Source organism: Pseudopodoces humilis, chromosome 4 (genome assembly GCF_049639895.1).
Source record: "Pseudopodoces humilis isolate 2021_Gansu_Grassland_sample_001 chromosome 4, ASM4963989v1, whole genome shotgun sequence".
Taxonomy (NCBI): Eukaryota; Metazoa; Chordata; class Aves; order Passeriformes; family Paridae; genus Pseudopodoces; species Pseudopodoces humilis.
The window spans coordinates 33,996,264-34,065,826 of record NC_142203.1 but is presented as its reverse complement, the minus strand read 5'-3'; the positions used below and the strand labels follow the sequence as shown (position 1 = coordinate 34,065,826).

The following is a 69,563-nucleotide window of genomic DNA, read 5'->3' as shown; positions in this document are numbered from 1 at the left end:
TAACTACAGATATGTGTGGGCTGCTGTATCAGTGTCAGTCACACATTTCTGGACAAAGAGAGTGCAGAAAACTTTACCTGAATATTGCAAGCTGAAAATTGCAAAAATAAGATACACTCAAACCTCTATATATTGTCTAAAGAAAGACCCCTATTAGTCATTTAAAGAGACGAATAAACAAACAAACAAAAAGAATCAGATTGTTTTTCAATTAACAATGTTTTGAAGTACTGTTCATCTTGATCTCAAGCTCATGGGAGTCAATAGCAGAAGGAACCTCTCACAGCAGTTAATGGAGTAGATTCAGAAATACTTTTGCCTTTGTGAAGCAAAATATATAGATAAGAAATTTCATTAGTATTCCAAAATAAAGATAGAAATGTTGTTATGTCAAGTCTCAGAATTCAATTCTGCTCACATTCCCTGTTATTGTCTTTTTATACTTGTGTATTATTCTTCCACAAATTGCTCACATTGGTCATTTCTTCAAACCATAACATCTTTGTCACTGGAAAATAAAGATGAAAAATGAAGACTGGAAATAATTTTCAGTAAAAAGTATTAAATAGAAATATAAAATGGCCCAATCTTTATGTAATCCCTGGTCTTTTGTATAAATGCATGTATGTATCTGTGATATAACACCATGTTTCTGAAAATACGTGTTCAAAGGACAAATTCATATAGACTTACATAGTATCCATAGTACATTAGAGTAAAATCTTTTCTTAGAAATTGGAAAGAAAAATTCAGATAACACTGCAGTACAATGATTACTTGCTCCAATGTTTTTCTTGGAACTGGCTGATTATTCAAATCTCTGTACATTCATTATCAGCTTCTTGTTCCTTAGAAATTCATTGCAAGATTTGATATAAAGCAAGAGAGAGACAAGAAAGAGGGAGAGGAGAGGGAGAGGGAGAGGCAGCTGAGGAGAGGATTGCCATCTAGGTGTCTTTTAAACTGAGTAACAGGAATTCAATCTGGTGTCATACTGCATATCACTCACACTGTAAGTGTTGCCAAAAGCAAATTTATAATAATTATTTCTCTAGAACTTCATATATAATCTGGCTGGCAGTGGAAGAAAACTGTTGAGGTTGGTGCAAAGTTTTATTCTATGTGGAAGGTAATAAATTATCACCAAAACTGAAATGTGTTTTGACTTAATGGAATGTGTAGGTTGCTTCACAATATGCTGATTTGATTCTTAGTAAAATATGTGTGAAATGTCAGAATTTCATGGACAATAAAATTTTCTGTATTCACTGGTACAGATGCACTCCACAAATTAAAGGAATTCCAATGTGCATTTCCTTTGAAATTTTCTTTTACTGTATTCCTCATAGTTGTTTCTCTCACATGTCATTCAGTGTGGTGTTCCTATATTTGTACTTGTTTTATGAGAATTAGATTTCATCTAGGCAATATTTTGGAGGGTTCTGAGAATGAGAATGGATTGTTCCTCTTCTTTTCCCCCTCAAATAACTCTCAACTGTAAAAAGGCAAGGCTATGAAAGTCTCCAAATACTTTACTATTCTAGAGTCAGATTTTAACATAATTCTATGCTGTTGTGATTACATATTTACTTAGATGCGGATTACATAGAAATCACTGGACGGGAAAAGGCCAACTCAAACACTTTTCCAGCAACCTTTCCAAGTTAAATCAAAGGAAATGTTCAGGCAACAAAGAGTTCTTTACTTTAGCAACCAATGCTTAACTACCTTAGGGACTACTGACAGATTCTCTGTTTCCTGATAGGTTTCTCATAGATGTTGGAAAGATGTTTCTGGAAGGTCAGGAGGATAATCATTAATTTGTATGTGGCTTTCTCACATGAAATGTCTGTGACTCCTATCCTCTTCCTACTTTAATTAAAGGTTTGGTTGTACTTGTTTTAGGAACATGACTAATTATAAATTTAGTTACCAATTAACTTATTGATTGTCACTAGCATCTAAGCATCTTATCTGCAACTAAAAGTGACAGAAAAAAATCTGTCTTTTCTGACACTGACATTGCAAAACTCATGGAGATAACATTTCCTTTCTTTTCATTTTACTAGATGTGAAACATTTCACTTCTGTGAAAAACAGAAGAGGGCATCCTGTCTCAGTGGATAGAACACGTAAATCTCCGCTGATTCAAGTGGTGCCAGAATTTTACCCATGAGGTTCAATCAGAGGGACAAGGATTGCTCCATGTATACACTGCCTGTGACATTTCTGAAGAAAATGCTATTTCCCAAAGTTTAAGTTCGGTTTACTGAAGATTTTCTAACACACTGGAACATGAAGCTACTTTGAAAGTAAATACCAGGTATAAAAATTATGAGTGCTGTGTCACTATTTTGTTTACCTCACATTTAAGAAAACCACTTTGCAAAAGTAAGCAAGAATAAACATTGAAAGAGAAGGTCTGGAGGTATCAGAGTGGATGTCCTGTTGTAGCTTAGGAGAAGAAGCAGACTTCCTTATTAGCACAGGATGAATTTTATCACGTCATTTGTTCTTTTGTACCTCTAAAACTGTTGCAGATGAGCCTTATTAACCCATTGTGGAAACAAAATTAAGTCCCATGGTTATTATCCAGATGCAGTTGGAGGATCCCTATGTGATGCAACTAATAGTCAAAACACTTCAGAAGGAGGTGGGCCTCTGCTTCAGTCCATGACTATCTTTGTATTTATTTACATATATATGTATAAAAATATGTGAAACATACACATACCTATATATGTACATATATGCACACACACATGCTCCCTCAAGTCCTAAGAACCTGAATTGTTCCTTTTAATAATTTGGCACTTTTTCCCACACTTCCAGTACAAAGAACATTATTGTGTTTTGTTCTCCTAGAGACTAGAGTGCTGAGACCAGGTTTTCCATTGCCCACTTAAGAGGATTAGAACAATTTAGCTAGTACCCAGAAAGTGTATAACTATCATTGTATCCCATGCTTCATGTCTCTTCCTTCAACTTTTCCAATTAACCTATATCCAGTGTCATTCATCAGATTCCTTTTTCCTAGAAAAAGAATCACAGTCACAGAAATACTAGCTTGTACTACAAACATGGAAAAATCCTACTTCTCACAATTAAATAAGAATTTTTAATGAGCTTTATAGTTTAAAAATTATAACAGCTAAAGACAGCATGCTATATATACTAGAAAGAACACATGGTGAATATCTGAAGGTGCACTGAGTTTATTTGTCCAGCTCAGATATAGATATGTCATTGTGGTAGCTTATCCCAAGACAAGTCAGTCCTATGTGATGCACAGAAGGAAAGAACTGACAGAAACTTTCTATGATTTTCATTAAATACAAAAACATGCTTTAAACCATTCTTTAGCATCCTGAACATAAGCATCTGTGCTGTAGCAAAGAATCTACATAGATTATGGCAGACAGTTATGAGACATATGTTTTAAATTGCTTTCAATTCTTACTGTAAATGACTGGAATTATTCTGTATGAATTAAATATAATACAGATGTTGGATGTGTTAAAATTACTGGTTTAGGGACAGCAGTTTCTGAACACATTCTGTCAATGAACCTAATTCACACTCAAGAGTTTCTACTGCTTGTCAAAAGTAATGGCATCAAACGTAACATAGCTATTCAGCAAGAGATAATTTAATGTGTAACTAGTCAATATTTTACACCTGGTCAGTCATTTTTCGAAAAGTTTAGGCTTAAAATCAGAATGTAGTTTAATGTTCAACATTCTTCTTTGTCAATAACACTGATATAAAATATGTTGTCCATCAGAATATCTTTTGTTTGTTGAATTAATCAGTTCAACATTTTCTTAGCTACACCTTTCCCTGTAAGAAATACAAGCTACTATACTTAATTCTGGGTTTTAGATCCATTGAAGATTTCCTCTTCTGCACTGCAGTGCACCTTTCCTTTCTATCAGGCCTTATCACAGGCCTTATCTGGGAGGCATTATCTGCCAAGCACCTGCAGAATTGAACAATAATCCTTCATTAAATATCTATAAAGGAAGAAAGGCTGTTAAACAAGCTGAACAAAAGGATTTACACTCTTTTACTTAAATAGGAAGTCAATTACAAAATGTATGCTCCTTCAATGAACTGAAAGCTCCTGACACTATTTCTGGGACCAGCATTCCAAAAGTTTAATTTTTTAGTTTTGCTTAGCATAGAAGCAAAAATCATGCTGCTATGAAAAAAATTCACCCTTTACACCAGCTCTAGGTTTGGGCAAGCTAGCATAAATGCACATTTTACTAAGTCTTGCATAGTAACCATATTTCATATAAACTCTAAGCTTAAAGAAATCCATTTCTTCATATTATGTTTAATATTTAAAGAGCTGAAGACAAAGTTTATTAAATTCCCTCCATTAAACTAAGCTCCAGAAAGGCAAGTAGCCCAAAATATTAACTTAATTTCCACTTGCCTTAGCCCTGTGTCACATTAACCTATTGTTAGTTTCGAGTTTGTTTGCTTTGTCATAGGAGCATTCATTCACAGTTTTCTGCCCTACTGAGTGATCCTATTAAAGATGATCCCATTTATTTAATCTCCTTCCTGAACAACTATTTTACCCATAGCCCTCTCTGCCATAGTTCTGGAAGTTTTGCCCTGCCTAGCAGGGCTTGCACTGTAGGGTCAGAGCTTTCCAGGTGTGCTACTGCTAGGAAAAATAAGATTAGCTGTTCTTTCCTCTTTTCCTCTGTTCTTTCCTGAGGGAAGTAACAATTTTCCCAGGCATAGAAGAAAAGTGTACATAATTTTCATAGACCTGGTTACCTTTGCCCTTATTTTGACAGTGTAATGAGAAACAACTAAACCGAGAAGCATTTTAAATGAGTCCAATAATTGAAAAGTGCAGGATCCATGCTGCACTTGCCAATTCAAAATTACACAGTCAGAGGAAAAACTGACCTGCTCCCAAGGTCATATCTTGTTAAAGTCTCAGATCCACTTAAATTTGTGGATATATGTTCAACAGTCTAAAGGTACATCCCAACATTGATAAATACTGGCAAAATAAACCATTAGAATTCCTACAGATTATTCTGTAGAATCCTACAGCCTTGTATTGTAGCAAAGTAAACTTCTAAATTAATTGATGTCTGCTGGCAAGTGCAACCAGATGCCTCCCCACCACATAACAGGAAGTCTCCTGGTACTCCTGGTGGCGGGAGCCCCTTGGTGAATTATTTCAGTACCCTGGTGTGGTGGGGTTTAGCGCTAGCTAAAATTACCAGGCCACTTACCCATTTTTTTCTGTGAGATATTGATTAGGAGAAGGGAAAAACAGGCTTAAAACTTAAAAGGAATAAAGAAACTTTATTAACAGAACTACAAGAATAAGAAAGCAGAATAAAACTTCCAGAAACCTTTCCTCCCCCTGCCCAACTTTTCCTTCCTAACTGGTAACATAAAATTTGGGCTCTTAAAACAGTACTAACTATACCATAGTCTTTTTATCAGTCTGTGTAGGGAGAGGAGTTTTCTTTTGTTATGCCATGGAGACTTCACAAGAGCTGTCTTGTGGCTTTTCTTTTCTATGAATAGCAGCCGCCCAGGCATAAATTCTGCCCTTGTGCCCTCCTCCCATTTTCACAGCCCTCCTACATCTGTGTTCACCGGCCATGAACTCATGGGGTATTATTTTAATGATGAGTTATTCAAAGACAAAGGTTCTTTCCATCTGTCTCTGTGGTCATCTCTGAGAACAGAGGTTTTCTTCTCTCTCTGGAGACAAAGGGTCTTCATCAGCTCTCATCTCTCTCTCTGTTCAAGCATCTCATGGGATCACAGCTACTCCAAAATCTGCTTGGCTTCACCAATGGATGCCTCTGCTCACATCTACAGTTTGAATACATCATTCCCCCAATACTCTTTCATGAATTAATGGAGATTCATTGTCCATTTCCATGGCCCTGCCAAAAGAATATTTCAGCCCCATTCAGCATCTCCTCATCCTTCTTTCATCTGAGGCTTGACTCTTTCTTTTACTGACCTTGGTGTTTCCATGTTGTCTTTCAACGTGTCATCACTCTTTTTCTCTCCCTGGAGGGAGGATAGAGGTCTGCAGGTCTCATCTGTGTAGTGAAAGAGTTAAATCTTGCCCAGGCTGTGGCAGGGAGTCACAGTGTTGGATTACAGCCTGCACTGGTGCCTCCTGGGTGGCGGGGCCGGGGTTTGGGTGTTGGAGAGATGTTGAGAGGTCAGCAGCGGTGGCCTGGCCCAGCCTAGGGCTGGGGGCCCCCCTGGGAAGGGCTTTGGTCCCCCCGCTGGGATGGGACCCGGAGGGTTTCCCAGGACGGGCCACAGCAGAGCCCGGCCCAGCCTGGGGGAGGCCCCGCAGTCTCCATCCCCTGCCCGGGAGCCGCTGAGATCCGAGCCCAGGCCGCACAGGCCACGGGGGAGCAGGGCCAGCCGCACCAGAGCTCTGATACCTTTCAAGGCCAGAAAGAAAAAAAGAAGTTCCCGGGCTTGGGTTTTAAAAGGTGGTATTCACAGAGGTGGACTTAATTTTCAGTGGTGCAGAATGTTGTCAGTTCTCAGAACTGGACAGCTATTGGCCTATCACAGGCACAGGAGAAGCTCTCAGCAGCTTCTCCCAGAGAAATCACTTCCGTGGGTGTTTCCCACTTATTTTCCTAAATATCAAACCACCGCACCTGGCCTGCTGGCTCTCTCCTTTTCTGGGAGCTGTGATCTATCAGCTGTGAAGCTAATAGTTTTGTTATTAATTGTGTTTCCCCCAAAGCTGTGAAAAATTAATGAGCCATACAACAGAATTCACACGTTCTCCATCTAAGACTCTGATCCTTGCAAATAAATCTTTGCTGGATAGTTGGATTTGTGCCTCCCTAAGCTCTCATGGTATCAGTGGGATTCTGCATGGGTCCAACACAGCAAGCTCATGAACAGGACTGAGCATGATGGGCTGAGCTTGATGCAGCCTGTCCCTATCATAAATCTCTCTGTGACACTGCAAGAAGTCCACATGCTCAGAAAGATATCTTGCAAGCATAACTCTTGGGCCAAAATATTTTTTTTTAACCAATACTTATGTTCCTTAGACTGAAACAAATATTTGTGAAAGACTTTTTTTATTATCTTCCAAAATAAAAGCTTTTAGGTAGTATTTTAGTTTCCTTTGACATTTTTTGGCACAAAGTAATGAGTGAAGATCATTCCTATATATTTACACATTCAATGAGCTTTAGAAGCTAGAGTCTCCAGAATTAATCTAACTCTAGAGTTATTTTAGCCTAGAAGACTATATAGTGTCTTAATTATATTTAAATACCAACAGATAAAGAACCAAATGCTAACAAAAATCAAAAAGTATCAAATAGAAACAATATGGAAATACAACTGTCAAAGAGACTACCATTTCAGAGATATCACTATCCATTTATCTGTATTCTCCTATAATTAATAGGCAGGTATTTTTGTATCTATTGTAAAGGCATTACAAGACTCAGTTTCAGGACAAAAATTCAGACATTCTGATAAGAGTTAGGAGCATCAGAGACTTTGTACCACTGAAGAACACAGTGCAATGATATTTTTCATATCTATCCAATGGATTGAGCTTTCAAATTTGTCAAAGCATTTCAATAAAGCATGTTAAATACCTAAATACTTTTAGTGTTGTAATTCAATATACCGTGCCAAAGAGCTTTTAGCGAAAACAAGGAAAGAAGCAACAAAGGTATTACAGGGATTTAACATGTATTTCCTAATGAGCAAAGGGTACTAGAAACTAGCCAAAGATATACAGGAATAATTAATTTGAAATCATTGAAGTTTGTCCCTTTTGCACTGAGATTTTCTTTAATCCTAAATTCACAGCTACTTTGACACTGTAACAAGTAGAGCATTAGTATGGTCACTTTGAATTGACACAATAGCTCAAATGAATTTTGCTTTGTTATGGGATGCCATTATTAGAATAGATTAGCTCTTACATTTCCATATTTAATTTCAGCAAAACAGATTAAAGAATCCATTTATGATTAAATAGAAAATTAAATAGAGTTGTATTTATCATTAAATACACAGTATTAAATGTATTAAATACATTTAATATCATTAAATGTCACAGGGAAGTAATAGGGTAGTTCAATACAAATTAAGCATTTCTGACATCTTAATTAACAAATAATTTGTTAATACAGAACCTGACGTTACAATATCTTCACCTCTCAAATACCCCTAATTCATTATTTTAAAGGAAATTAATTTGTTCAGCATTTCAGTTAATCTTCTAAGCTAATTATATGGTAATGATTTTGTTATTGAAAGTTGAATCTTTTAAACCTCTGCTGAAATTGACAGGTAAGGCAGAAGAAGAACCATGTTACATAGATTGGAGGCTAATTTTTTTTCTCAACAAAGGGCTTTTTCATAAAAATCTTCTGACAGCTTTAGAATTACATTTACTATCTCCTATAAAGAAAATATCAGACATAATTTCTTTGGCTCCCTTTTTCTAGTCTTCTTAATATTTATTTAGCTTTCCCTACATAAATAACTTCATCTTTTACCAGATCCAGAAATTGTGATAACATCTCCTGCATAGGTCAATTTTGAAGTTTTAAAATTAATCACATAAGAAGTTGATCATTCCCTGTAACTTAATTGTGTTTTGCCAAGATTTTCTGGTGGGACCACTCTAATTAATCATCTACTTCTGTTCTCTAGTTCTGCCAGACCTTCTTCCTGGCTAAAAGCAAAATTTATAGTGATAGAAAAAAATGAAAATAATTCTGAAGTAGTTTCTGGGTTTTGTCAACACACCAAATTTGACCAGCTGTGCTTTCTGCACTCATCTGGGGGGAAGACACAGAGCCACAGGAACTTCTGAATTGTTGATGTCACCTGAAAAGCAGCAGACTGAAGGATGCTGGGACTCCGCAGGGAGTTTAAGATCAAAAGTGCATCACTTCTGTATTAACATGAAGATCCCATTTCTGTTCTGGGTCAGGTAAAATAAACCAAATTACTCCTTCTATATATTGTGTTATTTTAATCAAGAGTGTTGTCCCAGCCTCATATCTCAAAAAGACTGTATGTTTAAGCCTTCAGCTTTGCAACACTTGTAATCAAATGGGCCTGTTACCTCAGCAGTGGACACTCCAATGAGGCTGAAGTGTCACACTTCAGTTGTCTTGCTCTCATTTAGACTGTTATATTCCAGTAAAATAAACTTCTCAGGCAGTGCAGAGCAAGCAGTGTGTGGCCTCTAGGGCTGCATTGGAAACGAAGTATTTTTATCTCAGCACTTTCAAGACTGATACCACAGAATTCCCTCCCAGGTAATTCAAAGACAAGGACTTGTAATTTATTACCTTTAGAAAGCCTTATTTCTGAAAGCAAGAAAGCAACTTTATAGGGACAATTATTCTCAGAGTTTTAGCATATTTGAATATATTTATCTATAAATAGATTTTTAAAAATGGATGTTGACATTACGTCTGTGTTTTACACTCTGAAGTTACTTAATGATGCTATTTCAATTTTATCTATTATGGTTTTTTCTTAACATTTATCCATTTAGTCCATCTTACATCCATGTAGTCTTTAATATAAGCTGAATAGAATGTGTCTGTCTGTAACACTATATATGTGAGAGCTAACATCATAGAAAAAACAAGATACTATGCTGTATTCCTGTATTTCAAATCATCTAATTAAAGGAGTAACATTCACCTGATGCTTCCTGACAGAACTGATACATAAACAATGCTCAGTGTTTCCTAATTTTTGCAACTGCCATGATATTGAACTCCTATAAGTTCAATAAAAGGCAACAAGTCCAAAGCTAATGGAAATCAGGGATGTATTACGTACCCAGCACGTGAAATAATACAAACATTTTCCAGGTAATATTTTTTTAAAGGCAACTTTCACTCCTTAATCTTGGAACTACACGTGGAATTTCCACTGACACAAAATTCCATGCCAAAGACAAAGGGAAGAAGTCATCATGGCTATCTACGCCAAGTAAAGTAATTAATTGCTTTTTTTATTATAGTACCAGATTTAAGAAAATGTAAGTATACAATATTATTTATAAAGGACAAGTTTCAATACAGTTATGTTTGGATTTGCATCTGAACCTTTTCATATCTAGCAGAAGTTTTCATTACTTCTACTACTGCTTGTTCAATGATATAAAATAGTTTTACAAGTATCACTATTATATTCTGCAAAGTAGTTAAAAGTTGTGGCATGTGTTTTGAAAGATGAGAAGGTGATTTACCTAGAATAATGCAACAAATAATTTCAAGAACTGGGGACAAATGTTGACAATCCCAATTGTTAATCATGTACTATACCCAGGCAAAGATACTTTCAACTCAAATAAAAAGGCCATTACTACTTGTAACAAGTCCAGCTCTTATGATTTTATGTTTAAATAAATCAGCTTGCTGAAGCAACCAAAAGTCTTCAAGTTTATAGCTGAAATGGTCTTGTTTGTTGTCTGCATACAGTAGGTGAAGAGCTAATGGGTCACTTTCCAGACTAGAAAAGCAAATACCATTAGTATTTTTGAAATCTATCCAAGCTGCAAGTGGTTATAGAGTAGTTGGTGTACTGTAATAGCTGGCCTGCTGCTGAACTGAACAGGATACCTGGTCTAGACATTTAGGCACAGATGACAGAATCCTAAATTATGCTCTGCTTGTATGTATGTTGCATATTTCATACACTTAAACTGCCTAAGTAGACTTCAGTGAGCAAAATGCTAGGACAATTAATATATTTTTTTCAAGGAAATCAGTTTTTATAACAGTTTCTTTTCAAATTTAATTCCAAAATTACTTTTTTTTATGTTATTTTTGAAGGAGTAAGATTTAAATGCCACAGCAATAAACTTCAGAAGGCAAGTTGTTTTTATTTTCTACTAGCATCTCTACTAAATCCAGTTTTTCCTTCTCACAGCACAAAACATGTGATCTTCAGCTGAAGATTTTCACTGGAGTCAGGGACCCCTAACTGCTAATCTAGACCCCTCCAGCAGAGACAAAGGAGAAAGAGCAACTTGGGATGCCTTTCCTCATAAGGAATTTCATTTGTGCATCATAGGAGATTATAACATTCCTGCAGTTAGTTCGATGATACCAAATATTTTATCAGATATTAATTATAAACGATAGCTGAGTAACAACTTCAGAGTAGCTGTTGTTCAGGGCATTTATTCAAGACTGGATACCCAAAATGATCTAATGAAAATAGAATTAGAGACAAAACACCCTGTTTAGAAACATCCTATGGCTTGATGATCAGAACACCATTCCTGAGGACATATGATAAACTTTATTTTCTACATAAAAAGGAGGAAAAGGTGTTGCCCTTCATGTACTCCACTAACCACAGATGGAGTGCTTGGCAGCAGATAGATAAAACACTGGAGCTGCTGGCAGCAACAGTAGCACGAATTTGGGGATTCTAAATACAATCCTAACATACTTTCTTACAGCTAGAATTATGACCTAAAGTTAACTCAGCTTCATTATTTTAGCTCAGCTTTTCATATCCATAAAAACTCCAGTTGCAAGCTAAACCTGGAAAGAAAAAAGAGGACTGAAAAGGAGACAGGTAGAATCGGTATCTCATACAGCTTTTGTTTGCCAGGTGAACAATGCGATCATTCTCATTCACTTTATTTTTGCCAAGTAAATATTTCCCTCAACAGGCTTAACAATTGCAAAGGGAATAGGTTTCCTGGGGACGTTGTGGAGTCTCCCTCCTCAGAGATACTAAAAAGCTGTCAGGATACCACAGCAATTGTCTGTGGTCTCACTGAATTAGGGAGTACCTTGATGAGCTGTTGAGGGGTCCTTCCTATACTGGGTGAATTAGAGGCTTGAATCAGATGACCTCTGGAGATACGTACACAGCCCTGAGTTTAATGTCCATGAGGCCAAAGGGAAAAGCAAGTAAATAAATATCAACCCTTCAAATAAAACAAGATAAGAACAAGCCAAATTGCAAACTCAATCAAAAACCATTGCAAACCATCAAAAACCATGCCAAGGCAATCTCCTTTCTTCCTCAAACAGCCCAATTGCCCCCTGAGCAAAAGAAAGCACATGTATTGAGTTTGTCCAGAAAAGCTCTTGATAAAGTTGCACATGACATTACACACAAGTACAGAAGCATGAGCCAGAAGAAAACAGTACTGGGTAATGCCAAAATGCCAGTTGTCATTACCAGCACACTGTCAACACAGCTGCCTTGAGCATAGTTTCACATATGGTTTTTAAAACTTTAAACTCCACCATTACTCAGATTATGATGGGGAAAAATTGGGGAAAAACCCATATATGTTTATTAGACATAAACCAAATTTAAAGAGAGAATAAGCATGCTGGAGAACAGTATCTGAAAATAAAGTTATAAATTTCAAATCAAGGTCTGAAAGATGCTACTTAGTTATATGAGTCTATCACCCTTATAAACTCATCATTTCTTACAAGTAGAAGAGTTTCATGTGTTTAGAGAGAGATATATTTATTTGCATAAATTTGTGTGTATATAGATACCCATATGTGTATGGTGCACATATGTTTATGTGTATAAATACATATTTATATGCTGTGTTTATTTGTGTATGTGTACTTAAACATCAGCCAAGGCAGATAAAAAATAATGTCATGGACGAGATGACAGAAATTATCCCATTCCATGGGATCTTCTGAACAGGAGTCAAATCAAGACTTCAGGAAGTTTTGACAATCTGCAAAGTCCCTTAATTGAGTTATTAGCAGTGTCTCACTGGAAGGGGGAAAAGCTATGATATATCTGGTAGGCATTTGACCTTTCTGCTGAACAGATCATTACTATCAAGTAAGATTAAGAGTGGTTTCCTGTTCTAGTCTGACTTGAAGCTTAACCACACTGGGGAAGATCATATGCTGCAGGAATTGATTTACTGTTGGAAACAAAAACATACTGGAAACAGTAATGTAGAATAAAATTAAATCCCCCAGCCCTCCACCCAAAACAAAAGAATAGAAAGAAACACTTGTGAACATGCCTGCAGAATTTTCATAGCCTTAAACTAATTAAATAAAACACATTTTTCAATTAGTATACTGAAACAGTTTGTCATCTACATCCACAGATAATTTAAAATAATTCTTCCTAATTTTCATTCTAATGAAAATCTTGGCCCAGAAATCCTCCCATACCACTGTTTTGCAACAAGTATGTAGACATTCCCTAGACATAAGCTCTGACAGGGGGGAAAACCCAAGCATCAAAAACAAATTAAAAAAATCAGGGAGTCAACCGAAGTATTGCTAAGCCAAAACATAGTATGTATTCCTCAATTCTTGTTTCTAGTTTGTAAAGTTTTCTTTATTGATATTTCCCATTGCTTTGGAATTATCAATTACCTTCTTCAATAGAGAAAAGTCTGTGCATTTCCAAATGTCAGCAATAAGCAGCAGCAGATGTATGGAAAAACAGGGCAAGTTTACTGATTAATGCTGATTTGTACTTCATGTTACAATCACTGCAAGTAATCTAACCAAGAAAGTAGAGAGGTTATCCAGAATGACAGAGTTAAATTACTGAAAAAGATTTTGCCAATTTACACATGTAAATCATATTTAGATGGTGATACCAGTAAAAGGAAGTGAAGTAACAGGTCATGATAGCACAGAGCTTGAGGGACAGTGTGGGTGGTTATTGGAGAGATTGATCCTTTTCCAGAGTTCTCAGTTTTATACTCTGAAAAGTAAATAAGCAAGTTGTGAGATTCATTTTGAAAGTGTTTCAACTGCTTCAATTTTACTCAGTAATTTGTACTTCCCTGAGTTATGAAATCTATGAAATATTTTTTTAAGGCTGATTCATCCACAAATCAATCCTAAAAACACCAAATGACATACACAGACTGATTGTACCACCTGCAGCATCTGATAGGCTTCCTTAGGCTGTCTGTAAACATGACATCCCTTCCTTAAACAAGTCCAGGTGTTACATCACAGAAGCAAGGCACTTGATTATTCTTGTTTTTCTTTGGGTAATCAGTGCCTGGTGAGAAGTCAGGTCAATTGGTCAAACGCTGCAATTTTTTCATGTTACTCAATGTCCTTGGATTCCTTTCCTATGGACCAATACAATAAACAGGTCATGTTATCTTCCTTGACTCTCAGCATCTAGATATCCCATTCTCCTAGGATGGTAATCATCTCTTACATACACGAAAATGGTTAAAAAAAAAAAAGTCTTTTTCAATATTCAAAATGTCGAGTCCTAACTTTTACCTTAGTAAGACAGCTATCATAGGGACTAAATGGTTTGGCAATACCTGGAATGTTTACTGCATAGAAATGCACTCAGCCTTTCAGGAAGAAGAAGCTATGGCAGGAATGTAAAAGAAAACCTCAAACAAGATTGTCTTATTGTGCTTGAGAGGGAATGTCAGTATGGCCTTGCTAACTTTGCTTAGTCACTGCAGAACATGCTGCTGAGAGGAGCGCTTGCAGTGGGGGCTGCTGATAGGTAAAAAAATGTAGAGAGGGATTAAGTATTTTCACAGAAGTATAGAAATATAGTGAATTAGCCAAACACTTAAGACAGCTGTTGCAAATGTCTGTCCTCTGGGAAGAAGTTTTTTCAACAATACCTAAAATACAAGACTGTTACACAAGATGAAAACAAGAGTGCTCAGAATTGCTTATCAGCTGCCGGTGCACCATATTTATGAGTACATATGAGGCACAACTGAAACAGATAAAAACCATCATGGTCAAGTATTGAAGACTTCTAGTAATTTGTATAATTCTTTCTGCAAAGTCAATGTGAAAATTATTTATTAATAGTGTAATACATTACTTGTTAAATAGGTAATATCAGATAATACCAGCAAGTTAAAGAGTTTCATGAAGCAAGTATTGATATGAAAGACATCCATAAATTATGAAAGAATTCTAGAAAAAATAAATGGAAATGAAACACCACATGTCAAAGCCTACTTCTTATTCCAGAAATTTGCAACCTGAAAACCAGAAAGCATCAAACGACTAAACATTTCAAGAAATAAATGTGAAAAAGCCCACTTGAGGACTATATTAAGAAACTTAAAAATGCAGTCTATAAAAAGAAAAAAAATTGTGTTTCTTTTTGCACTTGTGGAAAAGCCAATGAAATACATCAGCATGGTGTACTGATGCAACCCTATGACTCTAGGCAAACTGAATTGCATCCGCTTACTGTGGAAAAATCAGCAAAGGTTTCCTTGTCTACTTGCCACTGAATTCTTAACAAGTTAGCACAGGTAACATAGGGTAATTTATGAATTACTTAGTTCAGCAACTGCCTACATTTGCAAGTTTAAGGACAGCCTACTTGTATATGAAAGCAAATATTAAACTAAAATCTACCCTAACTATTAGGTTTTGGTTTTCTCTTTTTAAACAACTGAATTTTTCTATTTTTTATACTGTTAATGGATACAAGACAGTAAAAGAAGTTTTAGTAGCACTGCTCATAACTAAATACACTCAAGAAAAAGAAAACATTATTGGCAACATACATCTAGGCAATTTCTTGAATCAAAATAAATTGATTACAAAGCATTTATTGAAGAGAAATAGAAAAGAACACAACCTGAACAAATAAAATATTTTACATAAATTACCAGCAGTAAACGGTAGAGAGGAAGTTGGATTCCCAAAAATGTGGTTAACCCTGCCAAGAGGAACAGCTCTTAGCAGCTGTATCAGGTTTATACATTGCAACTACCTCTGAAGTACCAAGGACACAAGATCTCTTGTAGCATGTCACTGCACTAAGAGAAGCTACACTTCCCTGGAAGGGAATTGTAATATGCTGCTATACCAGCAAAGCTTTCTAACAGGTAGGACACTAAACGTACATTATATGTGCATTCTGTTCTGGAATATTTAAGGTATATCTCTAAAACCATATGGTGGATTTATTTTAATGCCTGAATAACTGCAGATAGTTTGTAATGAACTGTTCTACATGCAATTGCTGTGCAGGGCAGCTGTATCAATATTCTTGAAGCAGCGTCTATTTGTACAAGTGAATATGCCATACAGATAGAACTCAGTAACTGAAAAAAGAGATCACTAGGTACATCACTACAGATCAAATGACCTCAGCCAAATCCTGGTGGGACAGCCATGGCCTGGAGTGCATCAGGCACAGCATCACCAGCCATGCAAGGGAGGGGATTGTCCTGCTGTGCTCTGCACTGTTGCAGCGGCCTCACCTCCAGTGCTGGGGGCCATTTTGGTGCCACAATATTAAAAAAAAACATTAAGTTATCAATCAGCATCCAAGAGAGGGCCATGAAAAAGGTGAAGGACCTTGAGGGGAAGCCATATGAGAAGTAGCTGAGGTCACTTGGTCTGTTCAGGCTGGAGAAGAGAAGACTGAGGGGAGATCCCATTCCAGTTACAACTTCCTTGTGAGGAGGAGGGGCAGGCACTGATCTCTTCTCCCTGGCACCCAGTGACAGGACCTGAGGGAATGGCCTGAAGTTGTATCAGGGGAGGTTTAGGTTGGATATTAGAAAATGTTTTTTACTCAGAAAAACTACTGGGCACTGGAACAGGCTCCCCAGGGAAGTGATCACAGCACAGTCTGACAGAGTTCAAGGTGCATGCTGTGATTCTTGGGGATGGTCCTGTGCAAGGCTGAGAGATGACCTCTGTGATCCTTGAGGGTCCTTCCAATGAAGTATATTTTGTGATTCTCTTATTCTGTAATTGTTTTAAGGCCCTTTTGCCTGCTGACCTATTTCAGTAGTCTACCATGTCTGTATTTAGATAGTATGTTATGATTAAATAATAATATGATTAAATAATTCTCAAACTTGCGACTCAGATATATGTTTTCTTCTTTCCTTACTGCTTAACTCTGTATTTTATTTTCTCCCCTCTAAAATCAAAGGGAGTATGGAGTACAAAATAGGTTACTGAAACTATTTTACAGTATAGGTTGTTTTCCATTTCTGTCATAATTATATCCTATTAGTCATGCTTTCCCTTCTCATTTTGTGACATTTTGGGTTGCCTGTTATAGGGAAGAGCGATAAATATGCCTTAAATACAAAAGACCTGATATATCACCCATGCCTGGTATATTTTACTTCTTGTTAGTATTTACGTGAATGTGGGCAGTTGTTGAAAGGCCCTTAAGTACGGCTTGAACACATTAATTGTAACCTCTTAAAACAGGTCTGGGGAGATATGCTTTTTTCCCCTCTATTTATCAGCTGATGATATGCATCAATAATTTTAACACAACCATGCTGTTCTTAGTGATTGTCTAGTATGGATCAAAATTTACTACTTAATTAGGGTTCCTTACTCAAGAACAGGTAACTTGCTACAGTGTTGATATCACAAAATTTTCATTAACAGGCACCTTCCTCAAGCATTCTTCTGAAAATTTTCAGGCATTACTAGAGACTGCATGTATCATGACCCAAAATTATCCTAATACAGAAAATCTCTCCTGTTATAAAAATTGTGTGTGTTACAACCAGAGTTCTCATATTACTTGAAATTATTTATGCTAGATAGCAAAAGGAACTGCAAAGACATGATTGCATGGGGTGCATTTTTTCCACTCACTTTAAAGACTGTAATAAAAGAAGCCAAACAAAATAAAAGGATAAAGCTGAAATGTACTGGAATCAGAGTCAATATGAAATAAAAAATACAACCTCTGATGTGAACACAGTCAAAACCTTTCTGTGTTTTACAGACGCAGAGGAAATGGCGATGAAATGAGTGAAGTTGAAGCACTAGGCTAATACTTCATCTCCTGCCAAAAAGCCCAAACCAAACCAGAAAAACAACCAAAACAACAAAACCCCACAAAAACAAAAAATATAGAACCCCCCCACAACCTATGAGTCTCATCTATTACCCTGCACATAAAATAATCTTTGAAATGTCTTTAAGATGTCAACTAAATCTCCATACCTCATTAATAAAGATGGAAGAGCCTTGCCATGAACTTGCAGAGGCATTGACTGTGTGGTCTGCACTCTGAAATATTTTCTCTCTGTATTAGTAACTTGAATGATTTATATACCCGTTCTAGAAATCTTAAACACTGCTACCACCTGCTGGTTAGTTTACATTTGAATCTACTAGCTCATCAGCAAAGTAAGAAAGGAGAAAAGGAGGAAAAGCATATTCTGAAATGCTTTTCAAAAATAATCTTCTTTGCTATTCCATCAACATTATCTAATTAATCTCTTTCTTTTGTCTTAGATGAAAAAAATTAGCATCATAAGTTGAAAAATCTTGTTATTTACAGAAAGAGTCACTTATGGTAGAGTGGCCTGTAATATTACCTTCCTCCATTTTTGCTTTTGTTTCCTGTAATATATCTTGTAACTAGGTCACAGTTGTCTGCTGTGGAGTCTTCCGTGTTACAAGAGACAAATATGTCAGTACTCTGTATATCTTTTACCAGCTGAGACAATGTTGAATTCATTGTTATTGTGTCTGTAGTTCAGAAAAGAAAATAAAAAAGTCTCTTGAAAAAATTGAAATAACCAGCAGCAGCATTTCCATTGCGTTAAAAAGACAGACACACAGTAGTTGTCATTCCAACTGAACCTTGCAGGAGAAGTCCTTATCTCTTAAAGTTAATTAAAGTTAATGATAGCAATATAATTCTATGTTTAAAATCTTACTGCAACTGCCTTAGCAATAAACAATTAGTACAAAAAAGAAGACACTACCATCACTGAAAAGTATACTGTTTCACTAGAAAAATGGCAAAAATATCTCCTAAAATTATTTCTAACAAAGCTGTGTATCAAGAAGTTCCATTAAATATCCAAGTAAAGAGGAACAGAAGTCTCTGTTTATATGCTTGGGAAAAAACCCAGCCAATAGCATCCAGCAGTGAAATCCACAGGCAAAAGAGCCATGAAGAGTCTAAGACAAGATGCTGGGATCAGGATCTACACTTCTTCACATTTCCTTTATTTTCAAATCTATGATTATGTTCCAACCCAGATTACAGGTTCAGATCAGAATATCCCTAGAGTTCAGGTGCTCTTTCCTGACTCCAGTCATTTTTAAATGAGGTAATTGGTCAAAAACTGGGAAAACAATGACCAGGAATGGTGATGCATGTTTGTCTATTTTGTCGCTGAAGAGCTGTACTGCTGCATATTGTAATACTTGGTAGTATTAAATTCTTCTGTAACTTTTTTCAGAATGCTGTAAAAATTTCAAGGTTTTGGTATTTCCCTCAGGTCAGAGTGAGATGTTAGGCTAGTTCTAAAGCAAGTTAATTTTTTTTGTTTTATTTTCCAAGTATTATAATGTTAGTGATCGGCACAAAATACAAGAAAGTCTCTGAGCAAGATTTGAAATTATTTAGTGCTCGTGTATGATAAAATTGAAAATTCACTAATGAATACCAGACAAGTCTTGCTGTGGTATAGCCAAGAACAGAATCTAAGCCTTCAGTTTTAGATCAAAGGGGGGAATTTTGCCATTATATTCTTTCTTGATTTATCATCCCATCAAAAAACCCCAGACCTGAGCTTACAGAAAAAGGTGCATTTAAAGTTTGCATTTGCAAAACATTTAAGTGCCTCTTTTATTTTACTCTTTTAAGTATTAGTTTTAGTGAGAAGAGAAGCAATCAGACAACCAAAAAGAAAAGACAAAAAAATATTATTTTTGCTGTCAGCTGTGTTGAAAGCAAGATATGCTAGCAACCTCATAAATATGCCTCACTGCATTTGTAAGATTTCTAGACCCCTTCATGTATTAGATGCCTCTGACCAATCAACCCCTCTTTAATGCTTATGTTAAAAAAACTCATGTATTTTTGTTGTACTAGTCAGTATGATGCCATGATGTTCAGATAGCTTCTGAAATTGAATACATTTATCCTACATTTCCTTAAATCATCAATTCTTTAGTGATGAAGTAACAAAAGTGGCTTTAGCCACTGAATATTCCTGGCCAACCAGTTTGGAGAGTAATTGAATTAGAATGTACTACCAAACAGAAGAAAAGAGGAATAACAACAGGTCATATGAGGTGTACGTTCTGCTACACATGTTAAGAATAGCATTACCTGCATTGGCTTATTTCTGCTCCTGTTGGTGTCAGAGGGGCAAAGAAAGGCCATGGCTAGGCACTTTCAAAGAGTGTACCCTAAGAATTCATATACACTCATAACATGGTGACCAGGCCTTTTCCATCCTCTTTCATCAATGCTAGATCCAGAGCAACAGAAACAAGAAACTAGTTTGTGTATGCTGTTACCATGCTAAAAATATTTTTGTTATAATTTGATGCTATGTGGCAGTGGCTGAACCTAAAACTGGAAGTTTCCTGTCTTGCATCCTACATCCTACCGTGGACCTAGCGCCATGTGGTGTACATGGGAACACCAATCACTCTGTTGTTTTGTGTGCTGAACAGAACAAGCTCCAGGAAGCAAACCCTTAAAAGTTTGGAAAAGGTTGTTCCATTGCATCAGTTATTCCACATTTGGCTCATTCAAAATATTTCCTGAGGTTGCTACTATGCATACTAAGTAACCAACTTCTTAGATAACCCTGTTCAAGGTAGTTTTCATATTCTGTATCTGGAAAAGAACCCAAACCCCAGCACTTTACAAGAGTCAGATTGTTTAGATTTGCATGTCAAAACAACTTTAGAAATAAATTCAGCATATAAATGGTTCTATTTTATCTCTAACAGCATCTCAACATCTAATGCATTTCTTCAAGTAAATTTCTTTTTGGCACAATTTGCACGTATATGAAAACCACCATGTAATTCGGCACAAGGCTACACATTTGGCAGCCTCTGCTCAAGAAAGGTCCAGAACAAGAACCATGAGGGATATCACAAGCCAGCACTGAGATGCTTTGGGTGAGTTGCATGGGAGGTTTTCAGAGTAGTTGCTTGCACCATGTCAAATCAAAACCATTGCTATAATTTCTTGCTTTCAGGAGCATTAAAGTCATGTAGAAAAAAATGCATGTATGTATATAAGACTTTCTCAGTCCATTCAGAGTGCCCCTCCCTACCTCAAGCTCACTTAAGACCTAAAATTTTCCATTTCCCATCAGACATTTTCTGAGTTGTAACCTTCAGCATATAGAACTGTAAAAGTATTTTTATTTAGAAGTAGTGAATACAATGATTTTGGAAATTCAGGCGTTTGACATTTTATTGGGGCATCCATCACAGCCTTTATATACTCTGAATAGAGTCCTGTTTCACAGTTATTTCTGAAGTTATGTCCAGCAAAAGTTTGCATGATGTAAAAATAAATTCCATTTCAATTGGGGAAAAAATAATCTCTTCTGTGTAGTTATTACCTTAGTATGCAGAAGGAAAAAAGTAAAAAAAGAAAAACCAAAACTAAAGAACCCTCCCAAAACACAAACAACCAAACAAAAGAACAACTGAAACCTAGAAACAACAACCTGGCAAGCATTTAAATTCTATAAATTATTAAAACTTCTAGAATTACAACTAATTAACTTCATATTCTTATTTGAGAAAGGAGTAATGTTGTGATCCAGCTGTTTGGCTCTAACCTGCTTATTCCCAAGGAAAGCACAAAGAAGTTGGTAGAAATGACACAACTCCAACACCAGTGCTGGACCACCATGTATAGCCAATGCCTGGTGACACAGAGGCATTAACCCAGCTTTGACTTATGCAGAAAGCAGCACGACAGTTGCAGCAAGAGCATTTTTATTACACAAATTGTACTCCAAATGAGAAACAGATTTTGCTAAAGTTTGGTTCTCAATAAAATGTTGCTTAACTGCTTTACAATAATTGGGGGGGGGGAGGAAGAACAAAATTTCATGTGTTATTTAATACTAATTAATTTTATATTAGTTTGTTGACATTTTTTTAATTCTTCTTGTGCTCATTGTAATTTGATTATACTTTTTAATGAAACCCTTGAATCTTCACACTGATACAGTGGCCAATGGCAATATTACAGAAATTCTTAACACCTTTTAAAAGAGATGGGATTTTGAAAAGGCTAGGCAAAGGACATGGAAGTAAAGCCTTCTATCTGTGGTTCAGTGGATATTCTGGAGGCTGCTGAGGGGGTGAGATAAGGAAGGGAGGTGGCCCTCCAAGCACCTGAATGTATGACTTGAACATCCCTCTCAAGTGTGGTAAATGGTTGCATTTTAACCATGTGACATTTTCAATTCCAGTTTTGTTTCTGGGACACATCTTCAAAAGAGGAAAATTCCACTGAAGGCAAATTGGATGATATTGAAAGTACAGTGTTCACCTGGAAAATTTGCAGGAAAATTGCCACATTGTCTACATTATATATTCTCCACTAATATTGTCTGCTATTATTTCAGTGGAGGGATCACAACTAGACTACACTAAGGCATGTGGAATTAGGGATCTGTATCTCTCCTGACCCTTTGTAAATTCAATTTCTCTTAGAAAATATTATGCACAGAAGTACACATCTGTCAAGATATTTCTGCATTTCCTCCAGAAAATAAATCTTGCCAATTTCTATAATCCTCTAAGAAGAGAGTGATTCACAGTGAAGAAGATGGAAGGCAACATAGAGGCCTATTCCTGCTCCTTCTGCTTATTCTTGAGAATGTACTTGATATTCCATGGGCTTTCTGATACAAGATAGTATTTCTATTCTATGGTCTGCACAGTCTATTTAGGAAAGAATTTCTTACTTTTCTCAAGTATGAAGTGAAAAGATGAGCTTCTTAAATGCTCCTAGAGAAGTTGGTTGCCTTTGATAATTAGTGAGTGGTTCCTTATCAGTGCAGAGAATGGGAAAGTAGCTTATATTAATCCAACTTAAGAACTTCAGGGGAAAGGTTTTTTTTAAGATAAAGCAGTCTCTAAAGGAAAAGCACAATAAATAAAAATTCCAATTCCTACAAACATATGCCACCCTTACAAAACTGTTTTGAAAGATTTCTCATGTCTACCTGGTCAAAACAAGTTTGTTTAATAAAGTATGTTAATTTGTTAATCACTTATGCTCTTAAATAGCAAATAATATCTCATCCTGTTTATTCTAACTCTAATCCTACCAGATGTCTTTAAAAGAGTTGTTTGGGTTTTTTTCTTAGACCATTTAATTTTTTAATCTTTTAATCAGATCTAAACCATCTCTTTTGCTACATCTGGACTTCTCGCCAAATAGTTATGTTTAAAAATGTGATCATTTTTCTCCTGTCATTACTCCACCACCACCTTCTATGCTGTGGTTTTGTTTTTTAATTCTTGGATATTGGGCAAATCCTCCATCCTCTGGAATACCATAGAGATGTCTTTTCAACCAAATACTTACATCAGAACCCGTCACTGAAGCAGGACATGTTGTGTAAGTTGTTTCATAAGGTGTTTTATTTCAAAAAGCCATCTCCCAGATAACATTTTCATCTTGGGAACTGACATATTTGGGGGTGTGGTTTAGTTGGGATTTTTTAAACACATATGAAATATAAAATCATATTTCAGGAACTATGTATTTGTCCAAGTTTTAAAAACCATTCAGCTGTGTGTTTTCAGTAGTTAGAAAAGCAAATCAATACGAGTGTACAACAAAATGTGTCTTTTCATGGGATCTTTCTATAGTAAAGATCTTTGTCAAGATCTGCTTTTAAGATCTACTTTTAAGGAAAAAATTATATAATACTATAGTAAATTTATGAGAAATAGCAAACAGCTTGAAATATGTGAATAAAATGACCTGAAAATGTGTATAAGTTAACAGCTTGCTGAATAAACTTTAAAAATCTATAATTACAAGTGCCAAGGGAAGAATGGCAGTAACACCTGACTAAATCCATTGAGTGGGCAACAAAACATAGGGTGAATGAAAGACAGTGTCAGTAAACACAAGGTGATGTATACTGTCAGGAGGAATCCGAACTCTACTTACAAAAAGGAAGGTGAAGGCAAGTGTCTATTTCCACTCCTGAAGCAGGACTTTGGGGCTACAAATTTAATAAAAGCATTATCCTCTTCCTTTTTATAAGCCTCTTTATAGTACTAGAAGGCAACAATGAAGAAAAGGCTCCCCCAAAAACTTTCTTCTCTAGGCTGAACAACCCCAGTTCTCTCAGCCTGTCTTCAGGAGAGGTGCTCCAGCCCTCTGATGATCTTCAGTGATCTCCTCCCAACCTGCTCTAACAGGTCTACATCTTTCTTGTGCTGAGGATGCCAGAGCCAGATGCAGAACTCCAGGTGAGGTCTTACAAGGCAAAGTAGAAGGGGAGAATAACCTCCCTCAACCTGATGATCACTTCTCTTTTGTTGTAGCCCAGGATATCATTAGTGTTCTGGGCTGGGAGTGTAGACTGCCAATTCATGTCCAGCTTTTCACCCATGAGAACCCAGAAGTCCTCCACAGGGCAGCTTCTGTGACTTCTCCCCATCTGTACTTATATCTGGGATTATGCCAACTCAGGTGCAGCATCTGGCACTTGGATTTGTTGAACTTAATGAAGTTCTCTTGGGCCAAATTATCAAGTTTATCCAGGTCCCCCTGGAAGGCATCCCATCCTTCTGTTGTGTCAGCTGGACTGTTCAGCATTGTGTCATCTCCAAACCTGCTGGGGATGGACTCAATCCTACTGTCTGTGCCATTGATGGGGATACTGAAGGGTACCGGTCCCAGCAGAGAGCCCTGATGGACCAGGGCACCAGCTTCCACCAGAGCCACAACTCTCTCGTTTGTATCCATCCAGCCAATTCCTTATCCACTGAATCAAATACATGATCAAGTCCATCTATTAAGTCTGTGTCTTTCCAGTTTGGAGACGAGGATGTGATGTGGGACCATATCAAAGGCCTTACAAAATTCTAGATAGATGACATCTGTTGGTCTTTCCATGTTGATCGTTGCCATCACTCCATCACATACTGGTCAGGCACAATTTGTTCATGGTAAAGCCACACTGGCTGCCTCAGAACATTTCTTTGTGCTATAGAGTATCTTCTAGGAGGATTTGCTCCATGAATTTGCCAGACACAGAGGGGAGGCTCACTGGTCTGTAGTTCCACAGATCTTCCCTTCTCCTCTTTTCAAAAATTGGAGTGTTTCCCTTTTCCAGTCACCAAGGACTTTGCTTGAATAACATGACTTTTCAAAGATGATGGAAGGCTTGGAAACAATAGCAATCAGTTCCCTCAAGACCTTGGGATGTATCTTATCAGGTCTCATCAACAGGTGGCTCTTCCTGAACCTGGTCCCGAACCTGCTCTTTGCTTATGGTGGGATGGGTTTCACTTCCCCTTCAGAGAGACCTTGACAAATTACAAGAAATCACCAATCACATGAAGTTTAACAAGGATTCTGCACCTGGGATGGAGCAATCCTGGATGTGTGTATAGACTGGGCAAGAAGAGGCTGGATAGCAGCACTGTGGAAATGGACCTGGGCGTCTGGTGGATGGCAAGTTGAGCAGTGAGCCAGCAGTGCCCTGGCTGACAGGAGGGCCAACCCTATCCTGGGGTTGCATCAGGCACAGCATGGCTAGCTGGGCAAGGGAGGGGACTGTCCCTCTCTGGTCTGCCCTGGGGCGGCCTCACCTTGAGTGCTGGGGGCAGTTGGGGCGCCACAATATTAAAAAGACATTAAGCTGTTAGAGAGTCTCCAAAGGAGGGCCCTGAAGATGGTGAAGGGTCTGCAGGAGAAGCTGTATGATGAGTGGTCTGTTCAGCCTGGAGGAGACTGAGGGGAGACCTCACTGAAGTTACGACTTCCTCACAGGGAGGGGCAGGCACCATTCTCTTCTCCCTTGTGGCCAGTGACAAGACTCAAGGAAACGGCATGAAGCTGAATCAGGGGAGGTTTAAGGTGGATATCAGGGAAAAGTTTTTCACCCAGAGGGTTGTTGAGCAATGGAACAGGGTCCTCAAAAAAGCGGCCACAGCACCAAGCCTGACAGAATTCATTAAGGATTTGGACAGTGCTCTCAAGCACATGGTGAGATTCTTGGGGTGTCCTGCGCAGGGCCAGGAGTGGGACTTTATGATTCTGATGGGATCATAAAGGATATTCTATATTTCTACAAATTTCTACTCAGGATATTCTATAATTCTACAATTTTAAGCTGAAAAGTAGCAGAACTCAAGATAATCTTCTGAAATACCCCTAAGATCTCCCACTCCTTTAACTGCACTCATTAGAGGATGCTTGAAACATCCCTGAAACATGCCATTCTTATTTTGGTGTAAATATAGCCTTCTGCTGAATACTAAAAAATAACCACCTGCTTGATGTATTTCTCCTGAAATATCTGACCTTTATTGGAACAGTATGCATCAAGTTTACTAGAAATCATTAAAATAAGAAAGTCATGGAAATTTTGTGAAGTTTGTGCCAAGTAGTCCTTAATAGTTACCACTTGAAAACTATTAATAATATAAAGCAACAATTGATGCTGAAATATTTCTGTGTTCAGTTACCTCACATTAGCAAAAACTGACTTCTAATTTACAGATTCCATTCTTTCGTCACTGAAGACCATGTGATCTGTACCTCACAACATTACCTATTTGTCACATGTGCCTTTGGTTTAAGCAGATCACCAGAACTCTCTTGCTGAAAACATTCAGTTGTTTGACTGATGCTGTGTCAAGAAGTTATAGTTAGATAAGGGGTAAGATAAAGCTTTCACTTAATGTAGTGAGATACTTCTGAGTGAAAGAGCTTTTCAACAAAAAGAGGTCTGCAAATGTGAGACTCCAGAGTACTCATTGTGCCCACCTAATACAGGGGAATAACTTAAGCCTCTTTAAATTTTTATATTTTTTTCAGCAAAGTTTGCAGCCAAAATTGTAGCTCAAATCACCTTTTAACCACAGCTGTTAGAATAAGGCTTAACAGCATTCATTTCTGAGCAACTTTCATAGACAACATACCCCAGGCTTCTGCTTGCACCATTTCCCTTTCTCTGACAGAAAATCCTTCTTCAGTTCCTATCTACCTTATCCATGTCACCATAAAAATATGGATAAAGCTTTTAGCTCTTATCTTCTAGCTAAAATTAAAGGAGGAATTGTTATTGCAGTGTGGATGGCCTGACCCCTGACAGTGCTTACAAAGGAAATAGGTGCTCTGGGACCTGATGTCCAAAAGTCAGATCTGTGGCAGACAGGTAGTAGAAGATACACAGTCAGATCTCTCATTCAGCAGAGACCAGATACATAAATGCACACTGTACAACACAAAATGAACATGTCATGCCTGTGCTGATTTTTTCACACATACCTTTATTGTTCTCTCAAGAAACCAAGCATAGTTGGCATCAGTGTATCAATTCAGTCACTATTCAAATGGAAAAGCTTTTCTTCAAAGATCTTTGATACACATTCTTAAAACAGCAGGGAAGCAAAGGCCAGGACAGTTTTATAAGAGTAGCTTGTTTTCATATGTAGCTTTTTCTTTAGAAAATATCTCCAAAGGGTTGTTAAGTCATGGTACACAAGTACATATTTCAAAGATTTTGTGGCCTCTGAAATGCATAAAGCAATTAAGGTGCTTCACATTTCTCTGGCCTGTGTTTAGTGACTGCATCTTGGCAATGAATATGTTGTTTTCCATTGATGTTTGTTTTCTAGGTCATAAGATAAAAGCTTCTCGGCTGTATTTCCTTGTAACAAATTTTCCAGAGAGAACTTCATCAATTTTATAGTGAAGGCCAAGAATGAAGTTAACAAAAAGTAGATTTTTCCTTATTTTTTTCCATTTACAATTTATCTTCCAGTAGGAAAAACAGTATATTTTTATTAAAAAACAAACAAACAAACCAAACAAGCAAGCAAACAAACAAAAAAACCCACAGAAAACCAAATCAGTATGAGATGACAGACAGAGCTCATAAGGAATTTAAAAGTAAGATATTCTACAAAAGTTAGTAAAATCCTATTTCTTTGGATCACTATGTACTATCAGATTCTACATCTTTTCTCAGGAAAAGAAAAAGAAACTAACATTATAGGGGAGAATTTAAGTACTGGTCTTCTTTATTATTATTTATTATTCTTTATTAGTATTAAACATCAGACACACTCACATGTTTATCACTGTACCTTACATCAGAGCTTTGAATCTGGCCTTTTTGGCAGGCTCAGCTACAAAGATGCCCAAAGTGAGGTCCAATGTGAAAGCACTTACACCTAAAAAACACACTATTCATCTGTAAATACAGATGTTTTGTAAGCCTTGGCTGGTTATACCTCCAAGGGTTAAATATATCCTGTAAAAGCATTATCCTCGGAGTACAAATATTACCTTTGAAGCATTGCCCAATTGTACTTTGCTCTATGTCTTCACCTTTTCATCATTTAATGCCTTCCAAAGTGCTGCATGTGCCTGTTTCCAGAGTATCTTGTTCGCATGGTTACTGATTAACCTATGAGTGCTCTTAAAAGATTATCCTGAGACCAGATACCTTGAAGGCCCTTGTGGCTTTTATTAACAGAATGTGGTTTGCCTTAGAGTATCACAATCCAGCTGTGGTTGATTATGTAGCTCTGAGCACATTGTTTTTAATTTCTGGAAGTGCGTGAAAAATAGCTGATTGTCCGCTATATATATACAGATTTCACATATTACAGCAACTACTGGTTGAAGTAACTTCTGTTACTTTTAAGCGAAAAATAACTGCTTTTCAGATGTGTGGGCAGCCTAGATCTTCATTATTAAAAGAACATCAAATGTTCATTAAATTTTAAGATCAAAATCTGTGCATTACAGACCGAGCATGTACATTCCTTTACTTTAAAAAATGTTCTTTAAATTGTTGGTTATGTCCATTCTGACTGAATTTGAAAGCATAATATTGTTTTGCATCTTGCCTAGCATCTATTAATTAGTGGTTTTAAAATCCCCAAAAGTGCCATCAAATATACTAACAAAAAGAAGTATCACTTTTAAATTCAAGAAACTGTAGTGAGTTGCCATAAGTAAGTGGAAGAATAGCATAGCTGTTTGATAAGTAGTTCAAGTGACTGTTCACAAAGTAACAAGCAGAATAACAACATTGTGATCATGAGTCCCTTCCCCATTATCCTATTTATTTGTATTTTGTGAAGTGGTAACCCCATGGCTGCTGGGGTTGCCAGTAAAAACTTCAGTTTGAGCAGAACATCTGTCTCCCATATTAACTTCTCACATGGTGCCTCTGGCTGGCTGCTGAGTTTCCATTACAGTATGCTGGGGAAACTGGCAACGGAGGCAACTGTGCACTCCTTGGTTTGCTTCTGCTATTTAATACCCTTCTCTATCATGTTTTCTTCAGGGTCACCTCAAAGCAGACCTCTTGTAGCCTGATGTGTATCTATCTGTGTCTTCCAGCAGCTAGGCATCTGACTCTTAAGTGTAATGTCTCCTCTATACGGCTGCTTAGTGAACAGTGTCAGAATGAACTATTGTCTACAATCAGACTATGTAGACTCACATTTTCTGTGCTGCCACCTTTTCCAATCAGCTGTGCTTCTGTAAAGGCAGTAGAAAATACTGTTATCATCTGCAAGATGACAGAAGAGGTATTAGCATGGGGGCTGCACACTAAAATGCCCTAGCGCTACACGTGTAATGCCACATTACAGTAGAACCAATGCGTCACAAAATTGAACAGCATGTGGAAAGCAGAATTTACATTTAAACATTAAGATTTGTATTAGACATTAAATTTTTAAAAAGTGCTAAAGGCCTTATCACTAAGTTAAGCTGCTAAGAAATAACTGTTATCACTGTCAAGGAACTGTCATTGAAAGCGAACCAATGCTAACGGATCATCAATCATGCAAGAGTGAACTACACCAGAGATTTGCAGCATCGAGGTTTTTGTGCAAAAGGCTACAAAGGTAAATGAATAATCATAGAATCATAGATGGCTTAGACTGGAAAGTACTTCTAAAGTACTACTACATCTAGTCCAACCCCTTGCCACAGATCTATGATTCCTAATCTGCAGGGAGGGACACTGTCTTCTGAAGCCAAGATATTCTAGAAGTACAAAAGTGCTATGAAATGTCAACCAAAACCCCTCAGTCAAGACATGTGAGTGTGTGTGTGTGCTTGGGGACATTTTCATTTAGAAACAGAAAATATAGCATCTTTTTATTTAGCCCTGAATTCAGAGTTTTCAATTCAGGACTCCTTCAGTAAATATGCTTTACTTATGCAAAGTATGCAAGGAAGTTAGGAATGAATGTAAAGAATAAATTAAATTTACACTTCCCTATGATAAACTATGCTTGTAATGAGATGTCCCAAAGAAACACTAGTACTTACTTGAAATGTTCAGGAGTGTAGGAATGGAACTAGCTGGGATGTACAGTGGGCCTCCAGATAACCCTGGAGGCATCAGTCTTAGGACATGGGAAACATGTTCATAATTTAGGGAGAGAAGAGTTGACCCATGCGAGTTGTTTTGTAAATTAAGTTGTTCCTTATAAGGTTGTGTTTCTAGTTCCTGTTTCTGATTAGCTGGTTACATTTTCCATATTTGGTTATGTTCTGAGCTTGCATTTATGATTAGACCCTGTGCCTCAACCCTACCCTATATATTGTTGTGTTTACCCCATTGTTTGGTCTTTGAGAATCACCCCATACTGCATACAGCTTTTACCCACTTAGTTATTTTCGTTCTGGTATTAGGTTCTTTCTGGTTAACTTGTCAAATCCATCCCTTTTATTTCTCTTGCTACAACCCCTGGCTGGAGTTGTGCAGGTGCCAGTGGGACACAGGAGCACATGCAATTTTGAAATATGAAAAAAAAGACAGGCTGTAAAGCAGTTATCTGAAGCGTAATTGGCTTACTTTAATACAACTGAAATCCACTCTGCTGAAAATTAATTTTTTTTTAATCTAAGACTTCAAAATATGATACCTTGTTTTAATGATGACATACGTTTCCATTTACATATGAAAAATTTAAATATGTAAAATCCTGCAAAAAATACCCTTGAAGCAGAATTATTGTAATGTCATCATAAGTAATGTATTCAATGTAAGTCATTGCTATTCTTGTGGAAATATCTGTTTACTTTCAAAGATAATACTGTTTGACATAGTTTAAAAATAAGAATTTAAGTATTAATTAAAAATCTCCATTACAAAGCCAGCATGAAATAATCAAGCAATCTCTACCTTCTTTTTTATCTCAGGTACTTAGAAAACAGAAGAAAAATTGAAGGGAACAGAACTGATTTCTGTTTTTCTTCATAGGACTGGACGTACCAATGGGACTGATTTTGTCAAATATCATTTTGTTTTAATGGATTTTAAGTCTTTTATCAGCCTTGCCTGCACAACCCAGATTTTCCAGTTTATAAGTCATGCAGACAATTTTTCCCCAGGTTGAATATTCATTAATTACTATTCTCTTCTTCTCAGACAACAGTAAATGATGCCAAGAGAGTCAAATCTTAAAAACCAGCAATGAGACAGTACGGAGGAACTAATGGTAGACTTACTAGAGCTAGTAACCCTGGAAAAAATGAAAGCATTTCCTCCTTCTTTTGTCATCCTCACTTGCTTTCTTGCAAGTGAAGATGAAAGACTTCAGTGCAACAAGTCACTGCCCTGCACTGCTATGTGGGTGTTCAGAGGCATGTGAGTTGAAAGATAAAAGACAGCTTGTCATCAAATTTTTTTGGTACTTGCTTTCTTTATGTGTGGAATGTTGCAAATATCTGATTACTGAACTGATGGGCTACACGACAAAGCTCATATGCACACCCACCAAAGACCACAGGGTGACAACAGCAGGAGGGGGACTCCCCAGATAATGTCCTGTCCTGGCTGCACCCACCCATCAAAGGCCCATAGCACAAGCTCTGAGGAGCCCAGTGGCAGGATGGCAGGCAGGAACTCAAAAAAATCGTCCTGAGGAACAAACCACCTTGCCAAGATTGTCACAGGACCTGTCACACTCCTGTCTGCATCCAGCAGGAAACCCATCACTAGGCATCAGGAGCACTTCCAGGCCATGCTTCTCACTCTCTCTTACAGATTGGTGTCACTGAGGGAATTCTGGCTATTTGGATCATAGGATAGTTTCTATGGCACCAGGCTTGCTACAAACAGGAGGATTCTCTGTTTAAAAGAGTGGAATAGAATTCTAGCCTATGAGCTGGCAGCACTGACTGAGCACTCTTAAAGGGCGAAAGGGACTAGATCAAGCTAGCTAGAGCCTGGGGTACCATGCCAGTGTTGGGGGTGACATGGACAGCCCAGCTGAAGTGCACCTGCACCAGTGCACACAGCATGGGTTACAAACAATGGAAACCATTGGCAGCAGGAAGCTGTGATGTAGTTATCACCATGGAAATGTGGTGGGATGACTGGAGTGCTGCAGTGGGTGGCTACAAGTTCTTCAGAAGGGACAGGTGAGGAAGGAAAGGCTGTGCGTGGCTCTGTACACTGGGGAGGGTTCTGGCTGTACAGAGCCCAGGGGCAGTGGGGATAAGGCTGAGTGCCTGTGGGTGACAGTCAGAGGGATGGCCAACAAGGCAGAGATCCTGCTGGGAGTCTGTCACAGACCACCCAGCCAGGATGAAGTGAAATCTTCTGTCAGTGGATGTTTCATGACGACTACCCCTTGTTCTTGTGGGAGACTTTAACTTGCCAAAAGCCTGCTGGAAACTCAACACAGTGAGAGGAGACAGTATGGATCCTGGAGAGTGTGGAAGGTGACTTCCAGACACAGCTGGTAGGGGAACCTACCAGGGCATGCCCTGCCAGACCTGCTGCTCCCAAACAGAGAAGGGAAGTGGGAGATGTGGTGGTCAGAGGCTATCTTGGGCACACTGACCACGGAATCAATCACAGAGTTTTTGATTCTTGGAGAAACAAGGAAAGTGATCAGCAAGATACTTGAACCTTGGACCTTGGCCTCTTTGGGACACTGGTTCAGAAAGTCCCCTGGGAAACAGCATTTAATAACAAAGGGGCCCAGGAAGGCTGGACATACTTTAGGGAGGAAATGTAAAACTTGCAGGAGCAGGCCATCCCCATGTGGCAATAGATGAGCTGGCAGGGAAGAAGACCAAGCTGGCTGAACAGGGAGCTTTAGCAGTAACTTGGGGTAAAGAGAGTATATGAACTCTGTATGTTGAGGTAGACAGCTCAGGGAGAATACAAGAATGTTTTTAGGTCATGCAAAGAAAAAAAAAAAAAAAGAAAGAAGTCCAACTAGAACTCAATCTGCTCAAAATTGGTATAAAATATAATAAAAAACTTTTTTATAAATACATTAACAACAAAAGGAGTGCCAAGGAAAACACCATCATTTATTGGACCCAGCGTGGAACATTGTAACCAAGCATAAGGAAAAAGCCTAATGCCTTCTTGGCCTCCATCTTTAGCAGTAAGACCAGTTATCCCCAGGGCAACTGGGTGTCTGAGCTTTTCAAAATCCTCCTGCAGGGAGCAGGATAGAGATCATCAGTGATCTGCTGTGGCTCTTAGAACTCACAGTTCTGTGGGACTGGATGGATTCCTCCATCTGAGTCAAGGGGGCTGGCAGAAGAGCTCACCAAGACACCTCACCAAGAGACGCTGAGGGAGATGGGGTGTTTAGGCTGGAGAAAAGGAGGCTGTTGAGTTGAACCTGTTTTTATATTCTATCGTTATATAACTTACACATTAATCTTACATTACACATTAAACTTACATTGTTCTACTGTATGCATTGTTTTTACCCAAGCATGGATTTCTCGTGATCCCCTCTCAACCCCCTAACATTGTTTCTCATGTTCTTTAAACACTAATTATATCTAATCACATCTAACAATTGTATCATTTATCAAATATTGATTACACAGGTGCAAGTTTCACATGATCTTTAGCAAGCACAAGGCCTAACATTTCCCAGAGCCTACTTTTAACACTTTTCCCAGGGCTTGCCAAGCCTAACTTTCCTTCTAAGTCCCCAAATTTTCTATGATTTCAAAACCTTTTACCATGAACAGGAGTGGGTCACACCCCAGGAGCAGGATGACCCGAGGTGTGACTAGAGCACTCTCTCTACAGCTTTTTGGCTGTCAGTCTGCGCTCTGAGGAGGCAAGGATGAGAGGGAGGTCTTTAACATGGGATAATAGAGGATGTATTGCTCTGGGGAATCTTGGGGGCAAAAGACAGAAAATGCGAGTGTGCAACAGCTGAAATAGGGAGGTGTTCAAAGGGAGGGTACAAAGCATCAGCTAATCAGAGATATCCTGGGGAGGGTAAAAGGCAGGGTTCACAAAATCATCATCCTATGAGGGAGGTAGGGGGGGAAAGTTGGGTCACATGGAATAATCAAGTGTCGAGGTTTAGAGGATTTCCGAAGTGGAATTCCAAGCATGTGGTGGGCCTAAGACAGATTGACAGGAGACTCAGGGTAGATTGACAGTGTGGGGTGGAAGGGTCTCATTTGGACCAAACCATCAACTTGGGCAATAACAGAACATACCATTAACAAGAAACACACTGCAACAAGGCAATGACTTACCTATCCCTACAGAAACAAGTCTTTGTTTATAACTTTAATATTTATTGAGCATATTAGGGGAGTTGGATTCAACTCCTGGACTTATTTTTTTCTTATAGAAGTCTTCTAACATGTTGGGAGTTTTGTCTGAAAAAATGCTGATTGAGCACCATGGTCTCGACCCACTGATAATCTCAATGCACATATGAGGAGGCCCATCAGCCTCAGGTGGTCTGTGCAAAGATGCAAAGTGCTTGTCTCCATGAAGTGGCAAATATTCAGAGTTTGGCCCACCATTTAAATTTTAACCAGCTACTGATTTTTGGAAGCAAATATATCTTATATTCCTATTTATTAGCAGGATTTGTTACGCCAGAAACACATGCGTATTTTATTTGAAAATAGTCAGAGTCTGTGCTGCCATTTCCACTGGAGGAATATTCAAAAACACATTCTTCTGATGATTTGTAATTGTTTTTAATTTCCTGTTTGAAGCCACTCCTGACTGATGTCTTTTTCTTTTGTGATTATAACTCTTAAAGCCCTGATAGCTTTCTTTTTTTGCTAGGATTTATCCTCCTATGCTCTTCTAGAGAACAAGTATTGCCTTTCATCCCACTAGTTTAAAATGTCAACCATTTAAAAATTATGTTCACACTGAACATTTGGCCTGCAACTGGGACTCTTAAATTTTTACAACATCCAAAATAAGACACAGCCAGACACCAGCCTTTCAGTTTGAAAATAACTGTTAACAACTGGAAAACAGTGAGGAACAGCTTTCCAAGCTGTCTCTCAACTGTGGCCAACTGAGGTTTCCATTTTAACACAGTTAAAGCTAGCCAGACTGAATCTTTCACTATATTGCTGAATATAGGAAGCAAATAATGCCTGCCTAGCAACATTCTGTGCTCCTTTTTCACTGATCCTTGAATACTATCGATTTTTTTTATTCAAGGATGTGGTAATGCAGATGTGACCTTTCTGTCTTACAGGGCAGCAATAGGCAACACTCTGTACAGAAGAGTCTACTCCATGAGGTTTTAAAAAGCCTAAAAGAATAATTGAGTCTTTGCAAGATTGCATGTAACAACAAAAAAAAATGCAACTAGCATTTTCAGAAAAAAAATGCTTTGGGCATTAGTAACAATTGCTAAATAATTATTCTGTTGGTGAGGCACAAGTGCTTCTGTTTATTCCACACATTATTCTGGAAAATAAAGATTATTTACTTACCCTAGGAAAAAAGCAAACTTAACTCACTAAAGGCTGTGGAAACACTGAAAGATCTTGAGGATTTGTCACGAGCTTTTAGCTTGTTTAAAGGAACACATGGTGAAACTATTGCATTTCATTAAATGTCTAATCTCTTCACAATCAAGGGGATTAGTCATGAGTTAATCAAATCATTAACCCAAATAAACTGGTATCATAATCTGGATTCCAGAATGAAATCCTTAACCCAAATAAACTGGTGTCATAATCTGGATTCCAGAATTAAATCCTCAGAGAAATTAAGTAACAGGAGAGTGGTGTCCAGCAATTCCAATGGAAGATGAGTAGTTAGTGGGAAGAGATCTCACGTGCCTCTTGGCTACAGAATGAAAGATGACATGAAAGGAAGCCTGCTTTAATAATAGAAACATATACTTCTGAAAGGACAAAGATTTTTATAAACATTTACTTGTGTGCATACACAGGTTAATAGACTTAAAATATTGATGACCTAGAAGGATCAGTCCAAAACTAATAGTTTGAGATAGCCCACATTTTCTAAACAACTGAATTTTTTTAAGAATCTAAATAGAGTGACTTCCCTTATCTGCGAAGTGAAGGTTTTCAAAACATTCTAGTATGTATTTGAACCCAAGTTACATTTGAAAATACTATTCTAATTGTTTTCTACTGTATATTTTCTATTGGTATTCTGAAACAGGTTGTGGAGTGAGACAAGCAGTAGAATGCTGTCCCATACTTTCTGTGAATGCCCGCAAAAACCCTGCTATGAAGAATTAGTCTCTCTGCACATACACATTTTGTTTCCACTTTTTATGCACTCTGAAATTTTTCTTTGTTGGCTTTTATTCCAGTAAGGAACGATCTCTTACTGTTCTCTGCAGATACAAGGAAAAGAGAAGACATATTAATTGAAAGTATTTATGGGAGCAGAGGCTTGTATCAGGCATCAACAATTTTACAGTGGGGTTTCATAAAGAACCTTATTTTGTGTGACTGTCACTATAAAGTCATATTTGCTTCCTATTTTTTCCTCACTTCACATCAATTTCTTTCTGTGGACAAATGAGGTCTGTAAGTACTGCATTCCACCACTAAAGACTGTAAGATACCACTGGCACTTGGATTTGAATTCTATTATTCTTCTCTGTTTGATATCCTGGTATATGTTTAATATCCTTGATATATGTTTGCATATCCTGGATTTCTGACATTCAATGACAAAATTCCCTGTAACATTTAAAATGTGAAACAAATAAGTCTATGGTAGCAGAAATACTTACCATTCCTATGCCAATGTTAACGTTTGGCTACAGTGATTTCCTCTTCTGTATATCACAGAAGTTTTGAAGGCTCAGCTTAAATCAGCATAATATAAAAAGAGGCTGGTGCTGTGCCCAAATTTGTGCCCAAATTCCACTTTGGCACCGGATACTTTTTGGGAATCAATGTATTTTGTTCAAATCCATAATGTCAGGAGGTAAACAACGTGTTGAACAGTCATCTCCTATGTATTAGCCTGGGAGAACAGACAACAAAAACTTTCGGAACTAGAAAGAGCAGGAATTCAGCCCTTAAAAATATTTTTCTGAAGGCATGTAATTCAGAAGGCCTGATTGCTGTCTCTGCTCAGTCATCAGAATAACAGTTGTGTCAAAAGCTATTTCAAAAGCTGTTCAGATGTTACATCTTGGTCCACTTTACGCGGCATCTGTCACAGACACACTTTTGCACCAGCAGCTGGACTAGAGACCCCGCAGATTTCCCTGGTGCAGCTGTGCAGAAGGTGTAGGATCACCAAGGGACTGGTGATCCATGTGAATCTATCTCAAATCAGACTGGCCTCTGTGACTCTTGTTGGTGTGTCAGTATAAAGGCATAATGAAGGCATACGTTGAGAAAATTTGAAGTTTCTGTTCAATCTGGTGATGTTGAAAAACAATCTAAACTCTATCTGGAGCACAAGTTAAAAATAATGCAGAAATTACTTCTCCAGTAATGAAAACTACTGATAATGAGCAGTGGAAATACAGATTACCTACATTAACTAACCTGTCTAGCAGAAAAAAAGAGTCATATTCAAATAATTTTCACATTAAACACATTTTCACATATATATAATATATATATATATATAGTAATTTTCACCTTCGTATTATTGTCCTCCATTGCTATACTGCATATCCCTGCAAGGTGTGATGTTTTGTTACACATCCTAATCTTCTTCTACCATAATGCATTACAAGAAATATTTTCAGTTATTACTCTTTGCCAGCTCAGAACCGGTTTTTCATAGAGGAAATTACTTCAGCATAGCACTTCAGCATTTGTTAGTCAGTTTTCCACTGAGAATGCACAGATTTTAGGTTATTAATAACACGGAATGCAGATATTGTTGCTCTTCTTTCCATATGTGGAGTATGAAATACAGAATTTTTAAACATGAAAATATTTTTATAAGGAGATCATGAGAAAATACACTACGTAAACCTGCTATATGCTACGCAGTTGTCTTAAACTAATGATAATATGAACATAACCTTTACTATTATTAAATCATACTAAAATATGCCATCTGGAATGAACCTTTGACACTTTTTATAGGATAAACCATGTTTCACAGATACATGATTAGAGGAAAGCATTTAATATAATACAGTTACATTTTAGTATAATCCACAAATCATGATTTTTCAGGAAAATTTTCTAATCCTATCTCTTTTTACAGGCTGATGATTGGTAGATCTGCAGTGTTTGGGGGATTTTTGAACAGTCATTCGCTGCTGGGCTCAACTCCTGCAGATTGAGTATCCTCCTGAGTATTCATTAAAATAAAGTAACTGTCTAAAACAATAAAATTGATGTTCTTTAGCTTTTCAGTTTCAGTCTTCTGCTTGACCTTCAGATAATTATGAGATGTTTATCACTGGGAAGAGTGGTTCCATACAGACTTTAGCCTTTCGTCCCTTTAATGTGACCCCAGGAGAGAGATGAAAACATTCTACTACTTCTGCTTCCTAGAAGGAAACTTGCTATTTTGCTCTGACTTTTTGCAGTATTGCCCTGGAGTGACTGATACTATGCATTACAAAGGTCTGTCTCCAGGAGATGGCAAAGCCTGCTCAGAGCCTTTGGATGGTCCTGGCATTGATACTTCTTGTTACCTCCAGTCACTGTCACCCATGGATCTAGTAGCTTCTGTTATCAGTACCAACAGAGCTGACTGTTGCTAGCAGACAACACAGAAATCAATACATTCCTTGGATAAAACAATTTTTACTAGGAACATCCAGCAGGGTTATTCAACATGACAAACCCCCAAGATTTTCAGTGCCTGAGTAGAAATGTAAGAAAACTGAACAATGCCACCATTCAAATACGCACACAAACAGAAGATAGATAATGGCTGAAATAACTCTTAAGTTTGTGAATTTTAAGCTATCCAGAGACATAAAGTAGAAACACTGATACAAGTTGGCTAGACACTTAGCTTATTCCCATTAGCTAGAATTAGAATCCCAAGATTCCTACTTCATGAAGTCTTCCCTGTCTGCAATGTCTCAGTTGCAAAGTTTCAAAGTCCCTTTGAAATTATTAACACACCCAATGAAATCCTTAAATTCTGGATCAAAATCTGAAGGTCAGAACCACAGCACAGGCAATACTTGCCTTGGGAACATTAGTGCCAAGTACATGATGATCTTCAGTCTTTCTCCAACACCTTCTCCTCCTTTTTTGATAGCAGAATATTTGCCTTTCCAGTTGACAATTTTACTTAGAGCCAAAATAAGCTTAGCAGAGTCTGCTTCTTAGACAGTTAAAATGACAACAAGGTAAAATCAGTACAGGAAGAAAATAAAGGGCACAGCAAGATAGAAGCAATGACTGCTGTGCCCTACTCAGTTTTTGAAAAGTAAGGTAAGTAATTCTCTATTAACAAAGTTCCAGCTTCCTAACATCCCCATGGAAAAAAAAAAAAAGCAGCAAACCAGTAATAATTAGGAAACTTTTTCTTTCCCATTTTGCCTTTGCACTTCACCATCTATTCTCTATTAACTGCTCTCTTCATTTGTTTGCTCAATCTTCTCTCTTGAGCAGATAAAAGGGTTTCATTAAAGTAAAGCCTAATGCTGTCAGTGGCAGGAGAGCTGCCAACCCTGGCGGTTTTCATAAGTCTATTAAGCTGACCTAAGCATGCTAATACTTAATAAATTCCCTCCATTCACAGCAGTCCTTTGCAAATATCCTTTTATCTCATATGGAAAACTAAGTTACGCAATTCAAATGAGTAATAAAAGACTGGACCCCACACTATGGGGTATTATTTATGTATACCCACAGCTGCATGTAAGAGGAGCAACACATACCATCAGTTGTACCAGAAGTACTACTTGGGATTACAGAAAGGGCTAACAACTTGATGACTACTAAGATGAAACTGGCACTGGACAATCAAAACTTTTTTTCATGGATTTCCTGCAATAGTTGATTTGCAGAGCAAAATTTCTAGACATATTTGAAGGACATCTGCTATACCTATTAGTACATTTTAAATCTAATTTATCCAGCAAGCAAAAAGAAAAAAAAAAACAAAAAACCAGATTCCAGAAATCACTGCCATCTTCTGCCATTAACACTTCAAATGGTAAAAAAATACTCTGAAGAAGAAGTGGGCTACATAGCACTACTAAAGTAGTAGTGCTTACCAAAGGAAAGGTCTTTATCATCTTTAACATCATTTGCCACTCTTCAAGGCTCCAGAGGTCCAGTAATTACTTTTCAGTTGAAACAAAGCTTTTAAAGCAAGAAAGTATCCACCCTTCATTTCTTACATAAGAGAAAAACAGTCTGTAGCAGTAGAAAATGAATTATTTGAATTCTTTTCTCCCAAAAGATTAATGTAATTGTTTAGATAAAGTAATAAATATGGAGGCAGGGCATGGGGTTGATAGGGAGTTTCCTACATCTAATAAGAAATATGCTCAATAAGCAGCATGATTTATGTAATTGAACATGTGACTGAGAGCTACTGACAGGCAGGTGCAAAAATGATGGTGGAACAGTCCCACAGCATAATTTCTTCAGCCATAATATAAAACATTGGCTCACGATAGCTGATATTCATTCTCTGTTTTCAGGTTTTGCAAAGTTCACTGGAAACCCTACTTGCTTTAGTTCATACAAAATTATCATGCATGTGGAAAAATAATAAAAGGACCATGGTTCTGTGAATAAACAGGATCACACTTTAAACTCAAAACCTGAACTGTCCTAGTAAGAAAAAAATACTCATCTTTGTAAGGATTTAGCAGACTAAAACTAATCACGCACATATCTTAATATACTTAATGCAGCATTTATTTATCACCTACTGCAGTGAGGTAAACTACACATTAGCAACCTTGCACAGAACCAGAACTCCTACAAGGGAAAACAAAACACCCTTCTCCATCAAGAAGTATCTTTCTGCCTCCCCAAGAAAAGAGAAACGATGCTGAAGCCACCTACAGCAGGAAACAATTGTATTGCTTAGCCATAGCTGTGGTGAAGTCTTCAAATAAAGAAAAGCTTGACAGAGAGCTTCCTCACAGTCAGTTGAGTATACCTTTAAGCAATCCTCCTCCATGTTATTTCATTAATTTATTTCCCATTATTGCAGGACAATACAGTACTTACTCTAGGTAACACAATAGCCCACAGACCTCTTCTTAAATGACTCATTTCTGCTGTTCTAATGCACTGGAATACCCACTTGCCAGAGAACTGAAAATACAGACAACTGAGAGCAATGAAGAAGCAAATCCTGTGAATAAACTTACTTTACATAAGAGAAATATGGCAATATTTTTTTCTCTTCTTTTTAAATAAACACTCTTACAGTCTCATCTGAATGACCCTTATGATGTTGAATAATGCAACCATCTAACAAAAGAGATACGTATTTCACCCCTAAATTCACATCTAAGACTTCAGTTTTATAAAATAATAATGGGGCTTAAGGGGAAAAAAACCCACAAATTAAGAATCTTGACAAAAATCTAGTGTGCCACAGAAGTGACGCCAATTAAAGGAAAAAAAAAGTAGAATCATCAGAGAGAATATCAATATATTTATAGCTTCTTTCGTAGTGCCATCTTGCTACCCAATGAACCCCCTTGTGGCAAAAGATGAATATAAAGGAAGATGTGACATCTGTCCTTCAACTTACTTTTCTAAGAAAATGGTAAAATTTTAGTAACAAATACCACTACCTCATTTGTTTTTGAAGCAATTGATATTGTTCCAGAAATAAACGTGGGAAAAAATGCTATAGTTTTTCCTTCAATTACTGTCTCTTGGTACCATCAACACATAAAAGTTGAGGCATAAGAAGGCAATAAACCCACTATTTCATAAGAAATTTATAGCACTTTTGTACACAGCTGTTGATTTACATAAGTGAACTTTGTACTGCTAAGAAACATAATATAACAGAAAAGAAGGTTAAAAGTAGGTCAGTCATATAGGACAAAAGCTCTTAACACAACTTGCATCCCAGCCTCTAGCTTGAAGCATAATGTTCATTCCTCATATTCTAGAGTGTTAAATAACACTGTAACTAGATGCAGAAGACCAGAATCATTCAACATTATCTACCCTTGATCTTTACACAAAATTCCCATGACATCCATAGAACTTCCACAGCTGTACAAACTAGAATAAGGTCCACGGCAAACACAGCTTTCAGGATTTGCTCTACAATAAATATCACAAGCGAAAGAGAGACAGCAAATGTTAACTCTTTATTTGTTTTGAACATATAAAGGTTATATTAAACAATTGAAACTATTTTTACTTATGAAACAGATCTTTTAGAGCCATCTTGTGGGGAAAATAAGCAATTTAAAACAATACTTGTAGTTTAATAGCTTTTCTACCAAAAAGATCAGTTTTTAGTATGACATCTAGTACTCCTTTAAAAAAATAAATGTCTTAGGCACACTGTAAACTTTATACAACATTGTTTAATCCCCTAGAACATGAAGGAAGTGCCTTTATGAACAATCACATGTTAAAAGACTAGTTCTAGATAGAAAAAATATATATCATTATGTTAAAGATGCTATTTTTCTGAAGAATGTTTCAGACCAGATTCTATTCAAACTCCACCCAACTATAGCCCACAATAAAAGCATAAAACCCCAGAGAAGCTAAGCCTTCTTTCAGAGCCCTTTTGAGTAAATTGGATAGAATGATTCAACCTAACTAAACTGGGGGTTAAACAAAGTAAAATAAATCTAAACGTATTAGTAGATTTAGCACTCGAACTTGAAGTTATCATTAAACATCCTTAGCATTCCAAATTAAAGCTTTGGCAATATTTGCAAGTTCTGAAGGAGTTTATACTAGCTGTTTATAAAGAACTCATTACACAACAGTCTTCTGTTTGTAGACACTTAAGTAAAGTACAGCCTTAGGCAGTCAATTTCATAATCAAAAGTCATGATGCAGACTTCAGCTACCTAGGGCAACCAAGCATCAGCTCTACTTGATTTATGTGTCTTGTCTATGAAGCAAAGTGCTTAAATTTTATCCTAGAGAACAAAAGCGTACATATAGGCCATTTATCTTACTTAGTTTTAATTTATGCCCTAATAAAATTATTTATATAGAACATTAAAGCGTATCACATCACATTTATTCAGTAAGTAATTATCTTCTATTAATACAAAAGTAAAACAGGACATCACAGAACACCTGCAAAGCACACAATCAAGAGATGACACAGAAATATGCATTTTTTTGAGCTGTTACAATCAGTGTATAGTATGGGCTCACAGGCACCTCTGTTAATTTATTTTTTCAAATAAAGAAATTTGACAACAAAAGGTTCCTATGGTACCCAAAACCTCTGACAGCTGTAACTAAACAGAACACACTGGCACCCAGACATATAACCAGACAATTTTGCTAAGGCAAGCACAAGTATGTCAATTTTTAATTTTGCTGTCCTACCAAATTTTGAGCGAAAAAAGGTGTACATGTGCGCTTTTAGCTTTCCTTCCTCTGTAAAGAGGACAGTGAGATCTGCTTCCTCCATTCCTGCCTTAAACTTTGGAAAGGAGCCCTGACTCAGGGGCACTTGCCTTAATGAGATTTTGAATCTCTTTGAATTTCGGATGTTCTTTATCAGCTACCAGCTGCAGCAATATCGCTTCACTAGTAGTAACTATAATTCCAGTACGCGCAAGACGCTGAAAAATAAAAGAGCAGAGAGGAAATCATGTGAGATATTTGCAAATGTGAATGAGTGAATTTTAAAAGAAAAGATGGATAGCATTTTTAAAAACATGTCCTACTAACAAAATACTGCCAATTCTATTCCAGCATTACTTCATGGTATAATTTATAAAGCTAGGATAAAAACTGACTGGGTTTAGACTTTCCTATGACAAAAGGCTGCCCTGGATTACAAATAAGGCTTTCTACTTGTACTGGATTCTTTCCCCAAGTCAGATTTAATAGGCAGCAGCCCCACACATCTTAATAACAACCCTTTCCCCATGCATAACCCAGAGGATAGCTTTCTTCACTCTCATGCAGATGAAAGGCCTGGGGAAAAATAAAATAGCAAGGTCCAACATAAAAGCATTAGGCAAGAAATTGTAACAATTTCTCTTTCAGTTCTTGTTATATACCACTACTTCAGCTTTTGGACTACAGAGAGCACTAGTAGCAATAATCTCTGGAGAAAGCAAGAAAATCTATTCTACAGATGTTGTAGATCACACTGGCATAACAGCAGCTCTTTTTAAATGATATTTCATTACAGCAACTCCAGAGTCAGTTTTCATAGGCTTCAGGATACAATGTATAGCTGCAGAGAAAGCAAAACCAAAAGAGGCTTGCAAGGTACAGGACTTACTGTAAAATTATTGTACTTTTAAAACTGTGGCTGTTGCTTACATAACAAAGTTACACCTTCAGTGAAGGACAACCAACCCATGCCCCCCATCATCTTCCCAGCCATCATACAGATGCTTTGGCAGCAAAACTCTTCATGAAGTCAGCTTTCCCTCCCTCATCCTCTACTCAGCTGCATGCTCCACCAAATTTCATCAGATACTGAATGAGCTAAGGGAGGGCAAGTGGCAGAGAATAGAGCTATGTACATTCAGGTTTCAGTTGTAATCATTAAAGCAAAGAGAACTCTGGACGTTCTAACTGTTCAATTACAAAGCAACTAATGGGTGAAAGTTATTAACTTTAAAGGACCAAGGAGTAAAGTATATGCAACTACAGTCTACGTAACAACAAACTAAAAGGTTGAATTTACTTAAGTCAATGCTTCCTGCTTGCCATTATAGCAACAAGCCTCACAATATTCTTAAACTGAAACAAAGCAGCTACCTTCCTCGGCTCTCCTACTCCATGCAACCATATTTGTCAAACCGCACATGTATACAAAAGAGAAGAAAAATAGGAAAATTAATATGAAATATTATGTTTTCAACATAAGCCTCTCCAAGAATACAAAGGTTTTGGTTTTAACTAGTGTGGAAGAAAAAAACACCTAGACGCTTAAAAAACCATTGCCATCTGTGAAATTGAAAAGAGAATGAAGATTGAAAACAGAGAGCATCTTCTCTTTAAAAGCAAAACATACCATAACATGTCCAAAGAGGTTGGCATTGCCTTATATCTAGTCCTTTTCTAGGACTAGATATAATTTTTATAGATGTCAGTTTAGCAGAAATTAAGAGATGCATTTGCTAAGTATATTGAGTGATTGCCAAGGAAATCACAAGTTTTCTTAGAATGCTGTTTTTGAGAAGAAGGAAAGTATTGACAGTATGTTGCATCCACACAGCAGAAACAATTAGAAAAGACAAAGAACAGAAAAGAAATCCAGCAGGAGCAGACTAAACTGTCTCAATCTGAGACCAAGCACTGGTATAAGTCATCTTCATCACAGAGGGCAGAGATTCAGAATAGTTACAACCTTGAACTGTTCAGCTGAGTTATTTCATCGATGAAAATTTTGAGATTTTTTTGGTTTCTGAGGATTTTTTTTTAACTACAAGTTCTCGCCTGCTCTCATTTTTAAGCACACAACGGAAGTGAAGACAACCTATAATCCAAGCAGACATGAAAGCTTTCATTATCAATTAAGTAAAATTGCACTTCCTAGTACACCAGCTCAGATATTTGCATATTAATCACGAGTACAATCAGAACACATGCTATGTGATAGGAAATGTGGAGAACTGGAGGGGCAGATGGGACCAGTTGGAAGTTATTTGGGGTTGCTGAGGAAGCTAGCTGTTGTCACTGCAAAGTCACTCTCTATTATTCTTGAAAGGTGAATAAAGGAGGGCTGTGTTTTTGTGAAAAGGCAAATGTTGCACTCATGTTCCCAGAAAGGTAAGGAAAAGGGTCCAGGAACCCTGGTCAACAAAACTCACCTCAGCTCACCAGTTTGCATATATGTGCACAAGAGAAAATGTTAGACTCACTCATTAAAGGAATATGACTAGGAACTGTGAGCTCTACGGTGAAACTAAAGCCGGATTACCCAAGACCCTCTTGGGTATGTTGCCCACTTCCCTAAGAAATGTATGCCACAGTCAATCAGGATTAAGGATGTGTCTGTTTCTCCTGGTCTCCTCCTCCCAAGCATGCCCATGTCTTGCTTGCTCTAGCCCACATCCCTCAGCAGCATTTTCAGGTGAGGCTCTGTAGCACAAGAAGAGGACAATGTTGGTATGTGCTGCCGCGTGCAGCAGAGAAGGTGTTACCACTGGCCCAACACCATTGAGTGCTGGCTGAATCATTATTGTCTTAATAATTGTATTATTAAGTCATCAAAAGACTGATGACTTCAAGTCTGTAAAGACTGATGACCACAGTGAAGCATTCTCTTTTGTTTACTGAGAAAGCGTCGCAAAGGCCAAAAGGTTACCTAAAACTGAAAAATTTACAGCTTTGGCAAGCAACCACACTTTAAAGATCAATACCTTTTTGACTGTAAAGTAAAGCAAAGCTAGCTAGTCACTGTTTTAACCTTTATTACATTGGCCCAACTTCTACGCTTACAGACAGTGCAAGTGATAAATGCACCAAAACATACACAATAAGACAAACAGATTTCACGTTTTCTATGTTTGTTCCATCTCCTAGTGCTGCTGCACCGCATTGATTTGGGAAGTCCATGACTTCAGTCACTCCTGTAACTCTGTGTGTGTCCCTATGCCCTATGTGACAGTTGACATTAGGTTTCCATTTAATCAAAGTCACGGGTTTCATCAATCACTATATGCTGGGGATTTCTCTTTAGCCTTTAAGAAATTAAGTCTTCTCAAAATCTAGGAAAAAGTATAACATGCAGTGGTTATTATTAGTTTTTACTTCAAATAATTGTTAGGGCCTGAGGCAAAAATTTGCAATACTTAATGTATATATCAGGTTTTGACTTTCAACAGTGATGCCTGTAGGCATGTTAGGAGTACATCATCAAAAAATCATTTGCATGAATTTGCTACCACATAGTTGTATGTGCTTTTAAATCTTCTTGTTACATTTATATCCACTTTCCCAACATTTAGTTAGACTAAGCTCCTAAAAGCAGGGGGGAGGGGAATCTTTACTATAATCAGAGTCTTGTGATTAAGCTTTAATTTGCACTGATGAGGAAAAGCAGAAGGAGGGACAGAAGTACAAGGAGATTTGAACAGGATCTCATGCTATATTTTATTGCACTTCAAGAATTCCAGCACCTGAATAAATACTCTTTGGAACAACAAAATCAAAACCTTTATAGCACTTTTGCTCTGCTGTAAAGATCACCCTGCACAAAGGGATATGCTAAAATGCTAACGTTTATACTGAGCAATCTATATTGTATGAAACAATCACTTTGAAATTCCAAAATCCCAAACTGGATTATGCATATTAAATCATAATTTAAGAAGAAAAAAAAAAAAGGCAGTACTTCTTCTCCATTTTCAATGCTATTTTAAGAATCAGAGCATCTCACCTCTTCCCAAATCTGCATTTATTCACTGCTTTGTCCATAGAAATTGTTAGCTTACAATAACCAGAGAATTTAACATACCAACCCAAGGTGAAGAAAGCCTTGACTAAGAAACTTACCTCAAGAGCAAACATTCTGTCCATCATACTTCTTGAGGAGGTAGCATCAGCCACAATATGAACTTCCAGACCTCTGCCAATTAATTCCAATGCTGTTTGTTGGATACAGACATGAGTCTACAGAGAAGAAATCAAAGGCAAAAAAGCCACCAACAAACCATTATTACAAAATGAAAATAATGCAATCACAAATTTGAGTCATTCTTAATTAGAGTTCAAATGCTTATTTTCTACCCTGGCAGTATTATGGAACTCAATATGCATTTTAAATGCCAGTTAAGATTGAGGCAAGTGCCTGTAGGTTACAAGTATCTTATCTCAAATTTTATTATGAGATAATAATATTAAAGACAACACAGAAATATCTTATTCTGTAGAGGATATCTAAGCTCTAAGTAATATAAATTGAGGGGTTTTTTTAATTACAGAAAGTGGTGTTGCCTTTGAGGGCCAACAGATATTACCATAAACCAGTATCAGAATGGCAAGGCACCTACTTCTACTCCAAAGAGGACAATACTCCGGACGCCAGGGATCTCTGCTAATGCTGCTTCAACTTCTGGCAACAACATTGAAAATTTTGTCTTGGGAAGCACGAGTTTAGCTCCTGTTAAATCAATTTCTTGCACAGTGCTGCCAAGACCTTTGGGATACTGTTCCGTGACAATAACTGGAATTCCTAAGAGCCTTGCACCTTGGAGCTGTAAGGGGACAGAGAGAAAAACAAAAAAAAAAAAGAACAATAATAACAAAGACATGGCTATTACCAAATACTAAGCAATTGTTAGACTATATATAAAATAATAGTTTACAATGAGTGATCAAAACTCACTACAAGAAAAAAAAAAAGCAACATACCAGTCGTTGGCCCACGCTGATGATATCACCAAAGTATTTGATGGCAGGCCGGAATCGTTCTTGCATGTCACAACAGAAAAAAACAGTGCTTGAGGGTGTCAGGTTGCCCAAAGTAGTAATCTGAAAAAAGAAATAAAGATAATGTTTTCCTTGGCAGTGGACATCCTTTCAAAAATGCAGCAGAATGGGGAAGATGCCATCTGCAATACCTCTGCTAGATTATGGATTTATGTTACTTTGAGTCAAAATAGGAGAAAAGTTTTTCAAGCTTGATTTTGGTATGTTTCTAAATTCAAACAAATAGATGATACTAAACAATAAGGTACAGTTATCAATACGTAATCAAAAGTTTATTAGGTGGGAAGCACAAGTCAACATAAATGTACACAGAAATTTTTGAACTCTGAAGGGTGCAGAGGAATATACTGCCTAAATTTTAGCAAAAGAAAAGTACCAAAAGCAAAATTACATTCCTCAAATACATTTTTAAATCCACAACTCTTGGAACTGATATAGACTCAGGATAAACTAAAGTTTAAAAAAAATTCAGACTGCCACTTGCTTTCAAATATTGTATGTACACATATTTTCAGTACTCCCATTGTGCAGTCAATTTGATTTGTCTGTGACATCTTTTAGCACAAGTCTGATGAAAGTCCAAAGGCTAGAATGAAAGTAGAGAATACTATAAATATGAGAAACCAAACTGAATACATTTTAATGACAAAAGTTATCTCCTAGAGTTTCCCTCATACAAGCTACCAAGTGGGGTAGAAGAGAGGGGATAAGAAAAATAAATCAAATACTTAATTTTCTTTCACTTAGAAAGAGTGCTTTGTATTTGTATAAATAAATTATGTGCACTACCTGTAGAACCAAAGTAGAGGGCTTCAGATGGAAGTTCAGGGAAAGAAAAGATCTACATAATATCATTTAGTTGTAAGGCAACTCAAGAGAAATTGCATCCATTCAGGAGCTTTTCAGCAGACAGATAAATCAAACTAAATAAAGAGCTTAATTATGTGCACTTAATTTTCCACAATCTGAGGTTGTTATGTTTTAAACTGAAACAAAATTACAAAATCTGTAGAAGAATGTATTTTGGAAGATGTACTGGGTTTACGTGAAAAGGTTTTGGTAGTGAGGGAAAAATGTAGAGTGGCTTTTGTGAGATGCCAGAAACAGCCTCATGTCAAGAGAGCACTAATGCCAGCTGAATCCAAGACAGCTCTACTACATCAGTGGCACTGGTGACAACTCTATGCTAACATATTTAAGAAAGGGTAAAAAAACCCACTGTCCAACAGCTGTGAGAGGAGGGTGAGAATATGTGGGAGAAACAGCCCTGCAGACACCAAGGTCAGTGCACAAGAAGGGGCAGGAGGTGCCCCAGGTGCTGGAGCAGAGATTTCTCTGCAGCCCCTGGTGAGGCAGGTGTGCCCCTCCAGCACATGGGATTCCACAGTGGAATAGAAATCCACCTGCAGTCTGTGGAGGACCCCACAGCAGAGCCTTGGAGAAGGTCTGCAATATGCCTTAAAGAGGGCTGTGACTCCAAAAGGCCATGCTGAAACAGGCTCCTAGCACAACCTGTGACTTGCTAGAGAGGAGCCCATGCTGGAGCATGTTTGGGAAGGACGTACATTTGGGAAGTTCATGACATCCTATCTCCCACAGGAGGGAACCCACTCTGGCATAGGGGAAGAGTGTGAGAAGAATGAGTGGCAGAGGTGAAGTTTTGTGAACTGACTACAAACCCCATTCCCCATCCCTCTGTGCTGCTTGAAGAGGGATGAACCTGGGAAGAAGGGAGGGGTGGGGAAGAGGTGTTTTTACATTTGCTCTTATTGCTGATTATTCTCGTCAGCACTTGATTAGCACTATATTAAACTAATTTCCCCAAGTCTGTTTTGTCTACGATAGTAGTCGGCAAGTGATCCCTCTCTGTCCTTATCTTGATGAACAAGCTTCTTTGTTATATTTTCTCCCCTCTGTATTATATAGGACAAGTGATGGAGCAGCTTGGTGACCAGCCAAGGTCAACTCACCACAAAGGAACTGGGAATCAATAAATATTGGTTCCAAAACTTTCACTGATTCACCACATGTCTCCAGAGTAAAATGCTGTTAATCTGAATTCCCAAGGCCATGCTTAATAATGGTCATGCTTAAAACATATGCAATGGCCTGTTCAAATTGTTGGGAAAATTACTTGTATGCTAACAATTGTAAATGCTAATTCCCTCAATTCTCTGATTCATTACACCACTACGGCCAAAGCAGCAACCATTCATAAACATGGCTCCTCCAGTCCTTGTGAGACAAACAGCAACATTATTAATACAATATTAATAATATAGAGCAGTTACAGAGGCAAATACAGTAACAACCATAGTGTAGATGATGTAACACTGGGCTCACTGATACCACCGGAAGACAGAAGAGCATCACAACAGGCATTAGAGAAATCTTTTTCATGTGGAAGACAGAGCTGCACTGAAAAAGGTTACCACAGTTGGGAGATCTCCATCCTTGGAGATTTTCCGCATTCAGCAATGCAGTAGCTGATTTGATCAAAGGGTTAGGGAAGGCAGCCTCTAGATATTTTTCCCAAATAACACTTCTGCAACTCTACCCCAGGTAATGAATGAGGCCTGGGACTCAGAAAGATTTGACATAAAATTAAATAACCACCTTGTTCTTGAGTACCATCCAGTTAAATGATTGAACAATGCAAAATGCATTTGGCAGGCAGTATTAATGTACAATTCAACACCACAGTGAGCACCTACTGTGACATTCCAGCTCTGGCACTTACTACTGTCCCAGAAGTCAATCATGACATTTAACTTTCCTACCACTCAGCAATAAAAATAGAATAATTGGAATAAACAGTATTTATAAATGTGGTTACTACTCGTAAAATGCATGATTTTGTCTTAGTGTTTGTATGACAAGCAAAGACTATTACTTTCTCTTTTAAATCTTTCCATCACTTTAAAAGCTGCACCAGGGGAGGTTCAGGTTGGACATCAGGAAGGATTTTTTCACAGACAGGGTGATTAGCTATTAGAATGGGCTGCCCAGGGATGTTGTGGAGTAGTTGTCAGTGAAGGCATTTGAAGGCAAGACTGGAGGTTGCACTTAGTGCCATGATCTACTGACATGGCAGTGTTCAGTCATAAGTTGGACTTGATCTCAGAGGTCTTTTACAGTCTAATTCATTCTGTAATTCTGTAATTTTTTAAGATCTGTCTGAACAACCACAAACCATCATGGGCTATAGAATGACTTATGTGAAGTTTATCTACTGCCTTGGTATGCACCTTTCTCTGCCAGTGCAGGAGATGGCACTACCATCCTGAGCAGAGGAACAAACGAGAATAGAGTAGAAAAGCCTTTAAGAAGCTGCTTAGTCTGCCACTACAGAAGGATCAAACAAACAAATATTCTTCAGAGATAGCCACATGGTCTGACCCATAAGCAACAGAACTCCTATAAAAATCATCCCGCAGCTCTAATACCTTTACCTTTCAGTGTTTTCTCATCCACAGCTCCTTTCCTGACATTTAGGAGTGTTATTTTCAGTTAGGTCCAGGGTGAAATTGAAACACAAGAGTGTTACCATCCTCCTTCACATGGATAACCATGTGCAAAACTTACTATCAGACCTCAAGACTCAGACCTTTAGGTCTCTCTTTAGACCTTCCCCTCCCCCTCCTTATTCTAAAATGTATCTAATGCTTTTAGTATTTCTTCCTACAGCTCAAGCTATTTTCACGGTCCTCCCTGGGGTAGTTTTCAAATTGCAGTCTGGAACGAGGCACTGAATACTACCATCACAGCGGTGTTTCTCTGCCCATACTACTTCACTGCTTTAGCAGGGCCTCAAATAATCAGCCAATTCACAGCTCTTCCAGGCCCTGTTTATTTTGTACCTTCCAGTACAATATTTGCTCTTTTCATAATTGATGATACTTACACTCCTGAGGTGCATTTTAAACTTATAAATCATCCCCTGAACTCTCCCTCATCTTCTGTTTGTGTAGCTGATTATTTCTACACCTTATTGCACCCTGTTTCTCCAACCTGTCCGAAATACCTGAAGTCTGCCTTTTCAGATGCTTGCAGCTCCTTCCAGCCTGGGATCTTTTGCAAAAACAGTACTTGCCCCAAGTTTTGTCAAGGACAAGGACAATGGAATAATTAAAAACAATGGATTTAGAAGCCATCTTATAGAGCACAATTCAATTTTATTCTGATTTGACAGTGAAGTGCAGGAGAAAACTGTAAACAGCCAGGGAGTATCCTTATTATAGGCTGAATCTCATATGTTTATGTCAAAAAAGCACAAGAAAAGCTGGAGCTTTTCTGTATTGTCAAGTTGGTTTCATATGATTTAATTTACACCTTCAGATTCATACCAGCAGTTCTCTAAAATAAAGTTGTGCCAACTATGTATTTGCTAAATAAAAGCTTTTACGAAATCTAACACAAATAATAGATATATTAATTTTAATATTTATTTCTGATTAACTTGCAGTCTGAATTGTGGCAGAACAACAGGAAACTGGAAGAAATAGATGTTAAGATCAAAGAGTCAACACCTGCTGGCGTTACCTGGAGGAGCAGATGTGGGAAGGACAGAGTGCAGCAGAAAGAAGTTTGAAATTAAGTTTCATAAACAGTAGCTAACACAGCCCATAAATAAATTCATGTAAGTATTTGCTATGTATAAAGGAAAGGTTTAGTTTGCTAGTTCTTTAGTGTGCCATGTAAATTCTACTACTCACTTGCTTTCAATGTCATCCTCCCCTTCTACAAGGACGCTGTGACAGCGTCCATTTCCTCCACATCTCCTGACAGTGAATATCACCCACACCTCCACACCTCCCCAGTGCTACATCCTGAAGAGCAGGGGTGAGGGCAAAACTATACCTAAACATCAAACCAGGGCTGGCACATCAACACCTGTTTGCTTGCACTGCAGAAAGAGGCAGGCTGGACAAGGATTGCGAGCCAGTGTAGCCACACAGTACCTGCCTGAATCCACTCTGCATACAACATTAAACAACTTGAACTCAAAATAAAAGTTAAAAAAAAAAAACAAACCAAAAAAACCTCAAAAAAACACATAAAAACCCAAATGACCTGAAGTTCCTCTCAACAGTATATTAACATTTCCATTTGTTGCACTTAATTTCTCTTAGCTAGGATTTTCTGTCCTCCAGCTGAAGGTTACCCACAGCACAACCAGAATAGGTACATCAAATGGCCACGTAACCTGATGCAGCTCTTCTACTCAGCTAAAGAAATCATCTCTAGGACCTTGTCCAGACCAGGATTTAAAGGTATGCTGTCATGAGATACATACAGCTTTAAATCCTCCTCTAGAAAATACCTAGGTGGGAAAGGAGAAGTGATTTTTCACATCTGTGTCATCTCTGCTGATTATTATTAATCAGACAAAATGTGATTATGATGAAGTACTATAATTACAGGTTCAGCTTTATAAAAATATTCACATATACTGGCTTTTTATCTTTCTGTGTTCCAAGTCCAGGAAATCATGATATATACAAAATTAAATTACCTCACAGTATTTGTAATGAACAAGGAACTGGAAGCAAAGGAATAACCCTATTTCACATCACAAGTGACTTGAGATTTATGAAGTCAAGGTTACCTACTAGAAGGGCAGACTAGGGGATGTTGCAACCTTGGTATTTTAAGAATGGCATAAAAGAGACAAAACCAAAAAAAGCTACCACCTTTTCTTCTCTATTTCTTAAAAGAAATCTGTAAGATTCAGTTGTATTTTGGTGCCTATCTTTCAAATGAAAAAAAAATTTAAAAATTCAGTTTGATGTATTTCAAGAGAAAAATAGGTTACAAGTGTTTCAATTTAGAAACAAATATTTATCTTATGCTAAGCCAATGTGCAGTCTTTTACATGTAATTCAGCATTTAAAAAGGACAGATTTAGTTAAAAAAGCACATGATGTACATATAACTAATGTTGTACAAAAGTCCTCAGCAAAATTTAAAATTATTAAAATGCTTGGTGTAAAGGCAAACAAACAAGGAGACTGGATTTGAGGGAAAAAATCCTTTTAGTACTTTCAGCCCTTTCTTCCCTTTCTTTAAGGTTTCATATGCTGCTTTTTAAAAAACTTATTTATTTAGGAATGTACTAATTTATCAAAATTAATAATTTCACCCTAAAACCCCCAATAACACCTCTGCAATTTATGCTTTGGCTTTTCCTGGTCTTCAGAAACTGGACTTGGGTGCCTGAGCTACTGTTAGTTCTAGTTCCAGACTATCCAAGCAATATCAGATACGTGCAACAAGAGTGAGAATCTGTGTATTGTTATATTTTATTTACCTTATCATTCAGCAACAGTTGAATATCATTCTGCAAGCAGTTTTTTTCTGGTAGAAAAAGACAGATACGCCTGAGACACCAACCTGTCTCCAAAAAAAACATCCTGAAATAGACATGCTTTATGCAATGATGCCAGTAATAATTTTACCCTTTTAGCTTCAGTATCTTAAGGTTTACCAGTCTGCAAATACAGAGCACAAGTCCTCCTGAGGAGAAGTCACCTTGAAGTTATGACAGCAACTGTGAAATAGCCTCTCATGGTTATATACTTGAAAGCTACCTGAACTCTTCTATTACACAGATGTAATGTGTATATGGCTTCTTGTCTTTGGATATCACCGAAGTCTTTTTCCTTACTTCTCTCCTCCAAAGGCAGCTACAACACTACAGGAGAACACAATGATTTTTGTAGCACTATATAAGCGTATTTAGAGGCAATTAAAGTGGATTCCCTCACCCAAACTATAAATATTATAGTCTTCTGTTAAAAGACTTATAAAAGACTTAGAACTTATGAAAAGCAGATGCAGTCCCTCCGGTTGGGAGGCCTGAGGAAATGTCCCTCTTCACTCCAAGTCTGTGGTTGAGGAGATTTGAGTTGAGGAGCGGCAGCCAGGCAGAGCATCACAGTGTAGTGCACCCCACCAGCCTGCCTAACACTGCATGGCCATCAAAAACTTAAGTGACTGTTTCCTGTCAGGACACCCACACCAAACAAATGACCAAACAAATATATGAGGATGGCACAAAGGCATAAAACAACCGGAGAGAAAATGGCCCTGTACAGTTCAAGCCTTGAACTGAATTCATGGAGTGGCTTTCCAAGGGAAGCATATGGCAATTTCTCCATGAGATTACTGCCCCCCTGAGCTGCAGCAACAAAAAACTGAAACAGCCCAGCCAAACATCATTTGATGCTGACATTTTGTGAGCTGTTGTACCAAAAGGCATTCTTCTATGACAGGCCTGCACAGGAATCAAAATGGAAGGATAACATCCCAGAGATTATGGGCACTACCTGCCTTAAAGGTTAAAATGCTACCTCCAACTAAATGCATACAAATACTTCATAAAACATGCATACAAAAACACTGAAATTACTGCCTAGGGATACAGTTGCTAACATTTCTGAATTTTAATTTTAAGCCAAAAATATATTTCTAAATATGGAAGTCTAATTACATCAGTGAGCAAAAGTTGTCCCTCCTGAAATATACATCCAAAACAGTGATTCAACTAACTATGCCACACACAGAGTTGACATATCAATGTTGTGTGTAACTGCAGACAAAACATCAGCGAGGGAGGAAGGGAGGAAAGGCAGGAGGGAAGGAAAGAAGGGCATATAATAGAGGCAATGCCTGTATGAATACAAAGAAAGTATAATATTCCCATCACTAGGTAATAAAGGTCTTTCTTAAAAAGCACAGCTGTGTCTGTATCATACCAAATGTTTCAAGTGATCTCTGCGCACCTGTCTCTGGCTTAAGGCAAGCTGACTGACATCATTGTGATGTCTCAGTTGAGACGTCTTCAGCTCATTCACAGCTGCTGAAACATATCAAGGAATAACCCACAAATAGCATCCTTTTCATATCAACAGCTGCAATTGTCACAGAACTGCAATAGTATTGGTGTAAGTAGGCAATCAAATAAGCAATAATACATAAAATATTGGTTCATCCTGAATCCCTGCAAAGCTGTCTAGCACATTTGCACCCTGGGAGTGATGTAGCCTTCCTTGTCTCAACACTGACCTTTATTCCAAGACTATGTCCTGCTACAAATGCTTGAGCTGCATTTACAGTTTCAAGGCAGAATGCATCTGCAAGGGAGTCTTTGCAAAGTAGTGATCCGCATGCACAAATGACAGCCAAAATTCTGACCTGCAACATTGTTATATGCCCAGAATACACAAGTTCTGTTTTGAGAATCCTTGCTTTAATTAACACCTATACCAACTCTTTTTGCAAGTTGGAAAGACTGTTCCTTTCCAGTTTTCCTGACTGGGCCCCCATAAATTCTGTTTACAACACAGAAACAGAAAAGTTTTAAACTGAATATGATGAGAGCTAATAATACGTTATTGAACTAGTTTGCTCTTCTTAACCGTTCTTTCCATCCATAAAGTTAAGAATAAAACAAAAGATGCCAAAGGCATCCTTGATGTACAGTGTAAGCAAACAGGCCACGCTGAGAGTTTATGCGCACAATACGCTATGATTAAGCACAGTTTACAAGCAGGATGAATTAGCCATTTCTGAAAACATTAAGAGAAGACAAGCAATGTTTCAGCTTTTATGATAACATTTTTCCAACTTCTTAGAAATGCCAGCTAGGCAAACTAAAACTAAATAAATTTTTTAAAAATATACTGAATGAAAACAGCAATGATGTGGGGTTTATTACTGGGATTTGTTTTGGTTTGTTGGGCTGTTTTTAAGTTGAATTCTTTGATCCTGGAGATAGTAAGAAGCAATGTGTTTTGAGTAGAAGTAATACAGTGCAACTTGCACCAGTCTCTAGTGGGCATAAAAGTATCTTCATAGGAAAGCATCTGTAACTGCATCTGTCTGGCAGTCTGACTTCCTAGTTTGTGGCTACAGAACTACCAAGCTATAAACCTATACATCGGAAAGGGCTTTTTGAGGCAAGGAGGTTTACAGAGGTTCTGACGAACTACAACATACCGACCTCCGGCAGAGCCCACCCCACCGGCACCCTTTGAGTTTAACCTCCGGTTAAGGCCGGGGAGCACCAGCCGCCTGATTTAACGGAGAGCACTGATTACTTCAGCCACCTGACTTGTTTCCCCATTCATGACGCCAAGTAAGTTCTGGCTGGCTGAAGGCAAAGCCCGGTTACCACGCACACACGAGGCGCAAAGCGCACCTGCCTCCCCGGCTTAGGAAGCCAAAAGTTTCCACGGAGAGACAAGTGAGCGCGGGCTGTGGGCTCCAGAGTCCCTCGCTTCTCCCGGAAGGGGCCGGGGGCTGCCGCGGCGGGACGGGCCGGGCTGCCCGCCCTCACACGCACCTGTGGCGGCCGGCGCTGCCGCGCCACCGGCTCTCACCTGGATCTGCAGCGGGACCAGGCGCACCTTGCAGCGCTCGTTCACCAGGAAGCCCTTGGGCAGGTCGATGTACTGGCTCCACTCCTCGGCGAAGAGCTGCACCACGAACTTGCGGTGCATGTCTATCTGGTCCCCGTACAAGCTGAGGAACTTCTGGATCAGCAGCTCGTAGCCGGCGCCGTGCGGCACGCTGGACGGCCGCGCGAAAACGGAGAAGCAGAAAAGGACGGGCACGGAGCCGCCGCCCGCCGGCGCGCAGACCCCGCCGCCCGGGGCAGCGCCGGGCTCCGCCGCCGCCATCTTCAGGGACCGCCGCGCCGAGCCCCGCCAGCTCGCTGCGGTCCGCGCCGCCGCTCCTCCTCCCGCCGCCTCCTCCCCCCCGGCCGGCCGGGCGGTGCCAGCGGGCCCCAATCCCAGCTGCGGCTGCTGCTGCTCCTCCTCCCCGCCATGGGGCTCGGCCGTGCCCCGTAACCCCCCAGGGTTGAGAGCTCCACTGGGGCGCCTCCGTTGGGCGGACACGGGCTCTCTTGGGCGGGGGGATTGTGCCTTCCGTGCTCAGGCGGACGGTGAGAAGAGCAGCCCCGAACGGGCGCGCCCGCTGTCGCCCGGGCGGAGGGAGCCCGTGTCTCCCGGAGAGGGGCCAAGGGACTCGGCCGCTCTGGCGGCCCCGGCCGGGCCCTTGCAGGGTCGCGCCCCGGGGCAGAGCCCGCCGTGGGCTGCGCAGGGCAGGGCGGGCGCCGAGCGCGGGCGGACACCGGGCCCATCCACGGCGAGGAAAGGCGCGGCCGGTCCCGTGGACGCTGAGGAGGAAACCTGTTGGTAGAGCCTGAAATGTGCCCGGTTGTTTCGGAGGGTGATCAGCCTAGATCTCGATGGGGGACTGCTAGCTGAGTTCTCGCACGAGGCTTCCTTTGGAATTGCCCGTTTCTGAAGAGCGAGAGGTGCTCGCGGCTCCGAGCTCCCAGCTCCATCCACGGATGAGGCAAAGTGAGCAGGATAAAAACAGCCCCATATTTTTTCCTTCGCAGCTTCATGCTCTCTGCCGTATTTATTTTTTTCTCCAGGAATGAGTGACAGCTGAAATTGTTACCTGTATTTTTGCCATAATTACCAGAGTTTCTGTTACATTAAAGTGTGCTTGGGGGCTAATATCTAAGTAGTGTGATACTTGCATAGAAAGGAAATATTCTGTGTTAAAAGCAAGTGGATGTTTTCATGCACTATGCCAATACAGTGCCAGCACCATCAGGATTAATGCATGTCTGCCTTGCTAAATACCAAAAAGCTGAAGCACGGAGTTGATTAGAAGGAAAGGCTAAGAGAATTGGGATTGTTCAGCCTAGAAAATAGAAGACTTTAGGGTGACCTAATTGCAGCCCTCCAGTGCCTACAAGGGAGCCTACAAGAAAGATGGAGAGGGACTTTTTACAAGGGCATGTTGTGACAGGGCAAAGGAAAGCAGCTTCAAACTGGAAGAGAGTAGATTAGGTATGAGGAAGCGATTCTTTACAGTGAGAGTGGTGAGGCACTGGAACAGGCTGCCCAGAGAAACTGCACATGCCCTATTTGAATTGTTCAAAGCCAGGTTGGATGGGGCTCTGAGCAACCTGGTCTAGTGAAAGGTGACCATATTCAAAGCAGCAGGATTGGAGCTAGATGATCTTTAAGGTCCCTTCCAAACCACACCATTCTGTGATTCCATGGAAGTTGTTCTCAGGCTTTACTGATGTACTGATATACTTGATATACTGATATACTTGATATACTGATAGAAATTTGGAGCTGACATGTTAAATGATAGTATTATGTTTTCACTGTTTTGTTGGTTTGTTGTGTTTTTTTCACCAGAAAATACACTGTTGATATGATGTGATTTAAAAGTTGCAAGGTTAAGTGGTCTTTTGCAGTTACTTATTTACTTACTTGTGTACTCACTAGGCACTGAAGCAGAATAAAGTGATTATTTTATACACTACCCAAGAAAAAAGTGTGCAATGACATCTGCACATTACTGGAAAAACATTGAAGTTATACTGTCTGGGCAGAAATTACACATACTAAGGTTTTAAAAAGATTCAATCACAAGTCTAAAATACTCATTTTTTCTGCCTTATCTAACTGCCAATGAATTCAGTGGTTTCATGCAGAATTTCCACCTCCTTTCCAAAGGAGATAGTGTCAAACTTACGTACTCAGTCTAACTGAACACATCTCTGTGGTTAAGAAATAGTTTCAAAAGAGTGGACAGCTTGTCCATCCAGGTTTGATTTAAACACTCAATCCTGTCCTGCACAGGACAATATTTAGCTGAGGAAAAAAAGAAATTTTCACCTCTATTTTCAACTCTATTCTACCTGCCAGCTATAAAAAATGTCCAGTAGCTAAGGTTCATGGCTTATTTTAATTATTTGTCCATGCTTACTGTTCTGCTGATTTAATTTATTGATACAGTCAGTCATTAATGCTGTTACAGTAGAGGACTACAGGGTGAACAATTTTATGGCCTAGTCATTAGCTGACTTGAATCAATTCCAGTTTTCCAAAAGAAAAGGTGACAAATTGAACACACAGTGAATTCTATTCATTTTGTGTGACTTAAACTGGTTTCCATTTCTTTATTTGTACTTTATTTTAATTGAGTGCAGTTCTAAAATTCAATATACTTTTAAAACATAGCATGGGTAGTGGTTTTGTGGATTAATGGTGCTTTTTAAATGGATTTCCTTTTTCCATTATGCAAGATAGATATATCTGTATTAACAAAATAGGCCATACCAGGTTCTTACCTTTCTGCTGTCTATAAATGAAATTTGAATAAAAATCAGTTATTATGCAGAACACATAACATATTTTAGTATGTTCACCAGATTCAAGCTTACTTAAATAAAAGAAAAAGTTTTACTAACAGGATTAAATGTGTGCAATGACAAGAAATTGTCAAGGCAGTACCCACATTCATCCAAAACCTGGATGATGAGGGGCTTTTCTGCTGCAGCTGACCATTGCTTCTGCTCTTGCCCCTCAGGTCAAGGACCCAGAGCAGGGTCTAGTCCTTCCTGCATGGGAGGTCTTGCAGGCAGAGGAGCACAGCTGCCAGGCCCCTGCACACACATAAAGGCAACAGCCATAGCTGCTTTCTTTACCAAGTGACAGCTAATCTTGGCCTTGGTCTGTGTCTTATTTCTGCTTGTATCATATTGTATAGCCTTTGATCTTTTCATGTTTCAAATTCTCTCTCTTACACTGCAACTTCAGTCAGTATTTTCATAGTAGTTTAACGCCTTGCCGCGCCGTGCCTTGCCTTGCCGCGCCTTGCCTTGCCGCGCCTTGCCTTGCCTTCCCGCGCCTTGCCTTCCCACACCTTGCCTTCCCGCGCCTTGCCTTCCCGCGCCTTGCCTTCCCGCGCCTTGCCTTCCCGCGCCTTGCCTTCCCGCGCCTTGCCTTCCCACGCCTTGCCTTGCCTTCCCGCGCCTTGCCTTGCCTTCCCTTCCCGCACCTTGCCTTCCTGCGCCTTCCCGCGCCTTGCCTTCCCACGCCTTGCCTTGCCTTCCCGCGCCTTGCCTTGCCTTCCCTTCCCGCACCTTGCCTTCCTGCGCCTTCCCGCGCCTTGCCTTCCCGCGCCTTGCCTTCCCGCGCCTTGCCTTGCCTTGCCTTCCCGCGCCTTGCCTTGCCTTGCCTTCCCGCGCCTTGCCTTCCCGCGCCTTGCCTTGCCTTGCCTTCCCGCGCCTTGCCTTGCCTTGCCTTCCCGCGCCTTGCCTTGCCTTCCCGCGCCTTGCCTTGCCTTGCCTTCCCGCGCCTTGCCGCGCCTTGCCTTGCCTTGCCTTGCCTTGCCTTGCCTTGCCTTCCCTTCCCGCACCTTCCCGCACCTTCCCGCACCTTCCCGCACCTTCCCTTCCCGCACCTTCCCTTCCCGCACCTTCCCGCACCTTCCCGCACCTTCCCGCACCTTCCCGCACCTTCCCTTCCCGCACCTTCCCTTCCCGCACCTTCCCTTCCTGCACCTTCCCTTCCCGCACCTTCCCTTCCCGCACCTTCCCGCACCTTCCCTTCCCTCCCCCTCCCCCCCTCCCCCCCTCCCCTTCCCCTTCCCCTTCCCCTCTCCTCCCCTCTCCTCTCCTTTCTCTCAGACTATGTATTTTTCCTTGCCACCCTTCATCATCTTCAGTTATCAAGGCATCGCCCCGTGTTACAAACTTGAGAATGGAGACTTTCCAAGCATCACCAGCTGGATGTAAGTTGGATTCAATAACCTTTCATGTGTTTCCTAATCACACAGCTCCCCTGGCAGTTGCAGAGGTATCACACAAATACAAGGCTTAGCCCACCTACAAAATCCAGCATAACATTTTTTGCTGAATCTTTTGAAAGAGAAGCATATGATGCACTACACAGTAAAAATTCCCAGTGATCCCCATTACACTGGTCTAAAACATAGACCTTTTAACTCAGTTTGAATAACACAACTGTGTAACAGCCTTTGTAACACATCTCTTTGGCATTTCACATTTGCAGGTGTCATCAGCCCTGGTATGCAACTAAAAAAAATTAAGAAAAATACCGCTTTTGCTAGAAATTTAGTGTTGCCACATCATGTCATTTAGACTATATTTTGATATCTCAAATTCCTTTCCTATATAACAGCACTTGGAACAGGAGAGCAGAATGTGACAATGGTAGCCATGGGATCAGAGTCATAGAATTGTTTAGGTTTGAATAGATCTTTGTGATCATTTTGTCTAACTGTAATATAGTGTCACCCTGAAAATCAGGCCTTTCTATATTGTTTTCATAATTTCTAGCCACTTTCCCAGGAAAACAACTATAAACATAGGTGTTTATACATTCCATTGAAGATATGCCTTTTGATGGACGGCCAGTGTGGTTGGGAAGGTGGTAACCTGACTATCCAATCCCTGGTTGTTGTCAAAAACCTATAAATACTGAAAGAACAAATAAACTTCCTTCTACTTTCTTCTACACTTCGAACTGCGTCTGTATGAAGTATTTCGTGTCCAGCAGTGACATACAGTGCCGTGAGGTAGAGCCAAAACACAGACAAGACCCTACTTCTATGTTACTAGTACTAAAAATGTGAAAATTCAAGTTCTAATGGGAAAAAATAGAGCTGTCAAAATACTTTGTTGAATTTAAACTTTTTTAATTTAAACGTATTTTCAGATATGGTAGCCCCACATTTCTACAAATACAAATAATTACATGTGTACATTACTAGCATTAAATGTGGTATGGTAATTCCTAATCAGTCCTAATGAGTATGTTTTGCCTTTAAATCATAAAGCACAGCAGACAAAATTGTCAAAATTTGGCAATTGTATCAAGATTAAGTATTGCAACTATATATTTTCAGGGCACAGAATAACTTGGAATTACACCAGATGTTGTTAAAAAAATTCAGTTAAATTTCCTTTTGAGATTTATTACCAAAATATTTTCAACATTGTTGATGTAAATGTATGAACATGCTTTGCCAGGCAGACAGAGACCAAACAGAAGAGGGCTTTTTTCATCTCCTACTGTCAAGCTGGCTAATGACAGTGGCAGCAATCTTAGAATCCATTTAGTTGTCTGAAGGTTGATAAGCCTGACAACTTAGAGCATTCCCTTATGACATAATTGATCTGCATCTCTTGCAGTCACTCTTACACTCTTCATACACATTAGGTCTTGGTGGTTATTTCGTTTCTGCTTAATTTTTTCCTTTGAATCAATAATGTTTGGTCACATGGGACACCAGTTTCCATAGTGAAGAGTGTTTTGAATATTGTCTTTACTATGCATGTTGCTTGATTCCCAGTTTATGTCTGTGATGACTTGTGCATGTTTATATCAAATAAGCTTTAGTCACAAACCACTCTTGAAAGAATTTTCTATGCAAGTCCTTCTTTGGGTTGTGTTGTTTCCCTCCAGTGCAGCATAAGTCTTCTAGACCTGTAATCCTTTGAAATATGAAGATGTCACTTTGTTTTATTGTTGGGATTTTTTAAAATAATTATTTTGTTTATAACCTGGAAATGTTCCATTGGGGATATCTGTAAGAGTTTCAACAATCTCAACAATTCTTCTATATTCATACTTGGAAGAATTTGTGTACTATCCATGAGGCAGTATATTTTCATCTAGTCACATCTTAGCAGTTATGTACCTTTCCAGTTTTTCTAGTTGATTGGACAAAGATCTAGGAAGCTATGAGACAAGTCTAGGCTCCCCAAGGAACCAGTTTGTCAGACTTTGAAGATTTTTCTCCTGCAAATTAGGTGTTTATTCATGAATGAGTGGCTGCCAGATCAGCTTCCTTTCCTCCTTTGTTGCCACCTCTGCTGTTGTCTTCATGCTTTTTTGGCATCTGGTTTCTGTACTCAGCTGTCATGGCTTTTGCATTTTTGAACAGTAAATGTATACATATGTGTTCATATAACTAATATATAATAGTACAAACCTGATGTAGTTTTACATATATGTAGCCTTTCCCATGCAGGAAGGTATACACTGTGCTCAAGGACATTTGTATAATGGGACACTTCTTCCACAAATGGGTGTAGTTCAATTTATTGAATTATACTGTCTGTAAGTGTTGTACATGGAACCACGAATGCTGTTCATTTTCTGAAATTATCACTATTTTATTAATTTAACACCTACTTTTCTGCTAATTGGAAACTGTATGACCTTTTTGTAATAATTAAAGCAGTAGTTTGCTAATTAGAGAAAGAAAGTAATTTGATGCATTTTAATAATCAGAACATTTGAGCTCTTTATCAGCTATATAAGATGAATTGAAATAATCCCTGTTGTCACACTCTGAGGACAAAACCAAGTTTGAAATACCTGTCCTTTTCCTCTCTGGTTTTACTTAGTTTTTAGTCAGCTCCTTAAAGACGTTAAATTCAGCCAATGGTAGTATTTAAATTAAAAGAAGCCTCCAGGAATATTACTAATGGCATTTTTTTTGTAATATATCTCTTTTTATGGGCTGAAAAACCTTCTGAACTGTCCGTTTTGGTACTCTAGCAAAAGCTGACTATGTGAAGGATTTGCTCTGTACATACAGTCTCTTTCACCAGGAAAATATTCTTTAGGCACTGTGGATGGGATCTAGCCAGTTTGAGGCAATGCTTTGACCATCAAGGACACAGTCTGGCAGCAGTCAGAATGGAAAAGCAGAGCAGTTTAAGAACAGCCCAGTCTCTAGCAATGAGGCTGATCCGAGCTCAAACCAAGAAAGCCAGGACAGCAGGTCAGCATTAGAATCATAGAATCACAGAATCATAGAATGGCTTGCATTGGAATGGACCTAAAAGATCATCTAGCCCCATACCCTCTGCTTTAGATAGGGATACCTCCCACTACACCACGTTGTTCAAATCCCCATCCAATCTGGCCTTGAACACTGCCAGGTGCAGGACACTCACGACTTCCTGGGCATCCTGTTGCAGTGCCACCCAACCTTCACAGCAAATAATTTCTTCCTAATATCTAATTTAAATCTACTCTCTTTCAGTTTAAAGCCATTCCCCCTTGTTCTGTCACTACATGCCATTGTAAAATTTTCTCTCCAGACTTCTTGTAGGCCCCCTTTATGTTCTGGAAGGTCACAGCTGGATCACCCTGAAGCCTTCACTTTTCCAGGTTGAACAATTACAATTCTTTCGGCCTTTCCTCATAGGAGAAATGCTCCATCCCTCCAATCATCTTGTTGTTCCCTCCTCTGGACTCACTCCAACAGTTCTGTGTCCCTCCTCTGCTGGGGACCCCAGAGCTGGATGCAGGGTTCCAGGTGGGGTCTCACCAGAGCAGAGCAGAGCAGAGGGACAGAATCCCCTCCCTCCCCTGCTGCCCACGCTGCTTTGGATGCAGCCCAGGACACGTTTGGCTCTCTGGGCTGGGAGTGCCCATGGCTGGGTCATGTCCAGCCTCTCACCCACCAGCACTCCCAAGGTGTTCTCGCAGGGCTGCTTTTGACCTGTTCATCCCCCAGCCTCTGCTGACACCGGGGATTGCTGTATGCCAGGTGCAACTTAGTCTTGTTAAAAATCATGAGATTCCCATGGGCAATGGGAATTTGGTCTTGTCCAGGTCTCTCTGGATGACATTCCATCCTTCAAGTGTCTCAGCTGCATCACTCAGCTTGGTGTCATCTGCCAGTTTGCTTAGGGTGCACTTGAACCCTTTCTCTGTGTCATTAATGAAGATATTAAATAATATTGGTCCCTGTACAGACCCCTGAGGGGCTTCTCACCTGTGTCTGTCATGACTCTTTGGCCAGCACCCTCTGGATGTGATCATCCAACCAATTACTTATCCACTGAACAGTCCACCAGTCAAATCCATCTCTCTGCAATTTAGAGGCAGGCATGTTGCGAGGAACTCTGTCAAAGGCTTTTCAGAAGTTCAGATTAATGACATCTCAACCCTTCCCTTGTCCACTAACAAGGTCACTCTGTCATTCAAGGCCACTGGGTTGGTCAGGCATGACTTGTCCTTGGTGAAGCTGTGCTGGCTGCCTTGAATCCATTCCTGCTCTCCCATATGCCTGAACACAGCTTCTAGGAGGATCTGCACCATGATGTTCGCAGGCACATGGTGAGGCTGGGAGGTACCTGGTTGCCAGAGTTCTCCTTTCTACCCCTTTAAAAGATGTGTAGCATGTTTTCCCTTTTCCAGTCAGCTGGGACTTCCCCTGACTTCCAGGACTTTACAAATACCAGGGAGAATGGCTTGATAACTACATCAGCCAATTCCCTCAGCACTCTGGGATGCACCGCATTGGGTGCTGATTTCAGGAATCAGGACTTGACAAGTGAAGTTGTAGAGAGATATGTTTTATACCATCAGCTGACAGCATCCGGGACAAATGGAAGGATATTTCCTGGTCAAGACAGGTTCCAGGCACAAAAAGACATTGATCCCACAAGCCCACACCTCCCTGCCTGCCCATCTCTGCCTTCTCTCCCTTTGTATTATAATTAGCTTACACACCTTCTGATGGTCGTGGGCTGAGGGCTCTGGGATGAAGTTTGAATATCTTCCCTTGTGATTGCCGTTTGACCTCTGCTTCTAGGCAGGCACAATGGAGGTTTGTTTGGCTCTCCCTCAGGTTATCTTGTCCTGCTCAAAACCACCTGGCTGGTCCTGGCTGGTTTCTAGAGCCTCAGGTTTGCTTTGTCGGATTTTCACAGTACCTAGGTGATACAAGGTCTTCTTTTTCTGAGTCTTCCAATATATCTTATCTAAATGTTTTTTTCTCTGGCAACTAAGTTCCTATGTGGTTTGTTACAAAGTGTTTCTCCAATGTGTTCTATTTCTCCTCCACCTGCTTAGGCATTTTATAGACTAATAAAATTATCATTTTCAAAACCATGTATGTTCCCCATTTCAGGTGTCACATACTTATGTAAATTCTGATTCCTCAGGGAGTCATGAACCAGATCTTTACTTACTATGGGAGGAACTTCGCTCCCCCAGTCCTCATCCTGCTGTCCATTCACTCAAAAGATGTGAAAACTGAGGCAAAAAATTGTTGAGTACCTCATCCTTCCCGTCATCCATTGTTATCAGTTTTGCTGGGGTGTGAAGATTCTTTGACCTTTCTTTTCTGATTAATGTACCTGTAGAAGCCCCTTCTGTTATTCTTTGCATTCCTTGCTAAATTCAGTTCCAGCTTTGCCTTGCTTTTCCTCAGCTTCCTTACCCAATCCTCCTACACAACCAAACTTCAAACTATACACTCCAAATTATACTTTTCTCAGGATACCTGTCCTTGTTTCTACTGCCTATTCATTTGCTTCCTTCCTTTTATTTTGACCATGTCGTGGTTTTAAACCAATAACTAAGAAAATTACTTATTTCATGCTGTGAGATATGGATTAGAACAAGAGCAAAACAGGTGTAAAACTTAACAGGAAAAAAAAATAAAGTTTATTGACAAACTACAATAATAAGAACACCAGAATAAACTTCCAGAAAAACCTTTTCATCCCCTGTCTACCCACTATTCCCTTGTTCACATGACAAAAGAGACAAAAACTTTGGAACTTTGATGGTTAAAACAGTCCCAATTCTTGCTACAGTCTTTTCACCAGTCTTTGTAGAGAAACAGAAGTTTCTTCCTGTTAATTTATGGAGTTTCTCACAAGAAAAACTATTTTTGTTATAGTTTTCCATTGCCCTAATGTTAGCTGCCCAGAGCTGCTATTATTAGAGCCCACTCCTCCCATTTTCACATCACTCTGAAGTGTGTATGGGCCATGAGTCTAGGGATGGGATTTTTAAGGATAAGTTATTCAAAGGCAAAAAGTCTTCTTCATCTGTTTCTGTGAGCTTCACTAGAAAACAGTTTTCTCATTGCCTCTCAAGGCTTCAAATCTTCCAGCACTTCACTGTACCATAATTACTCTACTTTTTTACTCAAAATTTACACTTTGAACACTCTATTCCTCCCTATATACTGTCATGAATTAAAGGAGTGTTTTCAAGACCTTATTGTCCATTTCCATAGTTTTAACAGAAAGATATTTCAGCTTAATTAAAGCATCTTCTTAATTCTCTACCTTTTCTGAAGCTTCTTTTCTTTCCTGTCACTGGTAGTTTATAAAGTCTCTTTTCATGTTGATCACTCTCTTTTTCTCTCTCTGGATAAAAAGATTAATCCGCAAGTCTCATCTGGGAAATGAAAGAGTTAAAATCTTGCCCAAGCTGTTGTAGGTAGTTCTGTGGCCTCGGCCGGTGCAGGAGCTGGAGCCATCTGCGATGGAAAGCTCCTCATGGCTGCTCTGGAGAGTGCAGTCGCCGCGCCCAGCCCGCTGCAGGTCTAGAGCCTCTCTCTTTCTTCACTCAGCAGTTCCTAGTGAATTTAGTTACAGCAAAAAACCTGCAGCCGAGCCAGAGATCGGCTCGGCCCGGCCCGGCCGGAGCCCGGAGAAAACCCCCTCCACAGGGCCCGCATCCCCCGGCCGGGAGACGCTGGGCCCAGCCCAGTCCCCGCCCGGCCGCATGGCCTGGGCAGGGAGCGGGAAGCCTGGGGCTCTGCCGCCCTTCCCAGCCAGGAAACAGAGAGAGAACCAAGAAAGCTCTGGTTTTACACTTTAAGGTAGGGTTCACAAGTTGATCCCACTTTTCAATGGCCTAAACTGCTGTCAGTTCTCAGCAATGACCGATAATTGGTCAGGAGAAAAGACTCCAGGCAGTTCCCAGCAACTTAAACTTTCTTAAAGGTAAAGTAACTCCATGACAGACCAGCAGTTCCCTACTAAACCATGCTGATCCCTTCCTTGCCTAGTTTCATGCTTAGAATCAGCAAGGTACCTGTCAGGGCTCAGTGATACCCATAACATCAGTCAAAGATCACTCAAA

General features: G+C 39.0%; 1 protein-coding gene across 1 annotated transcript; it reads right to left on the bottom strand.

Annotated features, from left to right (window-relative positions):
• Positions 1-42,505: 42,505 nt before the first annotated feature.
• Positions 42,506-58,530, bottom strand: ISOC1 (isochorismatase domain containing 1). The gene is made up of 5 exons (XM_005530040.3): positions 58,194-58,530; positions 48,733-48,852; positions 48,372-48,575; positions 47,875-47,991; positions 42,506-43,976 (listed from the first exon to the last, which is right to left on the bottom strand). Exons 1-5 carry the CDS (start codon positions 58,491-58,493, stop codon positions 43,830-43,832), a joined length of 888 nt encoding a protein of 295 aa, XP_005530097.2. The 5' UTR covers positions 58,494-58,530; the 3' UTR covers positions 42,506-43,829.
• Positions 58,531-69,563: the final 11,033 nt, after the last annotated feature.

Excerpts from the sequence above, each read along its gene's own strand:
- ISOC1 (XM_005530040.3), bottom strand. The coding sequence starts at position 58,493 with ATGGCGGCGGCGGAGCCCGGCGCTGCCCCGGGCGGCGGGGTCTGCGCG. Across the intron at positions 48,853-58,193 it reads TGGTCCCGCTGCAGATCCAG|ATTACTACTTTGGGCAACCT; the intron begins GTGAGAGCCGGT and ends TTCTTTTTTCAG. Across the intron at positions 48,576-48,732 it reads TCAGCGTGGGCCAACGACTG|CTCCAAGGTGCAAGGCTCTT; the intron begins GTATGTTGCTTT and ends GTCCCCTTACAG.